The sequence below is a fragment of the Vipera ursinii genome, assembly GCF_947247035.1.
Source record: "Vipera ursinii genome assembly, chromosome: 1".
NCBI lineage: Eukaryota > Metazoa > Chordata > Lepidosauria > Squamata > Viperidae > Vipera > Vipera ursinii.
Genome location: NC_139512.1, coordinates 313487277 through 313559365, shown reverse-complemented (window position 1 = coordinate 313559365; position 72089 = coordinate 313487277). Strand labels below are relative to the sequence as shown.

General features: G+C 40.6%; 1 protein-coding gene across 1 annotated transcript; it reads left to right on the top strand.

The window, feature by feature from the left end:
* Positions 1–15018: 15018 nt before the first annotated feature.
* On the top strand, positions 15019–46262 carry HAAO (3-hydroxyanthranilate 3,4-dioxygenase; the record flags this gene model as incomplete). Its single annotated transcript, XM_083349644.1, has 10 exons — positions 15019–15101; positions 17325–17403; positions 25919–26002; positions 30755–30861; positions 34782–34871; positions 35776–35819; positions 38324–38469; positions 41451–41519; positions 44396–44478; positions 46184–46262. 10 exons carry the CDS (start codon positions 15019–15021, stop codon positions 46260–46262), a joined length of 864 nt encoding a protein of 287 aa, XP_083205770.1.
* Positions 46263–72089: the final 25827 nt, after the last annotated feature.

Genomic DNA, 72089 nt, shown 5'->3' with positions numbered 1-72089 from the left:
GCCACATGACCACGGAGACGTCCTCGGACAAGCGCTGGCTCTTCGGCTTTGAAACGGAGATGAGCACTGCCCCCTAGAGTCGGAAACGACTAGCACGCATGTGCGGGGGAACCTTTACCTTTACCTTATTCTTTTTAAAGAAAAATTGAGGTTGTGTTGCGGATGTCTTATAATATTGAAAAATTAGCAAAATACCAAGGACAAAAGAAGCAAAACTTATACTTCTACTCCCATTTTGGAGCAATGTCATGAGTGCTATCCAATAACAATGGAACAAAATAGCACAAGACAAGAATAAACATATAAACATTCCAAATATTAAAATTTTATCATTAAGCTTTTCAAGAATTTCTATTGGGAAAACGAGGGGATTTGTGAACAGCCTTCAAAAATCAGGAAGCTCACAACTTCCACGCATGGTTTTCTAGAGCAGTGTTTCTCAACCTCAGCAACTTTAAAATGTGTGGACTCCCAGAATTCCCCAGCCAGAGTTGAAATTCACACTTCTTAAATACGTTGAGATTGAAAAACATTGTACTAGTGAATACTAGAAAATCTGAATTCAATCAAGAAATGGTGCACAAACTTTTATTTCATTTATTTTCCAATCGAGAAACATAATGGATAAGTGAAAGCAGAGAGCAGCACAATCTGCCTCTCCTTTTTAATCTTACGAATGTCAATATATATATTTCTAAGACCTCCTGAAGAATAGGCAAGCCTGACCTACCTAACACAGGTAGTTCTCAACTTACAACCACAACTGAGGCCAAAATGTTTGTTGTTAAGGAGACATTTGTTAAGTGAGTTTTGCCCTGTTTAACGACCTTTCTGAGCTCAGTTGTTAAGTGAATCACTGCAGTTAATAAGTTAGTACCCCGGTTGTTAAGTGAATCCGCTTCCCCATTTATGGAACCATCTTCCGGTTGAGCTCCGGATGGCACCTGACCTTCGCCCCTTCCGGCGCGATCTAAAGACCTACCTGTTCGAACAAGCCAGCCTGGCCTGATGGGTGATGGGTTTGGGTTTTATTGCTTTTTATGTATTTTAACTTATTGTTATAGTTTTTGGGCATCTTGTTTAATCTCTTTTAATTTTTGTATTCTTATCTTTTAACATGTATCGCCCTGTTCACCGCCCTTAGTCCTTCGGGAGAAGGGCGGTATACAAATAAAATAATAATAATAATAATAATAATAATAATAATAATAATAATAATAATAATAATAATAATAATAATAATAATAATTATTATTATTATTATTATTATTGACTTTGCTTTCAGAAGTCACAAAAGGGGATCACATGACCTTGGGACACAGCAGCAGTCATAAATATGAACCAGTTGCATAGCAAATGAATTTTGATCACATTACCACGGTGATAGTGCAAAGGTCGTGACTGTGAAAAAAACGGTCACAAAAATGGCCGGTGGGCGCAGGGCAGTGCGGCAAGGAGCCTTCCCACCGCGAGTCCCTCGCTCATGACTTCTTTCTTTCGCCGCGCCTGGGCAACGCCACAAGCCTCCGACGTGCCGAGACCTGTCCAAGAAAAAATGTCTGGAAATTCCCTCCAACCCCCTGCCCCCGAAGTTGGGCGGAGACGAATCGGAAGCACTTCCTGCCCCGTCGCTGTTTTCAGCCGGCCGAGCCCGGCCTGAGGATGCGAGCGGGGCGGAGGCGCAGCCCAAGAGATGGAGGGAAGGGCGGACGGGGAGATCGGTGGCAGAAAATGTGTTGCCGTAGGAAGGAGGCATACAAAGAAGGGGGAAATTGGGAGGCGGGCAAAAAGAGTCGGCGGCACAGTTGACATTTCTCCCGTTTACTGCTTTTCCCACTCATTTCCCCGCGCGCTTCTGAGCTGCGCGTCACGTTCCCGGTATTGGAAGGAAGAGCGAGGCGCGTGAGAAGGAGTCGTTTGTGCAATTCTTCATTTTAAACCAGCGGTTTTTGACAGGAGTTGCATATGGGAAGGAGGTTGTGGCTTTTCTACTCGTGTGGAGCAATTCCGATAATGTAAACGTTATTGTTTCCCTGGTATCTGCAATTGTTGCATTTAATTTTGCCACTGACTTCTGTCTGAGAAAAATCAGAATTGTTTTACAGTGACCAAAGGTCCTTTATTATAATGGGCAGCCCTTTACTTCAGAAAACCGCCCTTTAGATTTATTTATTTTTCAAACGCTCACTTTTGTCCTTACGTTTGGTCATTTAACTTTTATCTTAAAAATAGTGCCACTTAATGCAGTCTTTTACATTCATGTGGAAAAAAAATATAGGAAGTGAATTGCCTTTTAAAAAATAAATTGATATGTAGTAAATCTGTGCACACTGTCTATTTACTACAGGTAGTCCTCAATTTACAACAGTTCATTTAGTGACCATTTGAACTTACAACAGCACTGAAAATAGTGGCATGACTGTTTTTCACAGTTATGACAGTTGCAACATCCCCATAGTCACATGATCAAAATTCATATGCTTGGCAACTGACTCATATTTATGACAGTTGCCGTGTCCCAGGATCATATCATCTCCTTTTGTGACCTTCTGATGAGCAAAGTCAATGGGGAAGCCAGATTCACTTAACAACTGTGTTACTAACTTAACAACTGTAGTAATTCACAACTGTGGTAAGAAAGGTCATAAAATGGGGCAAAACTCAACTGTCTCACTTAGCAACAGAAACTTTGACCTCAATTGTGGTTGTAAGTCAAGGAATACCTGAAATCACTTTTTTAAAAAAGATTACACTATCTTCTTCAGTTTGTGTATAACAAAACATTCCTAGGGATGATTTCTGTTTTTAACGGATGGGACTTTTCTATCTTTGGATCCTTTAAATAAGCATTGTACATCTTATCATGTTTCTTTGTGGGTCCTCCGAGCTTTAAAGACTTGAAGAAATGAGGGCATGTAGGCCAGGCCTGCATACCTTGTAAAGGGGAAAGAGCCATGTTAATAAATTTAAAATAATCAGGCCACAAAAGAAGAGCTGGTGCACTAATTAGCTATTACATGGTACAGGTAGTCCTCCACTTACAACTGGTTGTAAAAAGTTGCATCCCATGATCTTATTCTGGGAGCTTGGGAACTTTTTCATACTTATGACTGCACGTTCCCTGTGATCATGTGATGACTATTTGCAATCTCTGCCAATGTCTTGAGAAAGTCATTAGAGAAGGTGATTGCAAACTGCTGTCACTTGCCAAAATATTTGAGGAAGCAGTAGGTTTGGCAGTGATAGATTTATTGAATTTTCCAAAAACACCAACAGTTTCACAAGACTGCTTGGTAGGCCACATGTTATTAAGGCTTGCTCTAATTTAATTTCTGACTGCATCCATGCAATTATTTTGCTACACGTAATGTATCATTTAGATATCTTAATGTGACACATGTACAGCTGGTAGTCCTTGATTTACAACTAAATTGACCCTGGAATTATGGTGTTCAGGCGTGGTGGTCAATATAGTGGGTGACTGTGACTGAGTTTGTAACCTTTTTTGTAATGGTTGTTAAGTGAGTGCTATGGTCATTAAGCAAATGAGGTGGTTATTAGTAAATGAGGTAGTTGGTAAGTACACCCATTTTCCCCAATGGGCATTTTTGGTCAGAAACCAGTAAAAACACTAAAAATTACAGTCTCAGGTCTGTGGGAGGCTGCAAACAGCCCTAAATGCAAACTGGTTGCCAAGCACCCAAAATGCACTTACATGGCCATGGGGAGGGGGGAAGTTGTAGTTGTTGAAACTTTGGAATCAAGTGATAAGTAGCTCTGGAGAGGTCCACTGTAACTTTGAATGATTGCTAAGCAACTGGTCATTAATCAAGGATCACCTGTACTTGTATCAATATTTGAAGTGAATTGGTTAATCCTGAAAAAAATCCACTTATATTAATACTTGTTGCTGAAAATGCCCTTTCATGGTGATAGTTGAAGGAAATGGTGTTAAGACCGTCAAGGCTCAGATGCTCTATGGATGAATATCCAAATATTTATTTTTTATTATTTTTTAAATATTTTTCCTATTGTTAAATGTGTTGTTTGAAGAGACATTTACCATATAAACATTTCTTCTTCATGGATAGACTACTTGTTTGGCTACTAAAATTGAATGGATCCAAAATCTACCTAAAGAGTAACAATTACGTATTCTTTCTCAAATGTTGATCATAGACTTCTTCAGATTGTGTGAGAAACACTGGTGTTCTGTAGTATATAGCTTAACCATTACCTAACCTATGTTATTATTTTAAGCACACCTGTAACAATTGTAAAATGAACACACAAAGTCAATTCCAGAATTTTATTGGGGAAAATTTCAATATTCAATATTGGTTTAATTTTCCCATTGACATGTTCAACCTAAAATTGGAATCTAGCTGAGATCCTATGTAATATCTTTTAAAAAAACAATTAGATGTACTATGAAATCAAACCACGTGAATATTTTTGCTCCAGAATTATAAATATGAAATATGAATACTTACTGATTCTTAAATGCAGCTATTGTATTTATACTAATCAAGATTCACTAACAATAACTTGCAGTTTCATAAGCAGTTTTAAAGTTAGTGTTTCTGTATCCGTGAATTACTACAATTCTCATTACTTGTATTGGCCTCCACGTAGAATGAATCCGTGACAGTACGTAGCAAGCGAGATGCAGATAAATGCGCGGAAATATCCCAAAAGCGAATGGTCCCAAAAGACTTGTGCTCCAGGTGAGGCTCGAACTCACAACCTCGGCATTGCTCTGCTGTGTACTGCTGTATAAGTACCGCGCGCTAACCGATTGCGCCACTGGAGCCCTGACATCAACTCTTCCCGAACGCTTTATCAAGGGCTTAACTGCAGCAGACGCCATTTCAATACATTCTTTTACTTTTTCGTTTCTCTCCGTTTTTCTTTTTGCTCTGAATTTCCGAGCACGAATAAAGGGGCAGAAGCAACGAGTTCTATTTCTTGCCGACCGACCGGCCTTCTCCCTCTCCCCTTCCTCAGCCGCCGCGTTGTTTCAACGGCGACGGCTGTTACTAGGCCCTGGCGCGGCCGTGACGCTACGAGACTCCATTGCAGCGCGGGAGGGTTTTGAGCGTCAAGGTGGGATGGGGCCTGTAGTAGTTGATCGCCATGCCCCCGTTAGAGAAGAAGAGCGGGAGGCGAAACAGGCCATAAACAAAGGCACGCGGCCGGTGGGACGGGCGCTGAAGGAAAACCTGAGTAGAGGGTCGAGGAGACTCGCGTCTTTGGGGGAAACGGGCCGTGGCCGAGAAAGGCAAGGAAACGAAAACTCCGCTGAGGAATGAGAGGAGTTGGTCTTCCCCCGATCTGGCCGGCACGGAATCCCTAGAGGCGCGCGCTGCCTTTTGCCCTGTCGGACATCGACTGCCCTAGATCCAGCGTCTTTGGATAGGTGCTTTAGGATCGTCCCCGGTCTGAGGACATTGTCGCAGACGTTTAAAGAAGTGGGAGCAAAGGAAAGGAGATTGAGCTTCCTCTCAGAGGAGAAATTTCTTTCAGTTGGAAAGTAACAATGAAAATTTTTGTCCCTCGAGATGCCCAAGAAATTAAAAAGCACATCTTTGCTCCTCCCCAGGTGTGGCCCCTTATTTCTTTTAACAATATATTTTATTACATTTTTATTTATTTATTTTATTTTATTTATTTTATATAAAACATAATACCAGCTGCTTTGTCAGATAAACAAGTATTGATAATTCAAACTGTTAGCAGATGATTCATTTTTTTTCAGATCCATAATTCAGCTTTGACAAAAGCACACAGCAAAAGGGGGACTCTTCCTTTGCTCACAGACAAAATTGCAGACATTCAAGCTCAAACAGCAGCCAGAAAAAGTTTACCAAGACCCTCAACCCTTTGGTTTTGAAGGGGGTTACTGAAGCACTAATGCTGATAATTTCTAGGGCAATCAGCCTAATTACTGTGCAATTATACCATTTACTGTCAACTCAAATAGCAAACTGCTCTGTGAATAGCAGTTTTACACTCAAAATTTACTGTATAAACAAAAATACTAAATTGTTAAAGCTTGATCTAAAAAGAATCTCCAGCTGAGCAGTCATTGCTGCTGTAAGATCCATGGAGCAAATAATTGAAATCAGATATTGTCAATAATCAGTGGGGAAATAAAATCAGTTCTAAATCAATTCTATTTTAGAATCATTTTGGTCTTATTAGATGTAAGTGGAACCACATGGAAATATCAGATTAAAATGGTAAATTTAAAAAATCCCAGACAGTAAAGGGAGTATGCTTCCATAATATTGCCAAGAAAATTGCACTGATTTAGTCATGGTTTGAGAATATATTTTATTACATATGTATTTATTGCTGCAGCATTAACATGTTTTATGTCTATGGAGATTGTCAGTTATTCAGGTCATAGTTGTCCCAAAGGTGCTTTTTCAGGAGGCAACTGGACTTGCTTGTTTTTCTTTGAAGATGTTTCACTTCTCATACAAGAAGCTTCTTCAGCTCTGACTAGATGGTGGGGAATAGAAATGTGAACGGATTTCCAGAAAATATTGCAGACTACAGGAACTGGGGAAAATATCCTGCAGCCAGAAGGTTCCACACACTTTTGCACTACTCAGGTGACCCTGAGGACACATAAAATCCTCTAGATGACCCCGACGACTTGTAAAAGAATGCAAATGACCAGCTGTCTACAAGGAATATAAATCCTTCCATTCCCCACCATCTAGTCCAGGGATCTTCAAACTTGGCCCTTTTATGACGTGGACTTCACCTCCCAGAATTCCTCAGCCAGCATGCCTGGCTGAGGAATTCTGGGAGTCGAAGTCCACAAGTCATAAAAGCGCCAAGTTTGAGGACTCCTGATCTAGTCAGAGCTGAAGAACCTTCTTGAATGAGAAACGAAATGTCTTCAAAGAAAAACAAAGTCCAATTGCCTCCTGACAAAGCACCTTTGGGATACTAACATGTTTGCAGCTATCCAGATTTTCCCAACAGATATTGGCCAAAGATAGTGTATGGGATAATCAGTAACTGTTCAATATGCACAATATGCCTATCTTTTCATTGTGAAATGCCATCTTGATCCCTTGTCTGTTCCTTCATAGAAAAACAATGGACAGTTTTCTATGGATGGTACTTGATATCTGTTCTATAAACTTGCTTTACCTATCATATTTGAGTAACCTTACAACAAAAATGTATAATAGCAGCATGTTCTGCAACTCAAACCTATCTATTTAACAATAACATAAATTGAAACAATAACAAAGTGAAACTCACTTTTGGATCTTTCTGCTATTTGGATTCATTAAATTAATTATAGAGGAGAAGGAATAAGGGAAGGAATAACCAGGAGTGTCAGGAAAAGACCAGTAGATGCTATCGGGATTCACTTGTCTATACTCTATCAGTTATTGTGCATTTACAATCAAATGTGGCTGCAGTGTCAACAAAAGCAACCTTGAAACCTCAAAGCAAGCGGCTTGCTCAGTTGTAATAAAAACTTTTGTGCACACTCCAGGATGCTAGAGGATCCATCTTGAGAAATCAAACTATTAATGATAATCATAATTAGTAGCTACCAATAATTTTATCCTCTGTTATTTATTTATTTATTTGTTTGTTTGTTTTTATAAACCGCCCTTCTCCCGAGGGACTCGGGGCGGTGTACAGAGTAAGGTAGGTATACAGATTGAACAATAAAAAACAATAGTAAAAACAAACTGGGACCCCAATTAAAGCTATCAGGCCAGGCCGGACTGCTGGAACAGGAAGGTTTTTAAGTCGCGCCGGAAGGTGCGGATGTCGGGGGCCATCCGGATTTCGGTTGGTAAGCTGTTCCAGAGGGCTGGCGCACCCACTGAGAATGCCCTCCCCCTGGGGGCCACCAGCCGACATTCCTTGAGCGGTGGCACCCTGAGGAGGCCCTCTCTGTGGGAACGCACAGGACGGTGGGGTGCTGACATTGGCAGAAGGTGCTCCCGTAGGTAGTCCGGACCCATGCCATGTAGGGCTTTGTATGTCATTGTTAGCACCTTGAACTTCACACGGAAGGCAACCGGAAGCCAGTGCAGCGCACGGAGGAGAGGTGTGATATGGGAGTATCGGGAGGCTCCCAAGAGTGTCCATGCCGCTGCACTTTGCACCAGTTGAAGCTTCCGAGTGGATCTCAAGGGCAGCCCCATGTAGAGAGCGTTACAGTAGTCTAGGCGAGAGGTCACAAGGGCATGGGTGACTGTACGTAAGGCATCCAGGTCCAGATAAGGCCGTAGTTGGCGAACTAGTCGAACCCGGGAGAAGGCCCCCTTGGTCACAGCTCCTATGTGATCTTCCAGGGAGAGCTGCGAGTCTAGGAGGACACCCAGGTTGCGGGCCCTATCAACAGGGTGTAGTAACTTGTCCCCGATGTTAAGGGATGGGACGTTCTGAATATCCTGGCTTGCTGGTACGTATAGCCATTCAGTCTTGTCCGGGTTCAGTTGAAGCCTGTTCCTCCCCATCCATTCCCGGACCGCTTTCAGGCAGCGGGACATCACGTCGAGGGCATCACTGATATTGTTTGGAGTTGAGATGAATAGCTGGGTGTCATCAGCATACTGATGGTACCCTACTCCAAAGCTGCGAATGATCTCACCCAGCGGTTTCATGTAGATGTTGAACAGGAGAGGCGAGAGGACCGACCCCTGAGGGACTCCGCAAGCGAGAGGCCTCGGGGTCGACCTCTGTCCCCCTGCCAGCACCGACTGCGAGCGACCCTGGAGAAAGGAGGAGAACCAACGCAGAACCGTGCCTCCCACTCCCAGTCCCCTGAGGCGTCGCAGCAAGATACCATGGTCGATGGTATCGAAAGCCGCCGAGAGGTCTAATAAGACTAAGACAGAGGAATGGCCCCTGTCCCGGGCTCTCCAGAGATCATTCATCAGAGCGACCAATGCCGTCTCCGTGCTGTAGCCCGGCCTGAAACCCGATTGGTACGGGTCTAGATAAACCGCTTCATCCAGGATCTGAGGAAGTTGGTGCGCCACCACGCTCTCAACAACCTTCGCAAGGAAGCGAAGATTGGAGACAGGACGAAAGTTATTCAATGAGGATGGGTCCAAGGTGGGCTTCTTGAGGAGAGGTCTCACCACCGCCTCCTTCAAGGCGGTGGGGAAGTGACCCTCACTCAGAGAAGCAGAGATGACTGCTAGGAACCAGCCTCGTGTCCCCTCTCGAGCTGTATAGGCCAGCCAGGAAGGGCACGGGTCCAGTAAGCATGTGGAGGCGCTCAACCTTCTCATAATCCTGTCCACTTCCTTAGGAGTCACAGGATCAAATTCCTCCCAGATGACGTCGACAAGACTGTCCATGTCTTGTTCTTCCAGCTCAGCCCAGTTGGAGTCCAGGCCAGTTCGAATCCGAGCAATTTTATCCAGCAGATATTGACCGAATTCCTCGGCTCGACCCTACAAGGGTTCCTCCCTCACCTCTTGGTTCAATAGGGAGCGAGTCACCCTGAACAAGGCAGCCGGGCGATTATCTGCGGACGCGATAAGGGTGGAAAAGTAGTTGGATTTTGCCACCCTTATCGCAGCGAGATAAGACCTGGTGAGGATTCTTAATCGCAATCGGTCGGATTCGGATCGACTGGATCTCCAACGGCTCTCTAGGCCCCGTCTCCGACGCTTCATCTCCCGGAGCTCCGCGGTGAACCATGGGGCTCGCTGGGATCTGCGCCGGGTCAGAGGCCGCAAGGGTACAACTCGGTCCAGAGCCTCCGTGGCTGCCTTTTCCCAGGCTTCCACTAAGGCATCCGCCGAGCTGTGAGCAGAGAGTGCATGTGTGTCCCTAAGCGCTGCCTGGAACTTATCAGGGTCCATTAGGCGCCTAGGGCGGTACCATCTGACTGGCACCGTGCACCCACGGTGGGGGGTGGCAAAGGGGAAGTCTAGCCGCAGGAGGTGGTGATCGGTCCATGACAGGGGCGTAACAGTTGTGGCACCCCCACCGATATCATCACGCCACCGTCCAGACAAGAACACCAAGTCTGGGGTGTGGCCTCTCTCATGAGTCGGTCCAGAAATTATTTGCGACAGGTCCATGGCTGCCATGGAAGCCATGAACTCCCGAGCCAGTTCGGACGATCCTCCCAGGGACGGTAGGTTAAAGTCGCCCAAGACCATGAGTTTTGGGAATTCAACCACCAACCCTGAGAGGACATCGAGTAGCTCGGGCAGGGCCGCCGCTGCACGATTAGGTGGTAGGTACGCCAGCAGCAGGCCCAACTGCGCCCCTGGGCCGTATCTCAGTAGGAGAGACTCACACCCGACCATCTGAGGGACGGTGGTCTCTTGCGGGCTAAGGGATTCCCTGATGATAACTGCCACTCCCCCGCCCCTCCCATGGGTCCGAGGCTGGTGCAGCACCTGGAAACCTGGCGGGCAGAGGTCAACCAGAGGGACACCACCCTCTGGGCCCAGCCAGGTTTCTGTGATGCAGGCCAGGTCCGCATGCTCGCTCTCCACTAGGTCACGAATGAGGTGAGCTTTGTTAGCTACGGACCTTGCATTCAGGTAGACCAGCCTTAGCATGGGAGGCTGCACACCTTCACTCCCGGGTCCTCCGGGGGAGTACAGAGGGTCGGAGCGTCTCACCGCTTGAACAGAGCGGAGATGACACTCCCGGTGACGATACGGCCCTCTGTCTGTGCACTTTCTGCCATTCCCCACCATCCTGGGAATGGGCTGTTTGTCAGTACGCCACTGGGTATTATCGGCGACTGGTCCTCGTTGTACACCGTCGCGAATGGTCGTAGGCCTGGCATGCGTTATGGTGGCTGGAAGGCGTGCCTTTCCCGCGCAACCATAGTCTTCTCCCACCCCCCTCCCTAACCCCACAAAAAACTTAACTAAGAACTTAATCAGGGGCCTCTTGTTGGGCTTATGCTGGAGGCCCCTGACCCTGCCCGGCCATCTCTCAGAGGCCCAGTGGTCAGGCCTGTCATCAAGATTGGATGTAGTGCAGGCGGGTCGCACCCAGGAGAGGGGGGAACCCCTGAGGGCATGCAGTACTGTGCTGGAGTATTGAAGGAGCATAGTCACAAGGGGTTCCGGGAAGGCAGTCCCCTGGATGGTGAATTTGCAGGAGGGTCGAGTCGGGTAGGTGGGTTTCTGGATCGTCACCCTGCCACTGCCACTTGGCTGGGCGAACCCCCAGAAGCAGGCCACTCCTCATCCTCTCACGATGGGTTGTGTCTCTGCTTCCGGAGGTGGTCCAGAACGTACTCTGGGTGAAGCATACCCCATAGAGCTCTCACCTCTATGGGGTTGCAGGTGTAAGGCCAAGCCACTCTGCCACCGTGGCTTGCACCCAGGCCCGTTATGTCCTGTGGGGAGAGAATGGGCAAGGATGGTTGAGAGTGGGCAGAAGGCAAGGTGGAGGGATTCATTAACTGGCGTCAGCTTTGGTGGTTCAGCCGCCCAAACAGTTTCCTCCCTGGTCCTCTGGGCATTGTTCCCGGCCGCAGCTCCATAGGTCCCTATTGGTTGGGGACCATCCGGAGCGTGGCCTCCCAGAGGTATGGGAGTCCCTGGCGTCATGTCGCTGCTGTTGCCGTCTCCGTTCAAGGTGCCTCGAAGAGGTGGCTCAGGGTGTGGGCCGTAGATGCCTCGCCGCCGCTGCTACTGCCGCTGTCAGAGGCCCCTGGGCAAAAACGGTCGACCGGGGCCCGGAGAGGCTGTCACCGCCGCCCTCGCCTTCGTTGCTGCCGCTTCCGCCGTACAGGGCATAGAGGAGTCGTTGGCACCCATTCGGGGCGGCCGCAAACGGCTCAGAGTGCAGGCCGGAGACGCTACGCCGTGTCCATTTTTGCCGGCGTCGAAGGATCCTGGTGAGAGTGGTCGGCCGGGGCCTGGAGAAGCTTTCGCTGCTGCTGTGGCCCACGCCGCCGTCGCCTCCATTGCCCAGCGTCTCCTTTGGTGTGGATCTTTCGGAGGCACCGCCACCTAGGAGCAGCCCAAGGTGGTCGAGGAAGAACAAGGCACCAGCCCCACTCAAGATGACTGCATCGGTTCAGGGGGCAGGCCGGAGACGCCACACCGCTGCTGCTCTGTCAAGGCCCCTCGGAGGACGGTCGACCGGGGCCCAGAGAAGCTGTCTCACCGCCCGCGTCTTCGTTGCTGCCGCTACCGTCGTAAAGCTGGTCTGCGGCGTCTCCTTGATCCCTCAGAGACGACGCCGCTATCCGGGAGCAGATTAGGCAGCCGAGGCAGAACAGCAACTCCGGCCCCGCTCAGGATGGTTGCAACGGCAGCAGCGGCTCAGGGGGCGGGCCGGAGATGCCACACCGCCAGCACTACCGCCGCTGTCAAGGCCCCTGGGAGGCGAACGACTGGGCCTGGAGAAGCAGTCCCGGCCGCCGTCGTCTCCGCTGCCGCCTCTTCCACCGCCCAGCTGATCCGCGGCGCCTCCTCTGATCCTCAGAGACGCCGCCGCTGCCCGGGAGCGGGCCAGGGAGCCGAGGTAGAGCGGAGGCGTCGGCCTCAAATTCAGCTGGCTGTACAGCCGCAGCGGCTCAGGGGGTGGGCCGAAGATGTCACCGCCACCGCCACCGCTGTTTCCAGCCCCCTGGGGAAGATGATCGGCTTTGGGCTTGGAGCGCTCTCACCGCCGCTGTTGTTGTCCTCGCTTTCACCGCCTCCGCCTCACAGATGATCTGCGGCGTCTCCTTTGATCCTTCGGAGACGCCGACGCCACCCGGAGTAGATCAGGCGGCTGAGGCAGAGCGAGGATGTTGGCCCCATTTAAAACGGCCGCCAACGGCCCAGGCGGTGGGGCGGAGATGTCCCGGCACCCCTACAGCTGATTCGGGGCGGCAGCGGACGGCACATTGCCCATCTCAGCTGCCCAACTTCTGACCCCACCCCAGGGGTCTGTTGACATCCCTGGGGGGCTCCTGGGGGGACGCCTTACCACTGGGGGTTACGGAGCTCTCCTCAGCACGTCCGCCATATTTGGAGCCGGCAAAAAAAAAATTTCCTTTTAACTATCCAAGTTGGTGGCAATTACTGTAAATGTTCCCATAATCATGTTCCATAGGAAGCCTTCTTTACTTACACAGAACCTAAATCTGAAATGGTATGTATGACTTTTTTATCAGCAAAGATATATTATACACACAAATTCTAGAAAGCTAAATTTGATAAAAATAAAAATTGATTTTAGAAACTTTTTACTGTATTTTCCGGCATATAAGATGACTTTTTAACCCATGAAAATCTTCTCAAAAGTCAGGGGTCGTCTTATACGCTGGGTGCTGAAACTTTAGGGACAGGGCTGGCTGGAAAACCTGGAGCGGATCTCCCATTTAGTCTGCACAGGGAAAGCGGCACCAATTGGAGAAGAAGCTGCAGTCTATGATTTTTTACAGGCTGGAGTCTGGGCGTCTTTCCTTCTAAAGTTGAAGAGCAGCTGTATCGCAACTTGAAAGGCAGGTGGGGAATGCAGCAGTCAGAGCAGCTGCTTAGCTCTAAGGACACATTTGACTCAGGAACTGGGCGGGCTGGCTGGAAAACCTGGAGCGGATCTCCCATTTGGTCTTTTTTTTAAAAAAAAAAATCCCATTTATATCCCGCCCTTCTCCGAAGACTCAGGGCGGCTTACAATTTAAAGCACAAATCAATGTGCTTAGCAATAGCCTTCATTCTATATATATGCCTGCTTATTAGGGCTTTCACCCCCCCCACAAGCAGCATTGTTACAAAGTCAGCTTATTGCCCCCAACAATCTGGGTCCTCATTTTACCTAACTCGGAAGGATGGAAGGCTGAGTCAACCTTGAGCCTGGTGGGATGCGAACCTGCACTAATTGCAGGCAGCTGGTGTTACTTAAGGCTCTGCGCAGGGAAAGCTTTAGAGTGAATTAGGAAAAGTGAAAAAGTGAGTTAGGAAAATAGACAGCGGTTGCTGGAATTGGGTATGTGTAGTTTAACGAAGAGAAGGGTGAGGGGTGACATGATAGCAGTGATCCAATATCTCAGGGGCTGCCACAAAGAAGAGGGAGACAAGCTATTCTCCAAAGCACCTGAAAGCAGGACAAGAAGCAATGGATGGAAACTAGTCAAGGAGAAAAGCAACCTAGAACTAAAGAGAAACTTCCTGACAGTTAGAACAATTAACCAGTGGAACAACCTCCCTCCAGAAGTGGTGAATGCTCCAACACTGGAAGTTTTTAAGAAGAGACTGGACAGCCATTTGTCTGAAATGGTATAGGGTTTCCTGCCTTAGCAGAGGGTTGGGCTAGATGACCTCCAAGGTCCCTTCCAACTTATTATTATTATTATTATTATTATTATTATTATTATTATTATTATTATTATTATTATTAAGTTTAATCCACTTGCACTGTTTTATGTTTACATGTTTGATGACAAACAGCCTTATGTTCATAAGTGACAGTTTTCCTACTAAGTACCTGCATGTCATAAGCATTTGAATTAGAATTACCATATTAAAATCAAATCTGATGTTTTTAAATTTTTATTTGGTGTGCGTTGGAAGAGGGGTAGTCTTATACGGCGAGTATAGCCCAAACCCTATAATTTAACAGGAAATGTAGGGGGTCGTCTTATACGCCCAGTCGTCTTATACGTCAGAAAATATGGTATATTGAAATGTTATGTTACACATTGGCCAGATATTAATAATGTGTGAGGGTGAATAGAGGACACAAAAATAATTCACTCTACCCATGCATTCTCTTTATTAAAATTGAACAAATTTCTGTGAGGAAAATATCTTAGACATACGGTACTTTTTCATGTGTGAGTTGATCATTGGCTAAACTCTGGAGATTGCCCTTCAGCTAAGTCATCAACTAAATAACCTTTTGGATCTTAAACACAGCTGATGAAACTGCACTGTCATTCAGCCATCATTCCAATTATACAGAGACACTCACATACAATAGCATATAAAACGGTTGCTAGACCTCGTAAATTCGTATACCAATTCCTTTGGTGTATATTGCTATAGAGTCATGGAGGACACACTTGTGAATGTGAAGAAATGGATAGAAGAAAACAAAGATGCTTTTCTGCCTCCAGTATGCAATAAGCTTATGTAAGTGAAGAGTACCATTATTATTATTACTACTAATTTTTTTCAAATATTTGTACAAGTCAAGGATAAAGTTGTTTCTGACAAAGCAATTGATGCTTGATTATAGTCTACTTTTGCTAAGCTAGCCTAAAGGTTGCTTTATATTTGGAAACTTATCAATAAATAAATGACAACTCTGGATTCTAAATTAAACAAAAATCCATAGAAGTACTGTTTTGGTCCAGAAGCTGTTGATATTTCTCACATCAAAATAATCTATATATTGTACAGATTGTTTTAATTTATAAGTAAAGTATGCATGTATCTAGACTTACACATTCAGTTATGATGATGCAAAAAATATTTTTAATTGAGGTTCTGGAGCAAAACTGCCCTTACATACTTGTGTCCTGAAATTGCACATACTTAGGTTTCATGTATTGTATGTACAATATGTTAGTGTCTTTCTCACTTTCCATTTGCCAGTTCCTAGGTCTGTCGATATATGTGTATGTTTACAGTAATTCTTTAGCTCCAAATCTAAGTTTTCTGTAACTTTTTCAACTATTTGCTAGAAAGGTTATAATCTAGAGTGGAGTATGGAGAAGATGATAAGCTGGTGTTTGAAAGATACAAAAACAAATAGGAAATATCTGAAAGCAAAAGCCTTGAGTTACAAGCTTCTCCTGCCTAAAACTCATATGCTGTCTTCTTTTTTTTATACTCATGCACAGCTTATATATTTTACTTATTTTAAACAATAAAAACGAGAACATCCTGTATAAAAATACAATTCATGTACTCATCAACCTGTGTCACATTTATTGTCATATGAAGTTATCAGTTAAATCAGTTTATTTAATGGGAAAAAGAAGTAAGAAATGTATAAATTAATATAAGGTAAAGGTGCATGCTAGTCATTTCTGACTCTGGGGGCTGGTGCTCATCTCTGTTTCAAAGCCGAAGAGCCAGCGTTTGTCCGAGGATGTCTCCGTGGTCATGTGGCCGGCATGACTAGACGCCAAAGGTGCACGGAACGCTGTTACCTTCCCACCGTAGTGGTCCCTATTTTTCTACTTGCATTTTTACGTGCTTTCAAACTGCTAGATGGGCAGAAGCTGGGACGAGTAACAGGCGCTCACTCTGCTACGCGGCACTCGGGATTCGACCCACCAAACTGCCGACCTTCTGATCGACAAGCTCAGCGTCCTAACCCACTGAGCTACTGTGTATATATTGTCTAAAGATCTAATCAATCAAACAATGATTTTTTTCAGAACAAATGCAAAACAACTTCTATTTTGAAGGGAATCACTAAAGCAAACATATACATGTTCACATCTTATGTTGCAATGTTATATTCTGATAATAAGCATGTATCATTTCCTTAAAAAGATATACAGTATAAGTTCCAACAAACACAAAATAATACTTTTTGTTGAATTAATGGAATTTTCAAGAAATAAAAGTTGCCATAATAACATTTACTACAGTTCCTCAGTCTTGGGCTGACAGTAACTGCTGTTTGGTTTGGACAACATAGTTAACTGTAGTTAATCAAAAACAGACACATAAGCTTCCAAGTCCCTACATTTCTGCCAAAAAAGTTAGTGGCAAAAAAATGCATAAACTAGAGGAAGCATAGGAATGTTACAGCAAAAACCTATATATTTTGCATTGTATCTGAATGAGCCTCCAATGGGAATTCAGTTTAGGTTGAATTTTACTTGTAGATTATATGATTACTTCATTATCTTCACTTACCTGCCTCTGTTCTTTCAATAAGGGTAATACTCCATTAATGCTCAATAAACTAATACAAAAGAAAGAAAACATGGTAGGGTAGATCTGAAGATGGCTTTCTCCCCAAGGAACTTAAAAGCAAAAATTAAATATGGCAAGTATCACATATTGCAATCATTGTTTTCTTCCTTCAAGTTGTCCATGAAAATAAACTTCAGGGTGGAAGTTACTTCTGATTTGAATGGAGCAATGCACCATTAGCAAAACAAAACAAAAACCCCCCACATCCTTCAATTTTCTGAACAGTTTTTAAATACTTTTATCCTTTTATGCCTTAATTTTTCAGTGTTTTATACGGTCACTGCTGTCTATGGTTATTAACATTAAAACAAAATACTTTTACTGTTATATGTCACTTTTTTCTATGCTATGAGAAAGGGACAGCAATGAAACTGAATAAAGTATTTAAAAAGTTGACGCTTAAAAAATACTGTTCTGCAGGCATCACCGACAGCTCAATATAATGTTTGTTGGTGGACCAAACCAACGGAAAGATTACCATATTGAAGAAGGAGAAGAGGTAATGGTTTGGATTTATCTCTTAGTTGTGCGTAATTTTTAAAGCTTAATGTTCTTCCTTGTAAGATTAGAAAAAAGGTTCCTTTTTCATTGGAAAAATATAAATTAAAAAGTTCTGCAATATGACGTACACAACTTGACTAAAATAATTACAAACATTTCACATTAAAGAAACAGAATAAGCAAATTATCTACTTTACACAATGGAGATTTTATCTAGTATGGTCTGAAAGATTGGAGAGACAAAGGCAATGAGAGCAGTAGACAACTATTGCTAATGAGGGTTTAAAACAAAAAACTTCCAAGATACCATATAGCAGTGCCCCCCCCCCAACCTTTTGGGCATGAGGGGCCCGTTTCATGAAGAGGATTTTTGGTAGCCTGGAGGAGCTATGGTTTCGTAGGCTGCCTGCATCCCACGCATGGGGGCTTTGCTTGTCTGCACAGCCCAGTTTCTGGCATGCCACAGCCCAATGCCAGCCCATGGACCAGGAGTTGGGGACCCCTGCCATATAGCTTTCCTATCTTATCAAAACCATTGTGAGATAGGTAGAATAAAATACTGCTTAATACTAAGTAACAGGACTTTTAAAGATGCATCTTTTATGTCCCTGATTTTAAGCATATTTTTTTTCCATTACAGAAGCAGTAGCATATGTGTTGTTTTATTTAAATTTGTCACAGTAGGCACGCTAGTAGATCTGGGTAGTTTACAAACAACAAAAAACAACAAAAAACATAGTTAAAAACACAATGAGATAAGGAATATACATACATACATACATACATAACCAATACATACATACATACATAACCAGTACATACATACTTACATAACAGGGATTCTGGGCTAAAGAATAGCAAACAATTGCAATTAGGGCCACACAAATTAACCCCAGGCCCGAATCCAAAGCCAAGTCTCGAGGGCTTTTTGGAATCCCAGGAAAGTGAGTTGCCATCCATATATCTGGGAAGGGGAGGATGATATTCTAAAGGGTGGGGGACATGACAGAGCAGACACGGTTCCTTAGTCCTGTCAAATGACAAAATTTAATAGAGCGGACCAGGAATACAACCACTTTGCTAAAAGATATCTGTTCATTTTGCAGCTTGCTTTTTTTTTCTGTACAAGGTGCCATGGGGCAAATCTCATGAAATGGTGATCCTGTGGCATATTGATGCCTTCTTTAAAGACTGATTTTTTTCTGTTGTTTTTTTTTCCTCTTGACGCAAGAGAGAAAATTCTGGAGAAATTTCACTGGGAAATATAGCATTCTTTCTTTAGTCTCTTCAATTCACTTGGGCACCATGTTCAAAATGTTCAGTTCAGCAGAGCCATTCTTCAAATGACTCAGAATTTTTTTTAAAAAAATCACTTACAGTTTTGCATGCTTGCTCTTTTGCATGTTATTCTTTTCATTGCTCTTGTAAGCTTATTTCACCATATGCTGCCAGCAGCTTCACTTTATTTATGATCTCTTGCAGCAGCTCAATCAGGCAGTTTATAGCGCAACAATCTTTGGGAATAAAGAAAAGAATGTAGTGGTACCAGCATGCTCTCTCGCTCTAAATCTAGTAAATAACTTCCTATCATCTCATGTACATGTACTTTCTAAATATGTACTTTAAATGTTTATTTTATCATCAGTCATACAGTGGTTGTCCAGAAAGCGTATGAAATATAAAATAGGGTTAAAATTTAGTTTAAAAATTAGTTAGAATGCATATAATATAAATATCCCAAGATTAAGCACATAAAATAACATAATGGCAGACATAATTTGTGTTGTATTCATCAAGAGCTCTCAGATGCTAAGATGTATTAAAAGGCTTAGGCCTTCAGAAAATGTTTGGCTTCAGGGACAGAACCCACAAAGGTTTCCCATCTTGATTGATCAGGTTTCTTTGATATTGTGATAAAAAATTCTATGTGCTATCTCCCCTTGTCAAATCAGCATAATTGTTAGCTCAATTTGAATAAGGTAATCAGACCATCTTTCTCTTATGACCAATTCTAAATATACTGGAATTGGGTGTGTGTATAAGGTTCAGTCATATCACCCGTTCAGTATGCTGTAATAACAGTTCCCATTATGTTTGAAGTGTGGAAATGAAGTCCATGTTTACCACTTCTAAATGAAGATGATGTAGATTGCAAGTCTTGTTTATATATATACTGATAGTACCGTAATGATTGGTTCCAATTCCTGCCAGTTTTAAAAAACTATTCTGATTAAACATGCAGATTTGTCAAGAAACATCATTTAAAAAGTAACTTTTTCTTTACAGAATGCTGATATATGAGCTAGATGATAGAAACTTGGCCAAAATATTCTATAGATCTGCCCTTGAAATTATATTCTATTTCTGTCAAAAGAAAGAAATTCAGCTGTCTGGGTTTAATTATTTAATTATTAATTATTTAATAATAATGTCCGTTTAATTATTCCACTGTAATAATATAGATTTCCATGGCAGCTTAAAATGTGAATGTCTTCTGGAAAAAACTTGGGGGATCTAGATTCCATTATCTGATGACTCTGGAAATGGTTGACACAGATGGAATTCTTTAATCTGAAACAAGATATTGAAGATGCTAAAGTCAAAAAGGGCACTTGAGCTATTCTCACAAATAAGAAATAATACTTTTGGAATTATTACTTTTGCTGGTATTGCTTCAGCAATTAAAACAATAAAAGCATGAAGTTAGATGCTTGGAGGTAATGCATAGGATCAAATTCATGACTATTGACATGAGAGGCAACCCATTGCAGAAGCAAATTGCTGCTTTTGGCCAGAAGAACTGTCTTGCCTGCATTTGTCCCTTCCTTCACCACTATTCTCCCTCTTCAGTGGTTGGGCAGCAATAGATAACAGTATTCGCTTGCAAACTGCCTCACCTAATTTGCTGGCAAAAGTGATTCCTTAAATCAAGTTGTCATTAGGCAAGGCATAGAATAAAAGGAAGCAGCTCATCATACACTGCATACAAAGACTTCTGGCTGCTGTTCATTAGCCCATTGACAGCAATAAGTATCTTCTTCATTTTTAAAGAAATAATAAAACAAATGGATAATAGCCACCAGTAATATTTAGATTTGCTTGTTTTAGAATACAGAATTCAGAGTCAAGCAGAAATGAGAACTATTGCTTGCATATCTTGCTTATATGCTTATCACAAAAATCTGAATGGTTATTAAAGAATAAGTAGTGATGGATTAGATCATCTTTCCCCAATTTGGTATGACTCAGCTACATTATATGCCATCTTGCCAATTAGTGAGATGGGAATTACGAAATACTATATATAAACCAATACATCTGCAGGAGTCCAAATATATAGATAGTCCTCGATTTATAACTGTTCATTTAGCAATGTTTCAAAGTTATGATGGCCTCAGAAAAGTGACTTATGACCCATCCTTGATGTTATGATTATTGCACTACCCCCATAGTAACATGTTTGCAACTTAGGCATTTGGCAACCAGCTCACATTTACTACAATTGCAGAGTCTTGCAGTCACAATTTTCTACTTTCCCAGTTGACTTCCATCAAATAAAAGTCAATTGGAGAAGGATTCACTTAATCACAATAGTAAAAATGGTCTTACAGTTGGGTCCAGGCACATGATTACTCACTTAGCAACTGCATGTCTTAGCAACCAATATTTCAGTCCCAATTGTGCTCATAAGTCAAGAACTACCTGTATAGAAGATCCACTGTAGCCAGATCCAGCAGGTGACTGCTGTGTTCATCATGTCTGTGCATTAAGTACATCTTTATCCAGAAATCTCCAATCATTAAAGATTAAACAATGTTATTTTTATTTGTGTCAGACAGATTATTATAATGGATGGGTTGCCAAAAGTCTGTGGTAGCATTTGTTATTCATTCTTCTGTTATTCATTCATTCATTCTTAATAATTGAAGCTACTTACTTGAATAGCTGAAGCTCAGCAAAACACTTGCCAAATCAGATTTAGTAATTCAATATGTTATCCTGACTAGCCAGATGGTTAGTTATTTTTTAAGCCATAAATAAATAAACAGAAAAAAGCACTTAGTATTTCTAAAACATGATTTGCCTGCAATTTTTTGTGTATCCCTTAGATGTCAGTATATTTCTTTCCATTCCTTGAACTCTTAAAAACATAATTCAGTGCAATAATGAAATATAAGACTGAAATTGAATGTTAAATTAAACATTTACAACAAAGACAGAACGTTATACAGGGATTAAATTAGTATAAAGGACATAAACATCTAGGCTAATTAAATTTCATCACAAATAGGTCAATCCTCATGAAATCTTCATAAGCAGAAAAAAATAGATTCGTTAAGTTCAAAGTATGTTTACTTTCTCCAAAGCAGATATGAGAAGCCAACTCTTACAGCACTTCTATATAACAAAATGACCAGAATCCTGATCATGTACAAAGCCATTTTATTTATTTATTCACTATTTTTTTTATTTCTTAGATTTTTATCTCACCTTTATTGTTCTTTATAAATAACTCAAGATAGCAAATTTACCTAATATTCCTTCCTCCTCCTATTTTTTTCACAACAACCCAGTAAACTGAAAGACAGTAAATGGATCAAAGGCATCCAGTGGCTTTCATGCCTAAAGCAGAACTAGAATTCACAGTCTCCTGGTTTCTAAGCCAACACCCTAGAAACTAAACCGTATACTTTTCCCCCCCCCCAACAGATTACATACTACCTTATTAAAAGCCTTTGTACATTTTCACCCAATTCCCCTTTTTAATGACCTACCAATCTATACAATTTATCTACATGTCTAATCTTTCACCGTTTATTTACAAGTTGCTCACTCACTGTGTTTTCCCTATCAAACTATCATACAATCTATGTAACATTTGATATAGTTTAGTTTTTTGGTCAACAACACAGCATCATCTGCATCCAAAAGTACATGTGTATTCATTTCTCCAGCTAATACACCCCTAATGCCATAAGCATCTCTGATACATTTATCCATAAATGCATTCAACATCCAAGGGACATCATCCCACTTACTTATACAAGAAGAGATATACATGCCCACCCGGTTCCTCCTACTTTTATTTAGGAACCGATAGTCTAGATTTTAGCTTCCTTCAGTTTTTTTGGTTTAAAATGAGAGTCTGGAATAGTACATTGACATAACTATAAAGTCCTCTACCTTATGATATAAGGCTAGTATTCAATGATCATTAAAATTAAATGCAATGCAATAAAGTATAAAACTATAGAAAACCATTAACTACAGTAATAAAAAGCACCAAATAACAAATAGTTCACCTCAGCAAATTTAGAGGAACCATTTTAAAATATTCATGCAAACAGGTTTATACTAGACCACGGGTCGGCAACCCGCAGCTCCGGAGCCGCATGCGGCTCTTTGAGCTGTCTCCTGCGGCTCCAAGCCGCCCGGTGCGCGCGCACCTCTTTGAATGGGCAGTGGTGCGCACGCACATCTCCAAATGGAGAGTGGCACCGCCCGTTTGGAGAGGTGCGCGTGCACCTCTCCGAATGGGCGGAGGTGTGCGTGCACCTCTCCAAACCTTTGGAGAGGTGCACGCGCACCTCCACGCAAACGGGCAGCAGCGCCGCTCTGGGAAAGCTGCCACGGCACATTTGCAGGCTACCGAAGGCGGCAGCTCTGCAAACGGACCGCGGCAGCTTTCCCAACAAGCGGCGCTGCTGCCCGTTCCGAGAGGTGTGCGCGCACCTCTCCGAATGGGCGGAGGTGCGCGCGCACCTCCACGCGAACGGGCAGCGGCACTGCTCTGGGAAAGCTGCCGCGGCACGTTTGCAGGCTGCCGAAGGCGGCAGCTCTGCAAACAGGCCGTCACCGTCGCGCAACCGGTTCCATCATACTTTTAAAAAATGGCAACCGTGCACGTCCGCGCATGTGCAAGAAAAAATGTTTTGCGCATGCGCAAAGCATTTTTTGCGCATGCGCGTGCATGGACGCACGCACGCGGCTCCCACTTTTTGTGTGTGTGATGGAACCGGTTCCCAGTGGCTCTTTTCCTTTTTCAGGTTGCCGACCCCTGTACTAGACAGTAACATTTTAAAACACTGCTGCCAGACATACCCATTTTAGGTTGTTGTACAATTGGGTCACCATAAGAAAAAAAGTTCCTCTTTCCTTGTAATCCGTATTAATAAATCCTTCCTTTATAGACCATTTTTCCTCCAGTTATCTCTATGTTAATGTTAAGTTTTCCTCTAAATTGGTTATCTAATTTGCCATTTGATTAAATGAGTTGTTTCACTATACTTAATTGTACCCATTTTAGTTTTAAACAAGCATTCAGAAAAATGGTGGATGAATTGACAGTGATTTAAAACTTTGCATTCTCTTGAATTTATGAATAGCATAATTGGATTTGAATTATGATTATTAATTCCTGTGGTCTTGTTGCAACAGAAATATAAACATGATTAAAATACAGTAATAAGTTAAGGTAAAGGTAAAGGTTCCCCCGCACATGCGTGCTAGTCGTTTCCATCTCTAGGGGCCGGTGCTCATCTCCGTTTCAAAGCCGAAGAGCCAGCGCTTGTCCGAGGACGTCTCCGTGGTCATGTGGCCGGCATGACTAGATGCCAAAGGCACACGGTACGCTGTTACCTTCCCACCATAGTGGTCCCTATTTTTCTACTTGCATTTTTACATGCTTTCGAATTGCTAGGTTGGCAGAAGCTGGGACGACTAACAGGCGCTCACTTTGTTACGCAGCAGTTGGGATTCGACCCGCCAAACTGCCGACCATCTGATCGATAAGCTCAGCGTCCTAACCCACTGAGCCACCGCGTCCCTAAGTTACACTGCTATAATTCTATGACTTGAAAGTTAATCACCTTGAATACAAAATATATGGACTTATAATGTGTACAGTGTTATTATCTACAATACGTAATAAAATAAGACAAAACATTCACTACCAAACATAAAGGAAGCTTGAGCATTGTCCAAGGATTGCTTCCTTAAATGAAATGAATTTGCACCAAAAATTCACCTAGAGTTTGACATTTTGACATAAAAATGGAAGATATGGCAGGCCAGTTTTCATTTGGAAACATATTGAACCTCCTCATTTATTTATTTATTTATTGTTGGAAAGGACAAATGTATTTACATTGCAAATTTAAAACTGAGCCCAAAAACCTTACCCTGAATAGTAAACAAGAATTTTAGTCTGACCCTCTTCTGTTCCCAAATTAAACTGATTATTTTAGAAACAGTGATTCAACTATGCATAAAACATTAAAACATAAAAAAGCATTAGCATAGATATATTCTAGTTTGTTATTTATACTCAGCTTTTCATTCATCATGGCATCTCCCACCTGAAGATACAGAAGAACTATGAAACATATTCTTAAAAGGAGTTATTTGAGTAGAATAATTTGGTTACTGCTCCTGCCACTCTTTCTATGCATCAGTGAAGTTGTGTTCCTTCAGCTGGTTATAAATAAATACAGTCTCAATAATTTATTCAGTGAAAAAGCAAACATGTATGCAAAATTTATATCGAACTATTAAAAATGACTTCATATATATAGTACAAATCCTATATATTGCATTTTGCATGAAGACAAAAGGTAAAAGAACAAAAGTTTCTTCTGATTCCATATATTTATAGAATAATATGTACATTATATGGTACTTTACTTACCTAATCCCATAGTCCCCAATTTCCCTTTGGATCAGGGGTGTCAAACTCAATTTCATTGAGGGACGCATCAGCATTGCGGTTGCCCTCAGGGGGCCGGGTGGGTGTGGCCTGGGTGGGTGTGGCCTACTGGGTGGGTGTGGCTAGAGTGGGTGTGGCCTACTGGGTGGGCGTGGTCAGCTCTACATCGTTCGCATCAAGGGTGCCTATGGGGGCCCGGGCAGGAGTGGGACAAATCTGAGGGTCTCTGGCAGGAGGAGGGTCTCTGGGCAGGGGCCAAGGCAGTGGGGGCTGTTCCCTCACTGTTTCCAGGATGGCTTTGCGAGCCGCATGAAACCACTTCGCGGGCCGGATCTGGCCCCCGGGCCTTGTGTTTGACATGTCTGCTTTGGATCATCCTCATGTTGGAAAAAAAAATAGAATTGAACCCTGCATGGGTTTTTTGAGGGAAGACCCATCTTGCAGTTGCTTCCGGAAAGAGCACAATCTACTTGGACTATATAAACTGCAGGGCTGCACATTTTGCTAAAGAAGCTTGATAAAGCATCCACTGTTAAAAATGATTCCTGAGGCATTAGATTATGTCACACCAACACTATGTCACACCAACAAATTGAGAAAAGCTCAGAATGGGCTTATTGTGATATTATACAGAATGCTATATAGAACATTAAGGTGAACCAGGTTCATAGTATGAATAATATTTCCAGGAGCCATAAAGTTTGCTTTAGCCATAAGAGCTCCAGATATGACTGTGCATGAATTTAGGCTACAATATATTAAAACACTGCCATGTTTTTAATCTAACTTTTTCTTCCTTCCCTCACAGTTGTTTTACCAGGTTCAGGGAGACATGTGCCTGAAGATAATAGAAAATGGAAAACACAAGGATATCTACATTAAAGAAGGAGAGGTAAAGATAAATTTGTGTATAAACTAGCAAGCAAATCTCAGAGTGTAATTCTAGTATTTCTCTGTTTTGGTATATATTATTTTCATGTAGTAATGTATTTAATAATTACATGAGACAGTTCAGTATATTTTCCATTTTCCACTTTGGTAGCGCATCATGCAAAAAAATTTTTTAAAAACTCTGAAGTGTTAAAGTCTATATTATTATTGTTATCATCATTATTGTGAAACTACATCACAATATAATTTTAATTAGCTATTCTAAGAACTTTTTGACAAGTGCTATTAAAAAGATAGCATAAGGGCTGAAGATAGTAAAGCTAGAATCAGTACTTGGACCATTCAGAATCATTACATGAGCCCTGAGGAGACATTTTCGAGAAAAAAAATGTTTTCAAGATTTTCAAAAAAAGATTGGAAAACTATTTGTTCAGGATACTATAAGGTCTCCTGCCTTGGATAGGGGTTCTACTAGAAGACCTTCACCTTCTAGCCCTATGATTCTATGATTCTGACTCTGAAGGTCGGCCAAAGCCTCTCACCTCAACAATCAGGGAAGAAAAGAACTAAAATTTAAAACCCTGGTGAAAACATATATATATTTCTAATGCATGTTCTTCAGTAGGCAGATGTGCATGTATGTGTGAAATTTATCTAGCCATGTCATGTCTGTGAAACGTCTCCTGTAAGAAACTTCAGAACACAGATTGAATGTCTGGAGATTTGGGAGAGGCTGGGAGAAGAATGTAATGGAGAACAAACCTAAATAATCAAGAAATAGTAGGCAAGCCCATTGGCAGCATAACTCATAAAAAGCAATTTAGCATTTCAAATTATTCAGAGAGACTCAGTCCCAATGAATTCACTATAAAAGAGAGTGGGGAATCCCTTTTACAGTTTCCAAGTTTCTGTATTTGACTGTTTCCAGGTTTCTGTTTCTGTATTTACTCCAGGCTATCTTTAAAGAGTACAGGGACGTGGTGGCTCAGTGGGTTAGGACGCTGAGCTTGTCGATCAGAAGGTCAGCAGTTTGGCAGGTCGAATCCCGAGTGCCGCGTAGCAGAGTGAGTGCCTGTTACTCGTCCCAGCTTCTGCCAACCTAGCAGTTCAAAAGCACATAAAAATGCAAGTAGAAAAATAGGGACCACTACAGTGGGAAGGTAACAGCGTTCCGTGCGCCTTTGGTGTCTAGTTATGCCGGCCACATGACCACGGAGACGTCCTCGGACAAGCGCTGGCTCTTCGGCTTTGAAACGGAGATGAGCATCGGCCCCAAGAGTCGGAAACGACTAGCACGCATGTGCAGGGGAACCTTTACCTTTACCTTTACCTTTACCTTTAAAGAAATCTGTATAATTTTTCTTCTTTGATATGGTTCAACTGCTTGTGGCTTTATGGGAGAGTTGAGATTTATTGCCATGCCTGGTATGTAAATTCTAACATCAGGTATCCTTCAGTCTGTATCTGTGGATTAATTTCTTTTTCCTATGTAAATAATTTGGACATGGTGTTTTCTGTCTATTATCACACAGTTTTCCAGGTGCTTATAGGTTGATCTCATTATGATTTGCTCTATGGCTTTCTAATTATTGATGTCAGTCTAATATGACTCTAGGTCCCCAGATTCCCATCCAACTCTTCTTTGATTATATTTTATGTCCTCCAATCATCTGGGCTTTACTTCATCAATTGCAAAGATAATATATAAGGTTCACCCATAATTCCCATAATACCCTAAGATGCAAATCTTTTGAATATATCCAAAGAAACCTTTTTTTCTATTCTTAGTTTATTCTGACCCTTTGTTTTCCGTAGACCCTGTCTACAATGCTGGGCTATCCTTTATGTATACTTTCAGGATGAGCTAACTCTTTTGATCTCTTACATTTTCCTTTTTTATTTCACATCTTCGCGAAACATTTTGAGTTTATTTGTTGGCTTAAATTTTCTTCCATTTTCTTTTCTTATTGGAATTTTTACAATATTTAAACAAGCATTTTCATTTGATTTAATGCTGGATGTTGGATAGTTTGTTAGGCTACTTTACAGGAGCATTTCCACTTAGGTACAAGTCTTATTTGAGGTGGTTACTTCAGAGATTTAGTCCTCTGAAGGACTAAAATACTGAGTCTCCTCAGTATTAATGTTAAAGCCTTCCCAAGCCGTGGCATTTTACTAGTATTTATGAACTACAACTAATTTCATGACAATAGCCTGTCAACTACATAATTCAATATGATTCTAGAAACCCACTAATATCATTTTGAAGGCCTGTTATTCCCCTGCAGTATTATCTTCTTGCCCTTCTTCTTCCATGGCGAACAGGATGAATGGGAATAACTGTTGAGCAACCATGGGGTTAATTTTTTATTCTTTGGCAATATCATTTGCCCCACTTGGATTAGTAGTAAGAAATAAGTCTTAAAATTGTTCTGTCGTGATTGTAAACTATAGATCTGCCAGATACCTTTTATAAAAGCTTAGGGGTGATGTCAATAGACTCTTTCTCCTGTTCCTCGTGAGTTGTAAATTGCCACCATCTTACTTTATCTTCTTCCAAAGGACAGGTATTCAAAGATCTAACCTCCTTTCTGCTGTTCAGCAGTATCTCTATTTGTGCTCTCTGAGATTGGTGGTTTTCTTGCAGATGTTTCATTACCAAACTAGGTAACATCATCAGTGCTAGAAGGGAGTGGGATTTGCTCTCTGTTTACATACAAGTGGCTTGCCTTCTTACTGTGTTCCTTGATCACACTGTTGTTTACTATTAGCTTGTTAGTCTGTTTTGGTAGTTCCTTGATTGGGGTATTGTTTACTTCTTGATTGTTCTGCTCATATGGGGGTTGATTGTGTGAGGAGGTGTTTTGGGCTTTTTGATTATCTCTTTTGAATGGTATGCAGATGTTGTTTATTCTATGTGCCTGTTAATAGCCAGTTTGTCTGAGTGCCAGGGCTCCAGGAATTCTTTGACATTTTTGGACTTGGCTTGATCTAGATCTCACAGTTGAAAATATGGCTGAGTCTGTCCATGTGTTGTGAATTTGAGGAGTTTTCATCTTGTCTTCTGACTGCGAGTTGGTATTCATGGATGCTCTCTGCTAGTCTTCTACCTGTTTGTCCTATATAGTGACTGTTACATTCCTTACACTCTATGTTGTATCTAACTCCTGGTTTTTTTCTTCTGGGGCTGCTGGGCCTTTTGGTTTACTTAGGATGTTTTGGAGGGCTTTAGTGATGCCACTATGGTGATGCCGCATGGTTGTAATAGTCTGTTGTTGGTTTCTGAGATGTTTTTGATGTATGGCAATGTTATCCTTTTCACAGCTTGTGTCAGTTGAGTGGTCAGGCACTTTTTGATAAAGTTGTGTGGATATCCATTTTGTTGGAACACTTTGTATACATGCTTTGTTTCCATTTGTTCAGGGCTGCTGCAGAGTATTTATGGTTGTCTAAATCTTTCTTACACAACTTCTCTTGTGGGAGGTTGGGTTGTTACTTTTGTAATGGAGCACTTGGTGGTGTGGGGAGTTTTTTGGATACCTTTGTGTTTCTAATTTGCTATCATTGTCTCCACTGATGAGGTTATCTAGTTAGGAGAGCGTGTTATTGTTTTCTTCTTCCCTTGGGAGAAAATAGTTTCTCTACTTCTCTACCCAGAAGCTCAAAGCCAATATTCTCTGCAATATAATTTCCTGAGTTCCTGCTTGGCAGAATATATTTTATATCTTTTGTTCTTAATTATTACTCTTTGGCAACTCTTTGTTACTTTGATTATTTTTCTTACATAGAGTTTCTTCTACTGTTAGCTTTTGCTGCAGTGTCTCTTTTGCTTACCCTAATAAATCTTTTATTTTCTCATAAACTGCGCTCTTCCAATTCTCAGTTTTTTCTTGGAGCATTGCTACAAGTTTGGAGTTTTTGTAATATATGTCAGGTTATTTTCATGAACGAACAGAAACATGTCAAAAGCACTGCAAGTCACAATTATAGAGCCATGTTCTGTTTATCTTCACTTCTGTGTCTTAAGGCACTATCATTAGAAAAAAAACACATTTGTTTATTCTTGTTCCTTTCTTAGGCCTTCAGATTAAGCTAATATCCATTTTCCTTTGGAAGGAAAATTTGATAAGAGATTCAACTTTTTTCACTAAAAACTTTAAAATGTAGCTCACTTGCTAAGTTTTCTTTCTCATAACTAACTTATATTCTTCCTAATTTCTCTGTACAAGGTCTGCTTGCTCAGCAGGAAGCAGCGATTCGGTCCTACACAGTGGGCAATCAACAGCATCAGCACACACTTCTTTGAGCCGGCAATTATTCAAGAGGTGAACTTTTCATTTTGCACAGCTGAGCATATCTCACAGAAAGCGTGGTGCCTCCTTCTCATCCTCATTAGCCTTTCAGGCTAGACCATACTAGGAAATGAATGCAAATACTGTTTTTTATTATAATTTTACAACAGGTTTGAATATATCCTCCCCTTCCCCTTTATCTTCATGAGAATTAGAGAGGAGGGTCTTGTCTGCTCCAGACTTTGATTTCTTTTATCTGACGGTTATCTTGGTAGGGGGTCTTCCTGCAGTTCCTCAAGGTTGTTCTTTCTTCCCATTACATTTCCTCCCATTGCTAAACTCCTATTCAATCACTCAAGGCATTCAAGGAAAAGTCAGAATGGGAGAACAAAGACCCAACTGAAATATCAGAGAAGATGTCCTGCTGTTGCTATATGTTTCAACTTTAATTTTGTTCTTAGGTGTTTCTTTTACCAGCCAGGATTCCACATTCTCCACAAAGATATGCAAACTCTGTGGGACTGGTTGTTGAAAGGAGAAGATTAGAAACAGAAACTGATGGACTGAGGTGATATGTCGTTTTGTTATAAATCTGATTGTGTCATTATACGTCATTCTTACAGGTGCTAGAGTTGAAAAATAATCTAAAACCTTTATCTCCACTAATAAATTATATGAGCATGTGGTCAGTTCTATCGATGGGAGATGCTGTCACTTCTCTATAGAGCGTTGGGTGACTAGAACCAAACTTTATGTATTATGTGTTTAATTCAACTGAAGAATTAAGCATACAAGCTCTGCTTGGTCACTCATGCCCTGGTTTGAATGTGGATTATTGCAACATGAGCTGTATGGGGCTACCTTTGAAAAATATTTGGAAGCTTGCAGTTGCATGAGCGATCTTGGATGAAGAATGGTGTATGTGACACCTTTGCTGTGTGAGCTGCATTGGGTGCCAGTTGGCTTCTGGATCCAATTCAAGGTGTTGGTTATGATTTTTAAAACCTTACACAGCATGAAGCCAGGCTACCTGTGGTACTGTCTACCCCCCCATCACCTCAGCCTGTCCCCCCAGGTCAGACACAGAAGGTATGTTGTAGACCCTGTCAGTTAAAGAATTCTGACTGGCGGGGTCCAAAAAGACATTGTTGTCTGCTGTTGCCCCTGCCCTTTGGATATTCTCCCCCCAAGGACAAAGCAGGCCCCCAATATCATGACATTTCAAAAATATCTAAAGAACTGGCTCCGCCATCTTGCTTGGTGTTTGCAGAAGAGCACAGCTGTGGGGTTGGTTAGCACTTTGAAATCCCACCCCCCTTTTAATTAACTTTTAATGTCACATTTTCTTACCTCACTGTAAATTTTCAGTTTAAATTTATATTCAGTTATGTTTTTAACATTTTACAAGTTTTTTACATTTTATTTATCCATCCCAGAGTCCAGGAAGATAGGTGATTTCTAAATATGACAAATAAATGTAAATAAATAAAGATGTTCTGTATGCAGTCAGACCTCTGAAAACCATGATGTATTAGTGGATCAGGGTCCAGTGTTGTGTGCAATTGAATGGAACATATTTGGATGTTGGGAGTTTATTCTCTTTCTCAAACTACAAGCATTCAGGCTTTGATGGGCCTTACAGGGCTTAAAATATTCAGAAACCCAATACTGGAAAAAATGGCATATTTCTCTCTGTATGTAGTTTTTAATCAAAGCTGAGTTAAAGGAAGTTATATGTGGTGGAAGAAAACTTAATCTAATCAAGTCCTTTTGATTTTAATGCAACTGGAGGGAGAAGGATTCATAATCTTCTTCCATCTGCCACTTCCTTGGGGGAAATTATAGCACTTCCTATCATGAGAAGAAAAATATATATTCATTCTTGAGATTATAGATTTGCTGCCATATAATTGTGGTTATCTAATGAGTTAAATAGGGACGCGGTGGCTCAGTGGGTTAGGACGCTGAGCTTGTCAATCAGAAGGTCGGCAGTTTGGTGGGTCAAATCCTGAGTGTTGCGTAACAGAGTGAGTGTCTGTTACTCGTCCCAGCTTCTGCCAACCTAGCAGTTCGAAAGCACATAAAAATGCAAGTAGAAAAATAGGGACCACTATGGTGGGAAGGTAACAGCATTCCATGCGCTTTTGTCGTCTAGTCCTGCTAGCTACATGACCATGGAGATGTCCTCGGGCAAACGCTGGCTCTTCGGCTTTGAAACGGAGATGAGCATTGGCCCCTAGACTTGGAAACAACAAGCACGCATGTGTGGGGGAACCTTTACCTTTACCTAATGAGTTAAATATACTCTTTCTAATTTAAGGGGCTGGAGATTAAAACATATGAAGAACAGTTACAGGAATTTGGTATGGCTAGTCTATAGAAGGACTAGAGGGTGACATGATAACAGTCTTGCAGTATTTGAGGTGCTCCCACAAAGAGGGGAGTCCAAGGCACCTGAAGGCAAAACAAGAAGCAATGGAAACTAACTAAGTAGAGGAGCAACTTAGAACTAAGGAGAAATTTCCTGACAGTAAGAATAATCAACCAGTGGAATGGCTTGTCTTCAGAAGTTATAGAAGCTCCATCACTAGAGGTTTTCAAGAAAAGACTGGATAGCCATTTGTCTAAAATGACATAGGGTCTCTTGCTTGAGTAGAGGATTGGACTAGAAGACTTCCAAGTCCCTTCCAACTCTGTTATTCTATTAGTTTGTTACAAACTTCTGTTCTGTTAATCTCATTTGATAACACATAGCCAGTTTTTCCATCCTTTCAGACTTGTCTGAATAAATTAAAAGCATTATACACTCATTTTTTCAGGTTCATGACATATCACATTATTTAGTTTATTAATTAGTTTAGTTTATTAAAAAATTTTTATACCGCCCTTCTCCCTAGGGACTCAGGGCGGTGAACAGGGCAGATAATAAAAATACAAAACTACAAAAGTTAAAATACAATTAAATTAATGCCCAAGATAAAACAGTAAAATATACAAATATTTAAAAACCCAAATTAACTCCCCATCAGGCCAGGCCAGCTTGTTCAAACAGGTGGGTCTTTAACCCGCGCCGGAAGGAGCGGAGATCCGGTGCCATCCGGAGCTCCACCGGCAGTTCATTCCATAAGGCCGGGGCGCCCACAGAGAAGGCCCTCCCCCTGGGGGCCACCAGCCGGCATTCTCTGACTGGAGGCACCCTGAGGAGGCCCTCTCTGTGGGAACGCACAGGGCGGAGGGGGGTTGACGCCGGCAGCAGGTGGTCCCCGAGGTATTCCGGACCCATGCCATGTAGGGACTTGAAAACCATCACTAAGACCTTGAACCTCACCCGGAAGACAACTGGTAACCAATGTAGCTCGCGGAGCAAAGGTGTAACATGGGAGTACCGGGAAACTCCCAAGACAACTCTCGCGGCCGCATTCTGTACCAGTTGGAGCTTCCGAGTGGTCTTCAAGGGAAGCCCCATGTAGAGAGCATTACAGTAGTCAAGGCGAGAGGTCACGAGCGCATGAGTGACCGTACACAGGGCATCCCGGTCCAGATAGGGCCGCAACTGGCGCACCAGGCGAACCTGGGCAAAAGCCCCCCTAGTCACAGCTGCTACATGATCTTCCAAGGTAAGTCGTGAATCTAGGAGGACTCCCAAGTTGCGAGCCCTATCCGCGGGGGGTAACAACTCACCCCCCATAGAAAGAGATGGAACAATTTGAATGTCCCGGGATGCCGGAATGTACAGCCACTCAGTCTTGTCCGGGTTGAGTTGAAGTCTGTTCCTCCCCATCCAGACCCAAACCGCCTCCAGGCAACGGGACATCACAGCGAGGGCATCACTGGGGTGGTTTGGGGTAGAAATAAAAAGTTGGGTATCATCAGCATATTGATGATACCCAACTCCAAAACCACGAATGATCTCACCCAGCGGTTTCATGTAGATGTTGAACAGGAGAGGCGAGAGAACCGACCCCTGAGGAACTCCACAAACGAGAGACCTAGGGGCCGATCTCTGCCCCCCTGCCAACACCGACTGCGAACGTCCCAGGAGATAGGAGGAGAACCACCGAAGAACTGTGCCTCCCACTCCCAATCCCCTGAGACGCCGCAGCAGGATACCATGGTCGATGGTATCGAAAGCCGCTGAGAGGTCTAATAGGACTAGGACAGAGGAACATCCCCTATCCCGAGCCCTCCAGAGATCATTCACCAGAGCGACCAATGCCGTCTCCGTGCTGTACCCGGGCCTGAAACCCGATTGGTACGGGTCCAGATAATCCGCTTCATCCAGGACCAGAGGGAGCTGGTGCGCCACCACACTCTCAACAACCTTCGCAAGAAAGCGAAGGTTGGAGACTGGACGAAAGTTGTTCAACACAGCTGGGTCCAAGGCAGGCTTCTTGTTTTAAAAAAAACAAATTGTCTTCTCTTTTCTATATGAAAGATATCACATATTTATTAAGAAATCTACATGATATATTTTCTTTCTTTTCCCAGATATTATGTTGGAGAATCAACAGATGTTCTTTTTGAAAGATGGTTTTACTGTGAGGATCTTGGTATACAACTTATTCCAATAATTCAAGAGTAAGTCTAATTCAGATTGAGCTTGATTCCTGGGACTGTCTGGGAAGATCTAGGTGGGTTTCTTGGCCACTACAGAAAGGGTTGGCCATTATTTTCTCCCTCCTGGGATGTTTTTCTTGAAATTTCTCTGAAAACATTGGTGTTCAAGTTCTAATCAGGTTTCTCCTTGTATAAACTTTTTGAGATCATCTGTCACATAGCTGGGACAGTTTCATTATACAGAATTAACAGTTGGGCTTGATTTACAGCATTACTATATACTGGAACTATCCTTATAATAATATCAACAGTTTTTAAGTAGTTTGCTGTTTCAGGATTATTAGAAGGAGGTGGATGAAATTTTATTTCTCAATGATCTTGTCTAATTGTGCTCTGTATGACCACAGGTAGTGTGTATGAACCATTTATTTTGTTCCTAATTGTTTATTCAGTGCTACCCCCTTTTTCCATATGCCTCATTTTAATTCTAAAGCCACACTAGTAAAATACCTGGACTATATCATCATATAATACCAGTATTAATGCTTTGAGAGCTGTTCCTTAGATGATCTACATGACACTAGAAATGTTCTAGAAGATGATATCCATAACCTTGAAAGAATCCTGAGTTTTGCCAAAATACAATAAACTTAATGGGCAAAAGACCAAAGTACCCTGCAGAGGACTGAGCATGCCCATTGGATACAAAAATTGACTTACTGGGGAAATTGGAAAGAATGCAGAGAAATATTAATATGAAGCATCTTGGAAATGAGTATGACAAACTTCCTTCAAGCTTGAATATAAATATCCTGTAATAATTTCATCCATCAAAGGGATTTCACTGTTAGTTCAATGGTTTCCCTCTATACAATCTGAAGTGAGAGAAGATGGATTTTAGAATTCTTAACCTTTTTTATTTCAGATTTTTCAGTTCAATACAGCATCAAACCGGAAAGCCTAATCCAGGTGATGTAAAATGACTTTGGAACTAAAATAATTTTTCATCCAGCAAACAATAATAATTTTAAAGCTTAACTAATTTTATTTTTCTTGCATTCCTATCCTTTACTTTCTTTTAATATTCCTCTAAATGAAATTAATATTGCATGGGAAAAGTTGCCTTTTTTCTCTATTCAAATATGTACCAGAGAAAGGGAGAATAATTATTTTCCAAGCTAAACTCAGCAGGCAGATTGAGATCTCCAGTTGTCCCAAGCCACAGTCACCATTATGTCTGAGTCCCAGACAGCAGGGGAATCCTCCACATTTGCAAAAACAGTGATTATACCATTCCTGCAAAAATCTACTTTGATTCCTCTATCCATCACCAGAGCATATTTAGCAATCTAAATTATTTTAGATTGTGAATGTGTTGTAAGTGATTTTTCCCAAATTAATCATTTTATTACAAAATACAAATAATACATTGTAGAATACAAATAAAACTAAGTACATAAAATGAATTTTGTAGGGCATAAGGCTTTTGCAGAATCCCCACCCCATCCCACCCCTGGAATAAATAAAAACTTGAAATAGTAAAATAGTAAAAATGAGAGGTGTACCTAGCAGCAGATTGTTGATCTTTATGAGGTGTACATTGTGATGTGACTCATAACTCTTTGTCCTAACTTACATGTGTAAACTGGCTTTTGCTTTACTTCCATAAGTTTTCAGTCACTAACCTTCATTTAAAATACTATATAAGAGGTTATCGTAGGAAAAACAAGTTGCAGAAATTAGGCAGCGTTATTACACCATAATACCAGAAACTTCACAATAGGCTGAAAACAAATGTAATACCATCAGTCCCCCACCCCGCAGCCCCGCCCCACCCAGCCAATTATGCTGCTGAAGTTAGAAGGGGATGTTGTTAATGAACATTTGGGATGCTACTGAAATGCTCAATATTTTTCTGCATCACGTTTGAGCTGTTACTGAAAAAAAAAACCCTCCAAGGACATATTATGAAAGCACTCCCTTGGCTTTTGAGGAGTAAAAAGTGGGTGGGAACTGGGATTTTATCTTTGCTCTTAACAGAATGTTGCAGTTAATTTCACAAGGCATAGACCTGAAAAATTCAGAAGAGAATGTAAAATGCCTGCTGATCTTTCAGACAGTTTGAATACAAACAGAAGATATAGTACATTGCATTTAGAAGCGTGAATAATTCTGTTCCACAAAGAGAAATGAGCCTCCAAAATGTTGCTGAGTGGTATGACAGAATATGGAAACGGTCTGTGCTAGGAAGCATGATAACTTAAAATGTTTGAAAGGGGAAGTTCCTCCAACAAAATGAATAATGGATAAATGGATAGGACATCTTTTATAAATATACAAGTCACAAGAGTGTGGACAGTTTTCTTTATTCTCATCAAGTTGGTGAAACCAGTTAAAAGCAAAAACTTATTTATATTGGTTGGGGCTCAGCTCTGTTATAAATTGGTTCATAAAATTCCTGAAAATTTAAGATTGGCTCTTCCAGGCTGGTATGAATCGGCTCCAACACACAATTGATAACAGTCCTCTCCAAGTAGCATATAAACAGTCTAAATAACAGAAATAAGACTCGCTATGTTTAACATTAAGCATAAATAACAAATTACATTGAATTATCTATTGTTTTGTATTTGCACTTTAAAAAATAATTTGTGTGAAGCAGTATTTAGAGCAACAAGTCTTGGAAAATAATATTTAATTTTTTCAGCCCATTCAGATTCCAAGAGCTGCGCTATGTAATAAAAGAATCACATACCTAGAAAAATCATGGAATGTAAGAGCTGGAAAATTTGGAGATTGTCTAGAGTCCAATTCCCTGTCCTGTGCTGGAACCCACTATTACACCATTTCACACACACACACACACACACACACACACGATTACTCAGTCTCTGTTTAAATACTAGGGAGAGGAAGGGCTCACCAAAGGCAATTTGCTTCATTGCTGAACAGCTCCTATTGTTAGGAAATTATTTCTGTTGTCAAGTTGAAGTTGAAATCAGCTTCTCCATAATGTATAGATGTTTCTTACATTCTGGAAAGACACTAAATAATTCTACTCTGTTGTGTATTCAATCCCCTGCTTTGTCAGATATTCAGAATTAAGCATTTGTGACTGATAGTTGTTCATCGGAATATATATGCAGTGAAGGGGAACCCACCACCTCTCATACTAGATACTATCAAACTACTTTCAATGAAGGGTCCTTGGTGCTCTCTGAGCTGGGTTCAAGTCTAGCACAGATGATATTACCTATTTTGGGTAATAAAACATCTGCAAGAAAACAACCCAGCTCAGAGAGCACCAAGGACCCCTCATTTCAACTCTGAGCTACAAATATTCTCTTTTATTGGTACTACTTTCAATGTTACAATTTTCTCTTAATAGGTTTGAATCATGTAAAATAAAAACTACAATATAGAACACTTTTTTTCAATAACTTTGTTCTCTTCTGTCTTTCATTTGTTTGTAGATGAAATCTTAAGACCAATTCCTTTCCCACTAAATGATGTCACAGTCATGAATCCTTTTTCTTTGCAAGATTGGCTGAACGATTTCCAAGAAAATATAGCTCTGAAGCAATCCTTGAGTCTTTTTGGAGACAACTTTGAAACAGAGGTTAAAAAATCATTTTTTAAAATTCTGAATAAGAAGGATCAAATACGATTCTCTTATAACTGAAGAAATTATATCTAGTTGGGAGATTTATTTTGACCAAGACATTTTGCTTTGCTTTGCTTCTCTCTCTCTCTCTCTCTCTCTCTCTCTCTCTCTCTCTCTCTCTCTCTCTCTCTCTCTCTCTCTCTCTCTCTCTCTCTCTCTCTCTCTCTCTCACACACACACACACACACACAATCTTATGCCTAGGTGCATAATATCTACAATTTTGCAGGTAGATATTACCTGTAGATTTTGATACTCATGGTAAAAATTTATTTCCCAGAAGAAAATTTTATCTTCCCATGACACTTGACATTATGTCTTCTTATGCCTAATTAAACTATAAATACTAACCCTTATGTGCAATCTAATCTCCAGACTCACCTACTGACCCTCCTCTTCCATTACCCTATTATTAAGTAAACCAGACAGGAAACATGGCTCTATTTCACTTTATTGTAAAGCTACATTAACAGAATCTTGCAAGTCACCATCACCTTTACAGCCTGATAATTTAGGGAATGTCCCACCTGAACCTTTTGCTTTATCAACTTTGCAGTTGTGAGCTATGCTGACTCTTATCTGCTGTTCCCAAGGCAGCATCTCTTTGCCTGGTTTTCCAAAGGCATTGTCACATACCATTACATCTATATAAAGATAGAAACGGGTAAATCCATTTACTGTTGATTGCTAATTCCCTAATCCCAATAACAAAAACAGTCTCAAAGAAAAAATATATATTCTACTGCACTGAAAACAGTCAGAAATCACTGGGGTTTCCCCCCCCCCCCAGGAATTAGTGCCAGTTAGTACACTGGCTACTGCATTTGAACTCAGTTCTGCTTCTGAGTGTTCTTTAAAGGTAGCCCAAGGGAAAGCAGATTGTAGTATCTAAATAGGTAGTAATGTGTTGCTGTAATGAGATGCTCTTGTATCTGGTAAAGTTGCAAACTATGTACTGTTTTAACCAAAGCTGGGCAAAAGTGTCTGTAACCACAGCTTCTACCTTCTGTGCCAACAGGAGCTATGTAGTAAGAAAGATGCCCAGACTGTAAACTTGCTCCTTCAGAGTAGTATTTGCCAATCCAGAAACAACACTATTTCAATAGAAAGCCTTGATAGGGTTCAGCCTTAGTCTGTTCTGCCTCATCCAGACCCTGAGAGCCTCAAGGCACTGGATAAAACATCAGTTGCATCTCCCTAAAGCCCAAGGTGGCAACATAAAGTCGAGTATCATCAGTATTATGGATGATTTCCCCCCCCTTCCATTAAATCATGTCCAATTCTCAGGGGCTGCCTGGACAAGTCCCTTTAGTTTTATTGGCAAGACTTTTCAGAACTGGTTTTTCATTGCCTATTTTCTAGGGCTGAGAGAAAGTGACTGGCCCAAGGTCATCCAACCGGCTTTGAGCCTAACATGGGATTAGAACTCACGGTCTCCTAGTATCTAGCCTAATGCCTTAACCCTTACACAAAACTGCTTTTCTAGTCTGGATGATACTACACCCCAAATATTTTTGTAGTATTGTACTTTCCTATATAATTTTTGTAAATACATTTCATGAACATTCATTCAATAGTTTTTATAGCCTCTTCAGATGAAAAGACTGTGAGCAAAATAGTCACATTTTAAAAGCAACAATAGTAATAAATCAAATTACAGAAACATCAGTAGTAACAAATCAAATAGTAAATCAACTCTTTCCCATGTGGGATGCTAGGGGTTGAAAGGTCAGTAAAATAAAATTTTATTTCAAGATGTTCTAAAAACTAGGAGGAAGGAGTTTTACAACCATTGAAGTCAAGTCAAAATAAAATCCATAGATCTATTATCTGGCCACAGTTTTGGTTTGGGAAAAAAATCTATATGTAAAATAATTTTAGTTTCAAAGAATTGAAACATAATCTCTCTCAAGGAAATGTATAATTACAATGGAGTTGTTGCATGTTTTAGATCTCCAACTCCTAATGCTGTGTTTGGTATGTTTTCATCTTATTACTGTTGGTACTAAAACAGTACCAGATGTGACTTCAGATCCACCAAAGAGGTAAGTTACGGTATGTTCTTTGTTAGTCTTACAGTGATGGTCCTGGAAATTTTCCATTGTGCCAGGCACACCTGTGCTGAAAACCTCCTTGTTGCAGCAAAAGAATTAAAGAAATGAAACAATGGAAAATAACCAATGATTACATCAACCTCTCAGTGCTTTTTTGTAAAAGAAAATGGTGCCGGAACTCACACATGTCATACAACCCGCCTTTCCTACTCTACAAGGTTCCATCCAAAAAAGGTGCCGGAACTCCATTCTGAGCGTTCTATGAGAAAAAAAGCCCTGAACCTCTTCAAGGGGAAGTGGTGTCCATTCACCTTTAAACAAATATGAAGCCATATTTGGGAATTCCCAAACTTAAAACTGTCTAAATCAGGATCTTCTATTCTGAACAAACTCTCTTAGCTGATAAAGCTGTGAAGGTCACTTGGAAATATTTTGCAGGAAACCAAGTCTTGTGCCATGAACTGGGTGCTATTTTCAGCCTACATGCACACTGGGAGTGATAAAACTCCTCACAGTAAGCATAGTTACTGGGAAGTGAAACGGTGTGAAAACCATTATTGCAAAAAGAAATGCTGCAGAAGTTAATCCTTTGAATTTTTGAAAGGAGGATATTTTGGATATAATAGGTTGAGTTCATAACTCAAGAATAGTCTAGAATGATCTCTGATGAGGCTGCTAGTTAAACTGTGCATTAACTGGACCAAGAGAGGTGTGTTACAAGGGTATGTGGTATGTTTCTTTTTACTTTCTGCTATAAGATGAAACAGTTTCTTATATTTATATATTGCTATTCCATTAAAATAAAGTAGATACACTAATAAAGTAGATACACTAACCCTAACCTTAAAATAAAAAGAACATATTTTCTTGGTTGTCTCTTAGGTTATACTATTTGGACCAGGAATAACTGAAGAGGGAGGAAAAAATGCAGATATATGGATATGGCAGATGGTATATCACATATGTTTTATTTCTTACTTGTTATGTACAGTATTGTATAAAAAACCAAACAGACCTCCAGAACCAACACATGCATTGTTCTTATTGATCTTTCCTTTACATTACAAAGTAATGGAGGATCACTAGAAAAAAAATCCCTCTTCATAGTGGCCCTTCCACCTGAGCAATCCATATATCCTAGAGAAACTCCTATATTTATTTTCCCTTTAATTAAATTATAGCTTCTGTTTTATCATTAGGATCTGAACCCTTGGTCAGCAGTCTATTTACTGCTGCAAAGTTTACTTTCCTCTTTAAAAAAAAGTTTTAAAACATTTCTGAGAATTAACTAGAAACTAAGGATTTTTCCTCAATTTAAAAAAGGGGTTTTTTGTATCCACCCATTGCTGAGTCAGCAGAAAACTGGACTGACATGAATTTTGTTGCACATTTTACTCATTGCTACCCTTCTTCTGTGGCCTGACTTTCATAGTTTTTGACCATTCTTGGTCACACATCTAAGAAGGAAGAGAGAGGGGCAACATTAGACAGGAGCAGTCAGCCACATTCCCAACTTCTGCCCTATTGCATCCTTGATAATGATCTATTGGGGAATGTTTTTTAAGATTGTTTTGAACTCAGCTTTCCCCACTCCATCAAATTTCATCCAGTTCAGTTCCAGGTTTAAAGAACTTTCTAGTCCTATCTTATATATCATGTCTTTCCAATCTTCCACTGGAGGTGGAAGGTAACATACTGTAAGCATGCGTACCGAGCGTGGTTTCTAGAATTTATTCCATCCCCTTAACAGTAGCTCTACTTTGGGTTATGTGATCTGAAGGAAGCAGAGGCTTAAGAATAGAACAAAGGGAAGCATTCTGGCCATAATGGGGACACTGGGGAGATTTTTTTTTCCAGATTCCCTGCCCCCATTCCCTGGCCAGACATAGCCTTTTTTTAATGTGAATATCCTATTGTTGGATTCTCTTGCCACACTAGATTTGATCCTATTCTGTTCTGCTTCCAGAGAGTTATCCTGTTAACAAATGGAGCAGCAGATGGAAGAATTCTGAGCATATCTACTTAATTTCTTTCCAAATTCTGTTGTGTTGTAAAGAATTAAAATAGCTTTTTTTCCCCACAAAAAAGTGGGAGCCCCTGAGTGGTTACTCATTTGCAGCCCTTGGCCACTGTTTTGAGTTTTACCACTCACAGAGCAAAACTTATTCCTCTCCTTTCCTTCTCCCAGTAACCTTTTGCATCCTGATGTGCAATAAAGTATAGGTATACTTGCTTGATTTGTCTACCTGTGGGTAAGTACATAGGCATACCCCTTCCACATACCCTAATTTTGAATGAGCCCCTTAAACCCAGAAAAGTCACTCTTGTTTTTCCTAAGGAAAAAAATCTCTATAAATAGTAACAGTAATAATAACAAAGGGACGCGGTGGCTCAGTGGGTTAGGATGCTGAGCTTGTCGATCAGAAGGTCGGCAGTTTGGTGGGTCGAATCCCGAGTGCCGCGTAGCAGAGTGAGCGCCTGTTACTCGTCCCAGCTTCTGCCAACCTAGCAGTTCGAAAGCACGTAAAAATGCAAGTAGGAAAATAGGGACCACTACGGTGGGAAGGTAACAGCGTTCCATGCACCTTTGGCGTCTAGTCATGCCGGCCACATAACCACGAAGAGGTCCTCGGACAAGCGCTGGCTCTTCGGCTTTGAAATGGAGTTGAGCACCGGCCCCTAGATTTGGAAACGACTAGCCCGCATGTGCGGGGGAACCTTTACCTTACTTTATAATAATAACAATAAAGTCAGAAGCCAGAAAACCTGGCAAAAAAAATGCAAATAGAGGAGTTTTCTAGAAAAGTTACTGCAAAAACTAAATTCATCCATGAATAGCAGTCTAAAGTACTTGAGTTCCCCTGCTTGATGATCACTTTGGAATTTGAACCAGAAACTTACAAGTGGCTAAAAGACTTTTTGAGAAACCAAAATAGGAAAAAAAATAGGAAGCCTAAAGGCTGACTGCCCTGAGTACGCAATCAGTTCTCTCCTTTTGAAGAAATGCAATTACCCTGCAAAAAGTAGGAAGTTAGCCCAGCGGTCTCTTTCTGAATGCTTGCCAGGGACCTGAGCATCTACTGTTGATGAGCCTGCTTCCCTTCAGGAACAGCTCTCTTCAGGCCAGACTTCTTTTAGTTTTTGCAGGAGTGAATTAGCTTGACATGACATCTCTCTGATGAGACAGAGATGGCCTTTTCCCACATTAATGGTTCCCTCTTAGTAATGTCTGTAGCATCTCTGTGGGATTAGAGAACTAGTCTTTTAGTTCTGAAAAGCTTTTCAAATATCGGATGAGAAAAGTAGAAAAAGAAATTGGGGGAAGGGAGTAATCCCTTCTATTTTCAGGCAGACCAACCAATCTGTGTACTGCAGACTTAGTTTAGTGAATCGACTGGCTTGATTATTCCTGCTCGTTTTTCTTCAGATTAATAGGCATATCTTTTTTGCTAGTTTTCAAATTTTAAAATTATGAGAGCATCCTAAAGGGGAAGGAAGGTATTTAACGTTACAGATGACTGACAAAAATATACTAATAAATTTACTAGCATTTTCCCCAACTTTTTATCCACATTATTGTAAGCAGTAGACATTGGGAAAGAAATGAGAATGTGTCTATGTTGCCAAAGCAGCCAGCTTAATTGTGTATCTACCATTAGCCTACTGTCATTGATGAAGTAGAGCAGAGATGAATAAGAGACAGGCAAGGTTTGTTTATGCAGATATACTGTTGAATTTTTAAATTTACATTTTAAATTACATTTTCCTCTCCATTTTAAATCCAGAAAGAATTAAAACTGCCTCTTTTCCTCATTTCACCATTTTAGGAAGGTGCATCTTTTGTTACTATTGATAGAAAAATCCTGACATTAAGGGCTGGAGACAGCCTTCTTGTGCCAATGCAAACTAAGTAAGTAAAATATTATCATCTATCCACTGTTGCCCATATTTGACTAATTCACTTTTATACTCTCATCAATGCCTGCATCATTGTCCTTTCCATTTTCTATGTATGTAAGATTAAAATGAACAGAGTCTTCAGGTGCAGACTTACATGTTTCTAATATATAAAGTTCTGTAGATTATCACTCTATCCAGTATAGCAGCAGGAATTTCAACAATCTTCCAAGCTGAGATCTTCAGCAAAGTAATGTGCTGAAGTAATGCTCTGTCCCAACACAAGCAAGGCTACTGTACCTCTATGCTAATTAACATGCCCCATATCTGATCAATGTGAAGGCAAAGACAAGCTCCTTTCATTTCATCTGCTTTCCTTCCCTTAACTTCTTGTACTAGTAGCTCCCTGAATCCTGGTCTCACCAACAAGCATTACTGCTTCTGCCGTTGCCTTGCCAGTTTAACTACTCACAATACTTTAATCTCCCAATAAAGCATTGGTATGGTACAATGCTCCAAAGAGTTCCTTAAGACATTCACTTATGTGCTAGATTTGGCAGCACAACTCACCAATGCCCAATTCAACAATTTAGAAAAGGGAGGGAAGATAATTCTGGTAATAAGCAAAAAGGACTTAGAGGTCTTGGGGCCCCAGTAAATGTCAAGGGTTACTAGTCTCTAATGCTTCACTTGATCTGGTCTACATAATTTCTTTGCAGGACTGCAGAATTTGCGGCTTTCTGGATATAGATGATCTATAGTTCACAGCCTAACCATTTAGCATGACCAAAGGCAAAAGTTGCCAGAAGTTAGTTTAGCAAAATCTATTGGAATAAATTGGTTATCCCCCCCCCCCTGAAGCTGAATAATTATTTAGAAAGGGCTTGATAGCACACAATCTGATTCTTGACATGCCTCCTCCTTGGTTATATATATATATATTCCACTGAATAAGCTTTGATGTTGGTAGAAGCAATTGCAGGGATAGAAAATTAACATTGAGATCACAGTTAAGTTAAACTAAGTTAACTTAAATCTAAATCTAGCTAAATATTTAATTCAGCCAAGCTTCCTGGTGGGATCCATTCATCTTTGGTAAGGCAATTTACTCTAACTGTTTCAATGCAATGTTTCCATATCTTTTGGCAACCTTCTTGTAATTAAAGTAATGATATTTTCCCAGAGCACCCAAATTATTTGGTTTTATTGCTTCAATTACTTGTAATTAAATTTGGAGGTGGAGGAGGAGCAGATTGGAGCTACACTATAAAATTTGTAGCATCCTCAAAATAATACTAACTTTCTTATTAACTGATAATAATTCTTGGAGTTGTACTGAAAACAAATTACATGGGGGGTAGGCAGCCTTGGCTCTCTTATGACTCATGGACTTCAGCTCCCAAAATTCCTGAGCCAGCATGGCTGGCTCAGGAATTCTGGGGGTTGAAGTCCATGAGACATAAAAGAGCCAAGGTTGCCTACTCCTGGGTTAGGTGCATCAGTATTTTAGGAGATTCAGATTTTACACTTGTTAGAACAACCTTCCCAACCTTGTACATCCAATCACCATCTATATTGTGATTCTCAGAATTCTCAGTTAGGCGCTAGAAGGGAGCTAGGTACTTGGAAAAGGTACTGTGCTATGGTTTATAATTAAAATTCTGACAGCAGATGCCATGCATCAATCTTTACTTTTTCTTTGGGACATTTTTTTAAAGGTTTCACTGGAAGAGAGATGAAGGATCCATTGCTCTTTCTGTTGTTCAGAATCCAGAGAGGAAAAGACCCTATGTCTGACTTTGGTATCTATATCCTGCTGTCAAGAATTATTAATAAATTCTTTTTAAATGCAAAAAGTGTCAATGTTCTGCTTGTTTTTAGAACTTTGAAAATATATTGTGAATGTATTACCTGGAACTGAGTGCAACTTGAGTTGTATGTTTGTAGAAATGCTGCCTAATCTACAAGGCAAAAGGTTCATAAATATGTAAGGACATAACTATGAATAATTAGCAATTATGAGGGTTATACATTATGCACAGGACCAGATGTTCATTCCCAGTGTCAGCATCTTAAACAGGAAGGAGTGCTAGGATGCTATCTCTCACTTCTAGCCTCCTTACTGAGGTGTGGTTGGTTACTAGATGTAGTTTATGTTCTATTCCAGCAAAGCCTTTCTTTCGTATCCTGGCTTTTGCAGCTGCTTGCATCCAAAAAAAATGTGCTTTGCAGATCAGAGGTACAGACTTTTTAAAATGTGCCAAGTCCACATTGGAATTCCTTGCCATTACAGGGGTATAAAGAGAATATTTTCACCATTGGTGGTATTTGCCTTATTTAAACCTTGGAAAGAAATGGGAAATTCAGACCACTCTTTTGAATAACTGTGTGAATCATGAACGGTGCTGTTCTAAGACACATTCATGCCCACTTATTTGGGAAGCTATGGTTGCATGTTATCTCCAACATTAGTTGGAGAAGTTTTGTTCTTTCATAAGAACAGTACAGTGATTTCTATCAGTGGACAGAATGCTGAGATCTTTCTTGACAGTGCAAGAAATGTAGCATTCATAAAATAAGTTTGATTTAACGCAAAAAAAGTGAGCACTGAGGTACAGTTACCTCAATGAGTCACCAAATAAGTCTCTGCTTGCTAGAGTTACCTCTGTAAAATGGGCATCATACAACATGAATGAATGAATGAATAAATGAATGAAGGAATGCATGAATGCATGAATGAATGAATGAATGAATGAATGAATGAATGAATGAATGAATGAATGAATGAATTAATGAATGAATGAATAAATGAATGAAGGAATGCATGAATGCATGAATGAATGCATGAATGAATGAATGCATGAATGAATGAATGAATGAATGAATGAATGAATGAATGAATAAAATTGTTGGAACCAGATCCAATTTACGAAGTTATGTAAGCAATAATACAATTCAGGAGACAAAATAGCATCTTTCACTTGCTGTGGGCTATATTTCATAACAGTGGTTTAAACTGATCCCAGAGGAAAAGAAGCCCAGGAATCATTCCAAGATGTCTCTATCTCCATTTATCCCTAATAGTGTATATTCTCAGTATTACATTGTAACTCAAGAGAGATGCAGTAGAATTGGGAAATAAATGATTTTGGTAGAAAGTGGTAATGATTTGCAAAGCTAGACAAAGAGGCTGGATGTTAAAAACTAATTGCTCAGGGACATGTAATTGGAAGGAATCAGTGGAGGGAATAGAATAGACGTAAATAAATGTGAAGAATTTGTGGGAAAAGCTACAGGGCTTTTTAGTAGAAGCCTGCAAGGAATTCAGAACTGAGTCCCTCTGGAAAGGAGAATTCTTTTCCTGAAAAATTGAACAAAAAAATCTGGGTTTTGGAAAGGGGACAAAAAGATTGTAGATGGAGTGTGTGCTGTGTTAAAAAAAGATGGCAGTTGCAATCTTTGTTTGGGTGTCCCATATGCGTGATGCACACTAAAAAGGATTGCGGTTTTCAGCAGATAATTATAATTGCCATTTTGATTTTTTTTCCCCTTACTCCAAGAACGTCTCTGTTGCACAGTTAAGGGTGTAAGGCATTTTCTGGGGCATAAATGACTGCCTGGGGGAGAAAGCAGAAGAAGGTTAACCTGGAAGCCATGGGTAAGAAAAGGAAGGGAAAAGCAGGGGGGAGGCATGATTTGCCTATAGTAAAGAAGCAGCTTAATGGGATAAAGAGATAGGAACCAGATAGTTAGAGACCCAGAAAAATTTCTTGAGAGAAAGGGACAAAGAGACTGAAATTGCAAGTTAAGGGAGTAAAGAAAGACTAACACTGCCCACAAGTTAGACCTAAAAGGGAAAACAGGAACAACAACTCAGTGGTTACAAGGTGAGGAGACCTACTGATGGTATCATGGGATTTAGTTCAATTGTGAGTCTCAGCCAGTGGCAAGTTTCAATATCACACCTGGTGTGTGTTGGCTGGGAGTTGACTGTATTTATTTATTTTTTTAAAATTCCATTTATATCCCACCCTTCTCCAAAGACTCAGGGTGGCTTACAAGTTTAGCAGTAGCCTTCATTCTATGTATATGCCTGCTTATTAGGGCTTTCACACACACACACCCCAAGCGGCATTATTACAAAGTCAGCTTAATTGCCCCCAACAATCTGGGTCCTCATTTTACCTACCTCGGAAGGATGGAAGGCTGAGTCAACCTTGAGCCTGGTGGGATGCGAACCTGCACTAATTGCAGGCAGCTGGTGTTACTTAAGGAGGCATTAGCCCACTCCTCCACCAAGGCTCCTTTACAAAGCCAAAGAGGAAAAGGAAGAAGAAATTGGATAATAATAATAATAATAATAATAATAATAATAATAATAATAATAATAATAATAATAATAATAATAATAATAATAATAATAATAATAATAAGAAGAAGAAGAAGAAGAAGAAGAAGAAGAAGAAGAAGAAGAAGAAGAAGAAGAAGAAGAAGAAGAAGAAGAAGAAGTTGGAAGGGACCTTGGAGGTCATCTAGTCCAACCCCCTGCTCAGGCAGGAAACCCTATACCATTTCAGGTAAATGGCTGTCCAGTCTCTTCTTAAAAACCTCCAGTTAACCTCTGGTTAATTGTTCTAACTGTCAGGAAGTTTCTCCTTAGTTCTAGGTTGCTTCTCTCCTTGACTAGTTTCCATCCATTGCTTCTTGTCCTGCTTTTAGGTGCTTTGGAGAATAGCTTGACTCCCTCTTCTTTGTGGCAGCCCCTGAGATATTAGAACACTGCTATCATGTCACCCCTCACTCTTCTCTTCGTTAAACTACACATACCCAATTCCAACAACCGTTCCCTATATGTTTCAGCCTCCAGTCCCCCAATCATCTTTGTTGCTCTTCTCTGTACCCTTTCTAGAGTCTCGACATCTTTTTTACATCGTGGTGACCAAAACTGGATGCAGTATTCCAGGTGTGGCCTTACCAAAGCATTGTAAAGTGGTACTAGTACTTCACGTGATCTTGATTCTATCCCTCTGTTAATGCAGCCTAGCACTGTGTTGGCTTTTTTGGCAGCTGCAGCACACTGCTGGCTCATATTGAAGTGATTGTCTACTAGGACTCCGAGATCCCTCTCACAGTTACTACTGTTGAGCAAGGTACCACCTATACTATACCTGTGCATTTGATTTTTCCTGCCTAAATGTAGAACCTTACTTTTTTCACCATTGAATTTCATTTTGTTAGATAGTGCCCAGTGTTCGAGTCTGTCCAGATCCTTCTGTATCTTAAGCCTATCTTCTGGAGTATTGGCTATTCCTGCCAGCTTGGTGTCATCTGCAAATCTATCCCCTCATCCAAATCATTGATGAAGATGTTGAAGAGCACTGGGCCCAGAACAGAGCCCTGGGGCACCCCACTACACACTTCCTTCCATGTAGATGCAGTTCCATTGAGGACCACACACTGAGTACGGCCTGTCAGCCAGCTACGAATCCATCTGGTGGTGATGCTATCTAACCCACATTTTTCTATCTTATCAAGTAGTAGGTTGTGATCTACTTTATCAAATGCCTTACTGAAGTCCAAATAAATTATATCTACAGCATTCCTCTGGTCCACTAATTTTGTCACTTGGTCAAAGAATGTAATAAGATTTGTCTGGCATGATCTGTTTTTGACAAACCCATGTTGACTTTTAGTGATGACTTTGTTTGCATCCAGGTGTTCGCTGATTTGTTGTTTGATTATCTTTTCCAGAATCTTCCCAGGTATTGAGGTCATGCTGATAGGTCTGTAGTTTCCTGGATCTATTTTTTTCCCTATTTGAAGATGGGAACTACATCAGCTCTCTTCCAGTCCTCTGGTAGTTCCCCAGTGCTCCAGGATCTTTGAAAAATATAGTTCAGTGGTTCTGATATCACGTCTGCCATTTCCTTGAGAACTTTGGGGTGTAATCCATCTGGTCCTGGTGATTTGAACTCGTCTAGGCTGGACAGGTGTTCACTTACCATTTTTTTTTGCCTATCTTAACTTGCATTTCTATTCTGTTTTTTATGGCACTGGTTTTGGTAGGTTGGACTGTTTTTTCCCTTTGTGTAAAGACAAATGCAAAAAATGAGTTAAACAGTTCTGCTTTCTCCCTATTGCTTGTCATCTTCTTGCCACTTTCCCCCACTAATGGACCAGTCATTTTCTTAACTTTTTTCTTGTTTTTTTATATGTTGAAAGAAGCTTTTTTTTGTTATTTTTGACTTTGGTCGCAAGCCTTAGTTCATTTTGAGCCTTAGCTTTCCTCACTTCATTTTTGCAGGCACAGGCTGTTTGCTGATATTCTGCCTTAGTTATGTGCCCCTCTTTCCACTTCTTATACTTCTTATACTTATACGGCCTCTTTGAGTGAGGGTAGCTTCCCCGCCGTCTTGAAAGAGGCGGTGGTGAGGCCTCTCCTCAAGAAGCCTGCCTTGGACCCAGCTATATTGAACAACTTTCGTCCTGTCTCCAACCTTCGCTTTCTTGCGAAGGTTGTTGAGAGTGTGGTGGCACATCAGCTCCCTCTGGTCCTGGATGAAGCGGATTATCTAGACCCGTGCCAATCGGGTTTCAGGCCCGGGTACAGCACGGAGACGGCATTGGTCGCGCTGGTGAATGATCTCTGGAGGGCTCGGGACAGGGGGCATTCCTCTGTCCTGGTCCTATTAGACCTCTCAGCGGCTTTCGATACCATCGACCATGGTATCTTGGTGCGGCGTCTTAGGGGATTGGGAGTGGGAGGCACGGTTTTGCAGTGGTTCTCCTCCTATCTCCAGGGACGCTCACAGTCGGTGTTGGCAGGAGGGCAGAGGTCAACCGCGAGGTCTCTCATTTGTGGAGTTCCTCAGGGGTCGGTCCTCTCGCCTCTCCTGTTCAACATCTATATGAAACCGCTGGGTGAGATCATTTGTGGTTTTGGAGTTGGGTATCATCAGTATGCTGATGATACCCAGCTTTTCTTTTCGACCCCAAACCACCCCAGTGATGCCCTCACCGTGATGTCCCGTTGCCTGGAGGCGGTTCGGGTCTGGATGGGGAGGAACAGACTTCAACTCAACCCCGACAAGACCGAGTGGCTTTGCATACCTTCATCCCGGGTTTATTCGGACATTCCACCTCTTGTGATGGGGGGCGAATCGTTACCCCCCGTAGATAGGGCTCGCAACTTGGGAGTCCTCCTAGATTCACGGCTCACCCTGGAAGACCATATAGGAGCTGTGACTAGGGGGGCTTTCGCCCAGGTTCGCCTGGTGCGCCAGTTGCGGCCCTATCTAAGCCGGGATGATCTATGCACGGTCACTCACGCGCTCGTGACCTCACGACTAGACTACTGCAACGCTCTCTACATGGGGCTGCCCTTGAGGACCACCCGGAAGCTCCAACTGGCACAGAATGCAGCCGCGAGAGTTGTGTTGGGAGTTTCCCGATACTCCCATGTCACACCTCTGCTCCGTGAGCTGCATTGGTTGCCAGTTGTCTTCCGGGTGAGATTCAAGGTACTAGTCATGGTATTTAAAGCCCTACATGGCAGGGGGCCGGAGTACCTTAGGGAACACCTGCTGCCGGCGTCAACTTCCCTTCGCCCTGTCCGTTCCCACAGAGAGGGACTCCTCAGGGTGCCACCGGTCAGAGAATGTAGATTGGTGGCCCCCAGGGGGAGATCTTTCTCTGTGGGCGCCCCGGAGCTATGGAACCAGTTACCGGTTGAGCTCCGGATGGCGCCGGATCTTCGCTCCTTTCGCCGCGATCTGAAAACATACCTGTTCGAACAAGCCGGCCTGGCCTGAGGGTGGGATTGCTGGGGTTTTTATTACTATTTTATCGGGGGTTTTATTAATGTATTTATTGCTTTTATTTATGGGCATGTATTTAATAACTTTTTAATTTTTGTAACTTCATGTTTTATTCTTGCCCTGTACACCGCCCTGAGTCCCTCGGGAGAAGGGCGGTATAGAAATATTAATAAATTAAATTAAAATTAAAAATTGTCCTTTTTATCTTTCAGTTTATCAGAGAGTTCTTTATGCAGCCATGCTGGTTTCTTTTGAAAGCTGTTATTTTTCTTCTTTGTTGGTATTGTGCTAGACTGGGCCTTTATTATCTCACTTTTCAAAATTTCCCAAGCTTCTTGAGTTGTTTTTCCCTTTAGGATTCTCATCCATGGAATTCTTCCCAAGGTCTCTCTAAATTTATTGAAATTAGCTCTTTTAAAGTCCAAGACTCTAGTTTGGCTGTGTTCTATTGCTTGTGCCTCCATAATGTTGAATTCCAATATTGCATGATCATTTTCCCCCAAGGTTCCTGTGGATTCGACATTTTCTATCATTTCATCTCTGTTTGTGAGAATTAAATCCAATATGGCTAATCCCCTAGTTCCCTTCTCTACTTTTTGGGAGAGAAAGTTGTCTGCTAGGTTTGTCAGGAATCTGTTTGATCTTCCACTTGGTGCAGAGTTTGTCTCCCAGTTAATATCAGGGTAATTAAAGTCCCCCATTACTATTGTGATGTGCTTCTTACATACCTTTGTTAGCTGACTAGCAAAAAGTTCATCTATTTCCTCTGCTTGGTTGGGCGGCCTATAGTATACACCTATGGCAATGTCATTTTTTCCCCTTTTATATTGACCCAAATGCATTCAAGTTTACAGTTTTCATCATTGTTGTGCTCTATTTCTGTAGAGATAAAGTTATTTCTTATAATTCTACCTCCTCTTTTGTTTAGTCTGTTTCTTTTAAATAGTTTAAATCCCTCTAGCTGTGTGTTCCATTTGTAGGTTTCGTCCCACCATGTTTCCATAATGGCAACAATATCATATCCGCCCTCATTTACCTGAATTTCTAGTTCACCCTGCTTACTGTTCATACTTTGTGCATTAGTGTATAGTCATTTGAGTCCTTTATGACTGACCCTATGTTTACTCACTGCATAACTTGTGTGGTGCCTGGCTCCCCCTATTTTCTTACATTGCTGGGGATAGTGATGATCTGTATCAATTAACTCATTTGGATGACCCAACAAAGAGAAGGCTCAGAAGAAATAAATCAAGGAGCTAAGAGTGAGGCCAGGCCCATGTGTTTAAAATAAACTACTTTTCCATGGATAAGGGTGAAGTTTCATTCCCCAAGCTTGTGGGTTGGTTTCCGAATGTTTTGTTACCAGGCTAGGTAACATCTTCAGCTGAGTTTAGGGGATGGATTTGAGAAAGAGAGACTGCCTTTCCATGGGTGTGAGAAAGAGAGACTGATATTACTGACCAAGCTGCTCAAGAGCAAGGGATTCACTGCCATTGAGTTCAATAGCTTAACAGTATTAATGTCAAGTTTCCGATGGAATGAGCTTTTCAAAGGACTCTGAGGCATTGTTTACCTTAAAAGTCTTTTATCAGCCCTATAACATCAGCAATCCTTGCTAGAAAAAGCTGGAGTCTGAATTCCCCACTCCCTTAGCACAATATGTTAAGTTCAATTCTCCTCCTTTTCATTGCTGTCATAAATCACATTCTCCAATTAATTTGAAGGGTCAGTTTTCCCTTCTGTTAGACAACCCACCAAATTCTTATCTTCTCTTATTTCATAACGGCCTTGAGAGACATTATTCCTCCTCCCTCCCAGCAATAACTAATTCTAGCTTTAACAGTAACACACAAGTTTAACATATGAAATAGCTGCTCCTTCATCTTTTGTCAAAGCAAGAACATTCAATGTTAGCAGCATTGATAATTAATATTACCATTCTACCTGTGTACTAATAGGATAAAAGTGTCTGTATATCTACTGTATATGGTTACTGGTTATTTTACTGGAGTAAAAGTTTCTACAAAGATCTGTGAATGGAGGGGAAAATCTTCTGTGCTGGTTGGAGAGAAAGCAGCAGGCATGTTATATTGTGAAGTTAATAGGATAGATGTTGAAGGAATTTCAAGGAATCCACTTATTTTCAGCTAATCTGAAAGCAACAAAACAAAAGAATGCTACATATGAACTAAAATTTTACATTAGCAACATTTCTGTGCCTGATTTTTGTGAAAGTGTATTAATAATCATCAACCATCAGAATGTGTTGTTTTAAAGAAAGGGCCATGCATATACTTTTTAATCTCACACAACTAACAGGTTTTTTCCATCCAATAATTCAAAATATGTCATTAAGTTACATGTCTACTAATTAATGGGATAATTTAACAAGGAACCATTCTTATAGTTTAATCAAAAGTTGGAATTCTGTCTATTAGTAGCCACAATTTATGGAGTTTCCCCAGGATTTGAATTAATCTTCATTAATTAGAATTTCTTTTTAATTCTAATTAGAATTTATTTCCAGCTAGTTGCTTTATAGCCAATCACTTTTCACCAAAACATCTAGGAAACTATAGAATCTCTTATCTGGGTAGGCATAATAATGTATGTTTTTTATAATTATATACTGTTATTTATTTGAAACTGAAGACTGAGGCAGGGTATCCGCATGATTTCCAGCTTCCCGAAAAGTAAGATTTTTTTCAGTTGAATTTAAAGACAGATGGGTCGTGTAAGAAGTAAGTCTTCTAACAAGTAATCCTTCTAACCAAGGTCTAGAATTGGAAGCAACCAAATTCACCCCCATTTTGCTATTTTCCATAATATAAAGAAGAATGAAATGTATAGATTGATTGGGATTTCTCGAAAGACTGTAGAGCAGGAATCATACCACTTAGTACAATGTGAACTCAAGCAGTTTGGTAAGATTTGAGGTCAAGATACTGTGCAAACCAAGCAAATGTGTTGACTGAGTTTCTAGGTCACATCAGTTTAAAGATAAAATTCATGAATGTGCAACTAGGTTACAAAAATGTAGAAAGGTATTAAATAAACAAATAAAACCTTTATTGACAAAGTACAACATGTGTACATTGAGATTAGCTGAGCCTCCCCCCGTGCTCTCTCCCCCCAACACACAGTGACAACAAACCCTCCATCCTACCACACCACGTGAACCAACTACACCACACACCGGCTTCCCAAGTCAATTCTGCATAAGTTCACAGAGATTATATCCCATTTAAAAGCCTAACAGCCCACGGATAAAAGCTATTTTTCAGCCTGTTGGTACGGCTGGCTATACTCCTATATCTCCTACCGGATGGTAGGAGAGTAAAGAGATACTGTCCAGGGTGTGAGTCATCCCTGAGAATCTTCCTCACTCTTCCAAGGCACCGAGTCCTGGCGATGTCATCCAGTGGTGTCAGGGGACAGCCCACAATGTCTTGTGCTGTGCTCACCACCCTCTGTATTCTTTATGTCTTTATGATTTTAATTCTTTGCACTTTCCCTTCCCCAATGTTCTTATTTCTTAATAATTTTTATATTTCTTCTTTTAAGGTACATTTTTTTAAAACAAAAGTTGTAAATGCTACCACTCATACAATTAAGTTAGAGAACCAAGGGAAAAAACTTTAGCATAGTTTTTTCCTGATGTGATCCCCTGTTTAACATCAATATTTTTTCATGGCTGTTGGCAAAATTCCCTTGTTCCGGTATTTTACTATAGCTAAATTGTAAGTAATTTGCACAACAGAGTAAAAAATGCTAAACAGAAATCCCCTGTTTGGCTTCCACACACTTGTTTTCTTCTAGTTTCCTTTGTATGGACAGAGAAGTGGCGATTTGTGTGACATTGGTACCAGATGTTCTACTTATGTTCTGCTGCCACTTCTTTTTTGAGATAAGGCAAGAATCTTAATATCCTCATGAAGTTATCTGCGAAGATACCAACTACCTATACTTGGATATTATATATTATAATATTAATTCCATTCATACTTGGGGGGGGGGAACCGGTAGTAAACCGGTAGTAAAGCAGATGTTTATGTAAAAGAGATAATTCTACATTTCAAGTTTAAATATGCATTCCACCAGATAGGCACTTCTCTAAGATAAATGTTCAGGTTTTTAATCTGGTTAGACTGTACTAGCAATGTCAGATTTCATATTATAGATTGACAGACTTCAGAATAGTTCAAAAGATTCAGTTCTGGGAATTTGCATTTTCTTTAGTAAAAGGCAAAAGATTTATACGATCTGAAGAGAAACCAGAGTATTGGAATTTGCATTTTCAAAGGAAAAGGAGCTCACAGACCTTCATGAGTTCTGCAAGAAAATAACAAAGACTGCATTCTATTTTTTAAAAAGCCTAAATTAATACCTTGGAAAATAAGTTGTGAATAAAAACAATGGAGTTGGTGCAAATTCTGAAAGCTGAGAGAGTGAGGGCAGATTGCATACAGTTGATCAATGTGACATGAGGGCTGTCACTATTTGTCTGTCTTGGCAGAAAATGTACATCAGCAGATGCAATGTATTTGCTAGAAATGATATAGTCATCAGCTATCATGACTAAGCTTTATGACAGTAAATTCCTTTTACAACTAAAAAAAATCTAGGAAGTACAGAGGAATACTCATTTCAACATAACTAGTCCATAAGAGAACTATCAAATTTTTTGACAGTGCACAGCTTGGTTCAATAATGCAGTGTCTCTGTGGAAATCTGCACTGGCAATTTATAACATCATCCAATCATCATGTTGGGTAATGTTATAATAAAAAACCCTGTTTGCTCTAGTGATATATTGCCGTAACTATGGCCAATAAGCTACTACTGTGGAAATTATCTGTTGCTGTTTTTTTGTCCTTTGGCAAGGAGCAGATAAATAAGGCATTTAATACAATGAATTAATATATTTTCAAGGATCAGGAAAATTAGATAGAAGCAGTGTCTTAGACGGAACAAGAATCTGAAGTAGAGATGTAAAATTATTGCTTTTGTAATACTTTGTTAATGTAAATTAAAAATAATGAAGGTGACTAGACCTGAGTAATCTTAACCATAGCAAAAGAGTCTTTCAGAGACTCTTCTTCCTGTCCAAGAAAAGAATTCCAAAGCACAATGCTGGTTTACAGATTTAGGAAAAGCATCAGAATGCAAGGGAGAAGCAACTGCAAGCAGTTTGATTCAAGACATGTAAACAGGGCAAGTTGAAGTTTGGATCTTAAATCTCCTTTTTCCTTTCTAGGCACCCTAATTGGTGAGAGTATGGAATTTTTAGTGGAAAGACTGGTGGATATTGTTTTTGTAATAAATCAGTCTGCTTTGAAAAAAATCTGAATTTAACTAATCTAGTCTCACAAATCTTTCTTGTGTGTTAATTTTCCATCTACATTGGAGAAATATTTCTACGCTGTAGATATTGCCACAATTTATTTTACTATAAGAAACAGCACTATGGTCTTTTTTAAGGACTTTTGGTTTCACAAGGTGACTTATCTGTGCAGGAAATATAAGAATATATTACAATCCACATTACTCCCCCTCCTTACTTTCCAGCTTCAGTGAAAATCATGTTCACATTTCAGATCCCTGTTGTAGAATTTTGTGAAGAATTTTGAGAAAATGTGTAGTGCTTAGTATAAGTATTTTCTCTAATGTGGCCTTGCTGTTAATTGAACTTTGTGAAAAATATGCTTCAAATGTTATTAAAGGCCTAGATATTTTACAAAAGAACGAACATTTTCATTGTTAACTTCTTGATAAATTTTTAACTGAGTCAGTATAATGTGATGCAATTTCTAAATGTTTGGAAAAGTGCCATAATAATTTTTCTTGCTGTAGAAATGAAATTTGATGTACTGGAATACAATCTTATCTATATAGGTATATCGACACATACGCACATAAACATAACATGCATGGATCTGACTTAAAATTTGTCTTCTATCATGTAATTGGCCTATTCCTTACACAGCTTTGAATACATTACATAAGCTTCACAACCACAGAAATGTTTGCCTATTTTAAGGCTGTCTTGAAGTTGTTCATTAAAGAAGGTTTTTTTTCCCCCAATATCTTTCAATGTAGCACAGATTAGCAAATGTTCCCCTTTAAAAGAATAGTGTAACTGGAAAAGCTCTGTTTTGTAAGATGGCATAAGTTGTTTTTTAAAATAAATAAATAAATAAAGTATAATATCAGGATTCAATGCTAGATACCAACTGCTTAGCTCTGGTAAAATGGATTTTATTGTTTCAATGCAAGGGCACCTGTGACAGGGATGGGGGATTGGAATTTAAAAAGACAAATAAATGGTTGCATCCACAGAATCAGACCCTGTTCCCCCTGATGTCCCTGATTCGGCTACCAAACTTGAGAGAAAGAATATAGAGAGGAAACCAATTTTTTCCTGGGAGATCTTGTGGCTACTTTCCTTGCACTATTGCAAAGTCCATATTACATAAATCACGATTATTGCAGCACTTAACCTCATAGCGTTCATCTTCTACAGCATTATATAGGTTGAGATCACACTTTGCTTCCGTCTTTAACCTGCAGGCTAAAATTCTGTCAACAGCTTCATCTCCTAAAACAAAGAATGCAGAGAAAGAAAATAAAAAAACAACATTTAAATAAAATCCACAAAATTCCATACTTTCCGTATGTAGCTAAGCAGTCAGTCTGTCAAGCTTCTCTCTACAACATTAGAACTGGAAGAAGTACAGATAAGGAGACAAGAATGAAAATCGTTGCTATATAGATTTGGGGGGGGGGGAGGAAGCCACTGTGAAAGATATCCAGCAACTACTGTACATCAAATGCCAATGCTATTCATGCTGAAATCAAGATTCAGTGTCTTGTACCCTTTTATTCCAAATGGTGCAGTAGACTTGATGCATATCTCACTTGGTTTCTACCTGTCCTTTTTATGATCATAGATAAAACAGGTTTCAGGCTGTTTGCTTTTGATCTTTCCAGGACAAAATGTCACATCTATGTTTCTTGTTAATCATTGAAAGATGGAGTGAGTGTTCTTTCTTTCTTCTGCAGTTTCTTCCATGGCTGATATAAATTTAACTGTTTCTGGTGGGAGACTCTGTAGATTAGACTGGGATGGAATGGAGCAAGTTACAGTGAAAAGAGAGGAAACCATGGCTGACACGATATCAGATCCCTTTCTGAACACATAGAGTATTTTTCATTTACTCTGTATTGATTCAGCAACTTTATGCTTCGGTTTAACAAATGAGATAAGGAAGGGACAGTCTACTGAAATTTCTTTCAGTCTAAAGTAGTCCTGTGTTTATAGTTTCCTTTTGATGTCTCTGATTCCTGTTAAGGCAGATGTGCTCAAGATGATTGTGTTTCTTTCAAGAATGGCAATAGAATGGAAGATAAGCTGCCTCAATCAGCATCTTCTCTGCACTATAGCAAACATGATGTTTCTGAATTATTGTATTTAAAACTTCAGCCTATCTTCCGCCTAGTACACTGTCTATGGAACCTATTACAAATGGGCAATTCTAATATTTGATAAGAGTTGCACATTGTAATGTACAATAAGGGTGAGAAATAGAAGAACAATTGGCAGCCTATATCATTATGTCCCCTCCCTTTAGGCCATCTTTCCTGAATCCAGTATCCTCCATCAGTGAGATTACAACTGCCAGGACTTATAGTTGTGCATTCTGGAAGTTATTGTCCCAATATCTTTGAAGGCTTCCAAATTTCAGAGGCTGCTTTAGGTGTATGGCTAGGCAATAGGTGACCTACCTACAGCTTGAACAAAAGTACTTGTCCAGAGCAGAGAAAAAATTATATTATATTTGGCATTGTACTGTAGAATGACACAAAAGTCTGAAAAGACTGAAGATTGTGAAACTCTGCGGTTGTCTGCCAATTTCATTGAATAAGCTTCTGTCATGATGAACGTTGCTTCCATGTTGTTCCTGTGGAAGTCTGGAACTTTGTCAGTGCCCACGTCTCCAGTTAATTAACAACAGTCTTTTTGATGTATCTTTTCCTTCATATTATTAAAACTAAAGAGGGAGAACAAAGCAAAAACCTAGTAATCCCCACTGTAAGAATGCATCAAGAAAAAAAGATCAATTTTAGCAAATCTAATTTTTATCCTTGAACTTAGCACTGTTTTTGTACCTTTATAAATGATGGTGGTAGTACAGATTCCTTTACGGTTAGTTCTGCAGGTCTTCATATCACAGACTTTCAATTTGTTAGGTATGCATTGGGCACATACAAGGGCATCTGCTTTGAAAGAGAAGTTTTGTGTATTGTAATTATATCACATTAGATAATTGTGTTCAGAGTTTATAGCTTGTAGGACACTGTATGTCCAGAAACAAAGAAATCCTTTATATCAGGAGTGGCATAAGTTTAATGTGCATTTACAACATGCTGAAGCTATTCAGACAACTGATTTGCCTGCTAACAGAATGTGCTGAACAACCAAATAGCACTGTTCTAGAGGTATGCAAGGTAGCTGTGATTTTATTCATTGAGTTCTGATCCAATCTGATCCAATCAAGTCACCTTGATTCATTGTGCAGACATCCCTTTAGCTGAAGCTATTTGGAATTGCCCAAGGAAGTCTTAAAACAAGGTAAAATAAATTTAATAAACAAAATGAAATAATGTGACTGTCAGAATCCATTTATATCATATTCATAAATGGAATGTTTCAAACATATCCCATGGATTCTGCCATCTCCCGAAGAGAAGAGGATAGATGTGTATTGAACCGGCAATAGGCATTTCAAAGGAAAGGAGAAGCCTTTTGAACTGGGGAAACAAAAGGGGGGGCTAGCATCTGGCTTTTGTCATGGTAGACAGCAATAAACAAAAGGGTCCTAACTTCCTTTTTCCCACGAGATGGATGATACGAGAGGAAGGATGGGGGGACTGACCAAATGGGGATTAAGGGGGGTTAAACCGGGAACTCTTTATAAGGATTTACATCGTGGAACCATTAAGCCCTGTCTCATTTCCTACAACCGAGCATGTCATAGTAAAGATTTCTTATGGACTAAAAACCTGACTCCAAGAGTTTTTGTCTTCCTAAGACGTGGTTTGGGGTGGGTCCTGACATTAGACAGGGCTAATTAGCCTCTGTTAATGCTTTTCTGACAATAGGCCAGGTGTATTGTAACTGAGCAATCCATTCCTTTAGTTCTGGAATTACCAGTTCTTTTGGAGTTAGATCAACATATTTACAGATTGCATGGGGCACCACAACGCATCATATCTGACAGGGGGGTGCAATTTACCTCAGCATTCTGGAAGGAATTTTTATCTCTGTTAGGAACCACCCAAGGACTGACATCTAGTCATCACCCTCAGGGTAATGGGCAAGCAGAAAAGGCTAACTCTGTACTTGAACAATATTTAAGATGTTATGTACATTTTCAGCAGAACAATTGGACAGACCTGCTGCCTTTCGCAGAAGTGGCATATAACAACGCAATTCACTCCAGCACAGGTTACACTCCTTTTCAAGTAGCCACAGGCCAGAGCTTCAACCCCATACCTGATCTAACTCCAAAAGAACCGGTAATTCCAGAATTAAAGGAATGGATTGCTCAGTTACAATACACCTGGCCTATTGTCAGAAAAGCATTAACAGAGGCTAGATTAGCACACAAGACACAGGCGGACAAGAAAAGATCTGATCCCACACCGTTCAAGGTGGGAGAGATGGTATATCTGTCTACAAAATACCTTAAGTCTCTCCAACCCTGTAAAAAACTAGGACCAAAATACATTGGACCTTTTCCAATTAAAAGAATCATAAACCCAGTAACAGTTGAATTAGAACTACCTAAAAATCTTAGACGAATACACCCAATCTTTCACTGCAGTCTAATAAAGAGAGAACAACAATCTCCCCTACGAACAAAAATTCCACCACCACCACCTCCCATCATGGTGGAAGGAGAACAACATTTCGAGGTGAAGGACATTCTGGATTCCAGGAGACATCATGGAACAACTCAATATCTAGTGGCTTGGAAACACCTCCCCTCCTCAGAAAATGAATGGGTCAGCAAACACCACGTTAAAGCACCAAAGCTGCTTAAGAGATTTCATACAGAATATCCAAACAAACCGAGTTAACATTTACACATGTTTTTTTTTCTTCTCTTTTCTTTTCTCCCCCTACAGATGGACACATCTTTCTTCTAAGGAGAGCGGACTGTCAGAATCCATTTATATCATATTCATAAATGGAATGTTTCAAACATATCCCATGGATTCTGCCATCTCCCGAAGAGAAGAGGATAGATGTGTATTGAACCGGCAATAGGCATTTCAAAGGAAAGGAGAAGCCTTTTGAACTGGGGAAACAAAAGGGGGGGCTAGCATCTGGCTTTTGTCACGGTAGACAGCAATAAACAAAAGGGTCCTAACTCCTTTTTTCCCACGAGATGGATGATACGAGAGGAAGGATGGGGGGACTGACCAAATGGGGATTAAGGGGGGTTAAACCGGGAACTCTTTATAAGGATTTACATCGTGGAACCATTAAGCCCTGTCTCATTTCCTACAACCGAGCATGTCATAGTAAAGATTTCTTTTGGACTAAAAACCTGACTCCAAGAGTTTTTGTCTTCCTAAGACGTGGTTTGGGGTGGGTCCTGACAGTGACCATTTCTGTTGACCATTAGAAGCAGCGATGAGGTGCAGGCTTGAAGGGGTAGATTACACAAAACTTTGACGTTTGCACATGTCTGCTGGATTTACACAATAAAGTGTTAAAAATAAACTAACCAAAATGAAAAAATAACATCTTGTGCAAGCCATCAGGGCTGCAACTGCATTCGTGAAGTGTGTGCTGTAAACATATCTATTGACTAGTTCATAAATAGTCCAGCTTTTATACAAAAAGCGCATTCATTGGTTTCAGACTAGTTGGCAATGGGACAAAGGAGAAGGATATGGGTATCTGTATAAAATTAAAAAGGGACGCAGTGGCTCAGTGGGTTAGGATGCTGAGCTTGTCAATCAGAAGGTCGGCAGTTTGGCGGGTCGAATCCTGAGTGCCGCATAGCAGAGTGAGCGCCTGTTACTCGTCCCAGCTTCTGCCAACCTAGCAGTTCGAAAGCACATAAAAATGCAAGTAAAAAATAGGGACCACTACGGTGGGAAGGTAACAGCGTTCTGTGCGCCTTTGGCGTCTAGTCATGCCGGCCACATGACCACGGAGTCATCCTCGGACAAACGCTGTCTCTTCGGCTTTGAAACGGAGATGAGCACCGGCCCCTAGAGTCGGAAATGACTAGCACACATGTGCGGGGGAACCTTTACCTTTACCTATAAAATTAGTGGGTTGAGAAATGAAATGAAGGACAAATCTCACATACTTTCTGTTTCGCCAGGAGGAAAGACTGTTACAACTTTTTGTTTCAATTACAAGTAGAGGGCCATACAGAAGTTTTAGTGCAAGTGAACTGGGAGAAGGGAGAGCACATGGAGGGAGAAAGGCTGGCCTTGTATTGTAAGCAGTCTTTATAATATCAATCTTTCCCTTTAACTAAAACATGTAAAAACATTTCTCTATACCTCTTGTTGCGGGTGAAGAAGGAGAGTGCAAAACTTGGGTTGAAACTAAACATTAAGAAAACCAAGATCATGGCATCCGGCCCTCTCAATTCCTGGCAAATAGATGGGGAAGAAATGGAGGTAGTGACAGATTTTATTTTCCTGGGCTCCAAGATCACTGCAGATGGGGACTGTAGCCAAGAAATTATAAGACGCTTGCTGCTCGGGAGGAAAGCCATGACAAATCTAGACAGCACACTAAAAAGCAGAGACATCACCCTGTCAACAAAAGTGCGTATAGTCAAGGCTATGGTCTTCCCAGTTGCAATGTATGGCAGTGAAAGCTGGACCATAAGAAAGGCTGAGCGCCAAAGAATTGAAGCCTTTGAACTATGGTGCTGGAGAAGACTCCTGCAAGTGCCTTGGACTGCAAGGCGATCAAACCGGTCAGTCCTAGAGGAGATCAACCCTGACTGCTCTTTAGAAGGCCAGATCCTGAAGCTAAAACTCAAATACTTTGGCCACCTAATGAGAAGGAAGGACTCACTGGAGAAGAGCCTAATGCTAGGAAAGATTGAGGGCAATAGAAGAAGGGGACGACAGAGAATGAGGTGGCTGGATGGAGTCACTGAAGCAGTAGGCGTGAGCTTAGATGGACTCCAGAAGATGGTAGAGGACAGGAAGGCCTGGAGGAACATTGTCCATAGGGTCGCGATGGGTCGGACACGACTTCGCAACTAACAACAACAATACCTCTAATAACTCTGTGCTACTGGTATTCTGGGGCTTTCAGACAAGTACAATTTTACATCACCTTTCTAACACTACGCAGCTTTTGCCCTTTCTCTGTGACAGACACAAAAAAACCACATCACTTACAGGGGGAAAAAATAGGAAGGAGGGAGAAAAGCAGTTGCATTCAAAGTCAACAACTTTTAACATGAAAAGGTCACGTTAGGTTTCACATTTCCAGTTTGAAATTCACCACGTATCATATGCTCACCAAACGATCTGATACATCAACTGATTAAATCCATCTTAGGTAAAAATGTAGATCATTTCAAATAGTTTTAGATGGCTTCGTACTTTAAAGCTCCTTTCACCGAAACTAAACACCAACCAAAACAAAACCCCATATTTAGCAGGCTTAATGTCCCCTGTATGGTTTATGAATCTTGCAAATGTCATTCAATTCTGTCTCAAATAATAGTAAAAATATTATAGGTATTGCTTATATACATTCTGAAGTAAGATTCAGAACTGAGGTGAAGTGTGCCAGCCTAAATGGTTCAAGTCAGAAACGTGTCCTATCTATGCTCCCCAGATCTCACAAGTAAAATTATATTACTGAAGCACCTAATAGATCATAGAAGGACACCAGAGACAGGTGAGAATAGCACTCATATTTCCTCTTTCATTTCCTTAGTGGCATACATAGGACTCTGCTGGAAAACCATCCCATCAGTTAGCTCCAAGCTAAACTTTCATTCGAATTGCTTAAAACTCACCAGCATCTGTGAGACAGGAAAAGATCAAGAGGGCAAGGATCAGGATCTGACTTATAGGGGACATCTTGCATTCAGAAGAATTTTCTAATACAACTGACTTTTTGCTTCCTTAAGAGAGTAACATGGGTCAGTGGCCAGAGAACAATGGATAAATTGATTCGTTTTATTTCTTTAATAATGCCCACATACAATCACTTTTTGGAATATCTGGTTCTCATCAAATGGTTCATGACCGTGTAAACTGCCCACTCATACCTAGGATCATAAAGCTTGATTGAAACAGTGAATTGGCAGAGAGACAAATTCTTGAAGGTATTCAAATCCAGAGCTTCAAAGGACTTCAAAATCTGAATTATGGATTTTCTAAACCAAGGAAAGCAGCTGCAGTCTATGTTTGATGTATATGTCAATTGCATGTAATGTTTAAACAATGCTCAAATAATAATCCATGCATTTCTTTAATCTTCTCACTATGTACCAAATACATGAACAGTGGAATATTCTGCTGTTTTTTTCCTCCTGTTTCTTGTTCTGCACTCTATAATTTGATGTCATTCCCTCTTATTCTCTCACATAGACAACATAGCAACTGAACATGTAGAATCCTCATCAAAACTGTCTATTATGAAGGTTTATAATGTAAATCATAATCATTATCTGATGAATATTCTCTTATTCATGCCCTATGCATCCCATAGGTCTAGGCTGAAAGGAATTGAAAGAGTAAAGTTGACTTGCATAGCAAGAGTCTTTGGGCTCACTTTTAATGTCTGTGGAGATTCTCAGTCATCTATGTAATGTATTGGGCCTTTTACTTGAACTGTTTTCACAGTTAAACCTATTGGCCACCGCCTAGTGGCCAACCGTATAAGTAGCTGCGCAGAAGCCTCTGATTCAGCTCTGTTCCTGTTACTTCAATAAAGCAATGTTCCTGTTTGAACCCTTTCATCTCGCCTCCTGCTTCCAAAGAACCCACTACACAACACTGGTGACAAAAGTGGGATCCTGCTTCTTCGGAAGAGCTGAAAGTCACTAGGGGGTGAGGCCAACAAAGCGCCTGGCAGGGAATGTGTTTCCCCCCCAGTCGGCCTAACAAGCCACACTAGTGACCACCCTGCCCTGCGGACCAGTCCCAGGGCCTACGGAAGAAGCAGGATGAGGCAACGAGAGGCCCAAGCCGCAAAGACTTCCTGAAGATGGTGAAAGTCAGAAAGCTTGAGGAGTTTGATGTTACTCACACAGAGAGATGGGCATCCTACATCTCAAGAGTTGAAAACTACCTCCATGCCAACCAAGTTGCCGAAGATGGCCTGAAGGCTGCAACACTCCTCTGTGTTTGCGGGCCTGCAACCTTCGATATCACGGAGAACTTGGTCGCACTGGCGCATCTGGAGTCCATTACATATGTGGACCTGAAGAAACGGCTTGGCGACCATTTCCTGCCCAAATTGTCAGTGATAGCATGGAGGCACACCTTTGAACAATGAGTTCAACAACCACGAGAGACAGCAACGGAATTCATCATGGCATTGAGACAAGCTTCATGCCTGTGCCAATTTTTGGACTTAGAAGAAAGGCTTTGAGACTGACTTGTCTGTGGACTTCGGAGCAGAGAGCTACAACAGAAACTTTTTGCAAAAGAGACTCTCTCACACCAGGAAACCTTAAAAGAAATCATGGCGGATGAAGCTGTCGGCGGAGCCATGAAGGCCATGCAGCCTGCCAAAAGCACTCAGCACAAGGAAGCCATCCACCATGAGGATGCTGAACTTCCAGAAGATGTCAACTTTGACCATGAAGTTGACAAGATTCAATGGCACCATGACAAGGGACCAAAGACTCCTTACAAGGCAGCTCCTTTCCCCTGGTGTCCAGGCTGTGGTGGCTGCCACCAATGAGCGGACTGCAGGTTCTGGACAGCCACATGTGGGAAGACCAGCCACATCACATCAGTCTGCAGAGGTCACCAGAAGGACCGCCATTCAAACATTCTGATCAGGAGAGGTACTGGGGCCCGAGGGCAGCTTAGTGTAGGGTTTTGCTCCAGCCATCAGAGCATTTGCCGCACAGGAGCTCGCCATCCCCTTAAGCCGAAACTGCAACTTCAAGTCGAGCTGCAAGGCACTAACCAGTGTTAAAACCACTGCATCATAATATAATCTCAAATTAGGCGCCTTAAGTCCTCCTCTTTCCCGTGCATCTTGTAAGATCTTAAGTTTAATTCTTGGTTTTTTCCCCGCCCAAATAAATTTATTAATACCCTTCTGCCATTCATCCAAACTGGCATCTTTTTTCAAAATAGGTATCATTTGAAACAAGAAGAGAAACTTTGGTAAAACAGCTGAAATTTTCCCCAACAAAGATAATTGTAATTTTTTCCAATTGTTTAAGTCCTTTTGTACTTTTAACCATAATGTCTCATAATTATTCTTATACAATTTTACATTAGAAGCTGTAATATATACTCCCAGATTGTTAACCTTTTACACTATTTCAAAACCTGTCAATTTAACTAACATTTCCTTTTCCTTCATAGTCATGTTTTTAGATAATATTTTAGTCTTGTTATTATTTACCTTAAAACCAGAAACTTTCCCATACTGAGTTATAACTTCCATCAAGTCTATAATCGATTGAATCGGTTGAGATAATGTCACAACCAAGTCATCCGCAAAAGCTCTCAAACTATAATCATTCTGTTTTATTTTTATTCTCTTTATTATAGTTGATTCAAGAATTTTGATCAGTAAAATCTCCAATGTTAAAACAAACAACAATGGTGATAGTGGACATCCCTGTCTTGTACCTTTTTCAATTTTAAATGTCTCTGTTAAACCCCCATTAATTATGATTTGTGCCGATTGTTGTTGATATATAGCCCTAAGAGAATATAAAAATTTATCCCCAAAATTCATTTTATCAACAACTTTCAATAAAAATCGCTAATTCAACTGATCAAAAGCTTTTTCAGCATCCAAAAATATCAATGCCGCGGGGACTTGGTTGTTCTTATCCAAATACTCAATTAAATTAACAATTTGCCTTACATTATATTTCATATATCTTCCAGTTATAAATCCAGACTGATCACTATGAATCATTTGCTTCAAAACTTGCATTAATCTATTTGCCAATATTTTTGAATAAATCTTATAATCTGTATTCAAAAGCGATATAGGTCTATAATTCTTAGGCTGGGTAAGGTCTTGGTCCTCCTTTGGAATCAGCGATATAAAAGCCCTTCTCCAAGACGGAGGCACTTCTCCTCCAATCTGGATATTATTAAAAAGTTCCTTTAATGGTTCTACCATCTCTGCAAATAATATTTTGTAATAAATTGCTTATAATCCATCTGTACCAGGAGCCTTATCCACTTTTAGCTGCTTAATTGCTAAAATAATTTCCTCAGAAGTAATTAAACAATTAATCTCCGAGACTTCCGGTGGCGACGCGACGTTGAAAGACAGCCGTTTTCGGGCTGCCCGCTCCGCAGCTGTGTTTTTCCATCGTAAACAGCGTCTATCAGCTGTTTAGATGGATTTGAAGCCCCCTCCTCGGGAGAAGAGGAGGGGGTGAGGCCCCAGGTAGGGGTTGAGCTCTCTGGGGCCGCCTGAGCTGAGAGCTTGGGCGGCTGAAGGATGAGCCCCCCCGGAGCCTGGGTTGCTCCGAGCTGCGCAGCGCCTCTGCTCTGGGATTCTTGGAGCAGAGCCAGGCGTTAGCAACCACCCCTGCCAAAAGGAAATACTTTTGATTATCAAGATGCAGGCAGAGCGGTACAGGAGGTCAAGGTGAAGTGGACTCTTTATTTTTACTCTCTAGCTCAATGGATTTTATAGCTTTAAAGTGAAAGTGCGTAATAAGTGAAAGTGGGGGAAGATGGCGGCTAAAACTTCTAAAGCTCTTCGGAATGCGGGGTCTTCCCTGGTGCAAGAGACCTCACTGCAAGCTTTGCTTCCTCCTGCATCTCCTCCGGTATTGACGCTTAAGGATTTACAAGACGCTCTTGGAAAGCACGCACAACTGATGTCTGATATGATGGATGAAAAGTTGAAAAAGCTGGAGGAGAAATTGGAGGAGAAAATGGAGAAATTGGAGAAGAAGATGGAAGAGAAGCTGAGAGCAATGAGGGTGGACATCTTGTCTAAGGTTGTATCCGTAGCTGAATGTGTGCAACAGCTGGATGTAAAAGTGGAGGATCTCAGTCAAAAGAACTCTATATTAGAAGCAAAGGTATTAGAAAATGAAAATATAAGGGATAAAATGGATGAAGAATTGAGCCGTGCTCAGTATAATCAGATGCAGAATGCTATTAGAATTAGGAGTTTAAAGGAGAATGGTAAAGAAGATTTAAAGCAGCTGATTTCTGAGGCTCTGGAAGGGGTACTGGGCCAGTCAGCATCTGAAATTGAGGGAAATATGGACAAAGTTTTTCGTGTAAATTCATGGATTGCAAGACAGAGGAAGTTACCCAGAGATGTGGTGGTCTATTTTACAAAGAGAGTAATTAGAGATGAAGTTATTCAAGCTGCTTATGATACTAATTTGGTAGTGGCTGAGCAAGAAGTTTTGGTTTTAAAAGAGATTCCTCCGAAGATCCTAAGGAGAAGGAAAGATTTCGCATTTCTAGTACAGGAACTTAAGAAACGTGATATTAAGTTCAGATGGGAGATCCCAGTTGGGTTGGTGACAACGCACGAAGGTAAAAGACATCGTTTGGTTACTGTGGCTCAGGCACGTGATTTTTATAGTAATGTGTTAAAAGCAACCCCCCTATCATTTTTGGAAGCTGCAAAAGGACACGGTGTGGGAAAGTTTCAAGATGTTGCAGACAGACAGACAGAGGACAATGGTGGTGGAGGGGATCAAGCTACAGTCTCATCGGTTGCTGCAGGAGGCCAGAAGATGACGCGTGCCGCCCTAAGAAGAGCGAGATGAGAGCAAGAGCAAGACCAGCGGAAAGTTATGGAATCTTCAAAGTGTGCTTACAATGAAGATGTGGGAGGAGAGCGGTCTAAAGAAGTTTTGGGGGTCATGACAGAGGTGCTCCAAAAGTTTTGGGGCGTTAAGATTGTTGATTAAATTTTTAGATTAGAATGTCAATGGAGTAAAATTATTATAGAGGAGAAAGAAAGTTTTTTTTTCTTTTTTTTTAATATTTTATATAATTTAAGATTGATGTTATTTGCTTGCTAGAAAAGTATATTAGGGTTACAGACTTAAAGTATGTGTTGAACTAAGAGTGGGTATGTAAGCACCTAATTAATAACAAGTTGTCTTAGAGATTGCTTAAAATTTTTTTATATATATATACTCTTTTTATTTGAACTTTTATTTGAACTTAAGGATGATTTGGAACTGTGAGACATTTGGCATGATACACGCAAGAACTATTTTAGCTTATAGTTTAGTTTGGTTGGAGATTATTAAGATTAACAGAGATAAGCGCTTTTGGTGCGTAACTGAGAATTTGTTTGGAAATTAGAGAAAGGGGGGAGAATGCAAATAGCAGGTGAAAGTTTTTTTTTTCTTTTCCCTTTTTTTTGAAATTAATATGAATAAGGACTGGGATTAAGAAAATTTATTTTGAGTAAAGATTTTTTTTTGTTTTCCTCTTTTTCTTCTCTACTTTATTTGTAATATTAATATTGTTTGTATTCATTTTATATGAGCTAGAGAGAGATAGAATTTATACTTTATTGTTGATAATATAGGGGTGTTTATGTTTGTTTTTTGATTTTATGCCCTGTATTTAGCTCTGGGAAGTCGGGGGGGGGAGGAGGGAGTGGGGGAGAGGGATAGGGGTGGGGGAGGGGGGATTAAAGTCAAAATGTATTGTAAAACTTTTTAAATAAAAAAAAACAAAAAAACAATTCATCTCCTTTCGTTGTTCGTTTGAAAGTCTAGGGAAATGTGCTGCCTGTAGGTACTTACCTATCTATATCTAAAGCCTGTATATTTTCAATAGCATATAATTTTGTATAAAAATCTAAAAAACTCTTTTTAATCAACTTTTGTTGATATACCTCTTTACCTTTATATTCTATTTTCTCTATAATACATGATTTCTGTTTCTTCTGTAATTGATAAGCCAACCACCTACCAGGCTTGTTTGAGTTACAAAATGTATTATGTTTCACATAACACAAATTAGTTGCAATCTGATCCGCTATTAACATATTAAATTGCTCTTTCAACATATTTATAGAAACCTTTAATCTATTATCTGATGAGTTCAAAATAAAAGCTTTCTCCTTCGATTTAATCTCTTCTTCAAGCTCTTTACATTTTTGCATCTGCTTACGCCTATATCCATTATTCATATGAATCAAAACCCCTCTCATATAAGCTTTACTAGCATCCCAAACCATTGCCATCGAAGTGCCTTTATGCATATTCAAAGCAAAAAATTCTTTCAAATGTTCTCTACATTTCTGCGAAAGCACCTCATATCTAAATAAATTTTCATTCAATCTCCAAGATCTTCTGTTCCCATCTTCAGCAAATAACTCCAACCATACAGGGCTATGATCTGACAATGTTCTAGGAAAGATCTTAGCATTCTTGACCCTGGAGAAAAGATCAGTAGTAATTAAAAAAAATCAATTCTGGAGAATGATTGATGCCTATCCGGAAAAAAAGTAAAGTCTCTATCTTACACATTCCGTTCTCGCCAAATATCTCTAAAATTCAAATCATCTTTCAAATCAAAAAAAGCTTTAGGTAATTTAGAA